The sequence below is a fragment of the Primulina eburnea genome, chromosome 1 (assembly GCF_022965805.1).
Source record: "Primulina eburnea isolate SZY01 chromosome 1, ASM2296580v1, whole genome shotgun sequence".
NCBI classification, from domain to species: Eukaryota; Viridiplantae; Streptophyta; class Magnoliopsida; order Lamiales; family Gesneriaceae; genus Primulina; species Primulina eburnea.
In genome coordinates, this window is record NC_133101.1 from 9,946,233 (window position 1) to 10,018,321 (window position 72,089).

General features: G+C 35.4%; 5 protein-coding genes and 1 pseudogene across 11 annotated transcripts; 4 read left to right on the top strand and 2 right to left on the bottom strand.

Moving 5' to 3' along the window:
• The first annotated feature begins 3,657 nt into the window (after positions 1-3,657).
• LOC140827243 (thaumatin-like protein 1) lies at positions 3,658-5,562 on the top strand. 2 transcript variants are annotated; one of them, XM_073189880.1, is made up of 3 exons: positions 3,697-4,069; positions 4,316-4,985; positions 5,280-5,562. In XM_073189880.1, exons 1-3 carry the CDS (start codon positions 4,003-4,005, stop codon positions 5,560-5,562), a joined length of 1,020 nt encoding a protein of 339 aa, XP_073045981.1. In that variant the 5' UTR covers positions 3,697-4,002. The 2 variants fall into 2 exon arrangements, with proteins under 2 accessions (XP_073045986.1, XP_073045981.1); XM_073189885.1 differs by lacking the exon at positions 5,280-5,562 and having other exon boundaries at positions 3,658-4,069; positions 4,316-4,989.
• LOC140827229 (endo-1,4-beta-xylanase 5-like) lies at positions 5,542-8,345 on the bottom strand. 3 transcript variants are annotated; one of them, XM_073189867.1, is made up of 8 exons: positions 8,122-8,342; positions 7,998-8,032; positions 7,756-7,912; positions 7,488-7,660; positions 7,309-7,410; positions 7,093-7,239; positions 6,382-7,020; positions 5,542-6,269 (listed from the first exon to the last, which is right to left on the bottom strand). In XM_073189867.1, the coding sequence occupies exons 1-8, from the start codon at positions 8,270-8,272 to the stop codon at positions 5,934-5,936; spliced, it is 1,740 nt and encodes a 579-aa protein (XP_073045968.1). In that variant the 5' UTR covers positions 8,273-8,342; the 3' UTR covers positions 5,542-5,933. The 3 variants fall into 3 exon arrangements, with proteins under 3 accessions (XP_073045968.1, XP_073045961.1, XP_073045973.1); XM_073189860.1 differs by having other exon boundaries at positions 7,093-7,410; positions 8,122-8,345; XM_073189872.1 differs by having other exon boundaries at positions 7,093-7,410; positions 8,114-8,257.
• Positions 8,346-16,027: 7,682 nt separating this feature from the next.
• On the bottom strand, positions 16,028-19,604 carry LOC140827253 (serine/threonine-protein kinase-like protein ACR4). The gene has a single exon (XM_073189893.1). It carries the CDS (start codon positions 19,232-19,234, stop codon positions 16,508-16,510), a length of 2,727 nt encoding a protein of 908 aa, XP_073045994.1. The 5' UTR covers positions 19,235-19,604; the 3' UTR covers positions 16,028-16,507.
• Positions 19,605-25,032: 5,428 nt separating this feature from the next.
• Positions 25,033-32,131, top strand: LOC140803727 (uncharacterized; annotated as a pseudogene).
• LOC140827267 (uncharacterized) lies at positions 26,698-32,131 on the top strand. Of its 3 annotated transcripts, none has more exons than XM_073189922.1 (3): positions 26,698-30,352; positions 30,943-31,294; positions 31,772-32,131. In XM_073189922.1, exons 1-3 carry the CDS (start codon positions 30,288-30,290, stop codon positions 32,033-32,035), a joined length of 681 nt encoding a protein of 226 aa, XP_073046023.1. In that variant the 5' UTR covers positions 26,698-30,287; the 3' UTR covers positions 32,036-32,131. The 3 variants fall into 3 exon arrangements, with proteins under 3 accessions (XP_073046023.1, XP_073046012.1, XP_073046019.1); XM_073189911.1 differs by having other exon boundaries at positions 26,726-30,252; XM_073189918.1 differs by having other exon boundaries at positions 26,759-30,252; positions 30,943-31,288.
• A 1,774-nt stretch (positions 32,132-33,905) lies between these two features.
• LOC140827280 (rac-like GTP-binding protein 5) lies at positions 33,906-37,318 on the top strand. Of its 2 annotated transcripts, none has more exons than XM_073189929.1 (8): positions 33,906-34,036; positions 34,143-34,384; positions 34,782-34,869; positions 34,949-35,058; positions 35,780-35,843; positions 36,631-36,695; positions 36,848-36,913; positions 36,997-37,318. In XM_073189929.1, exons 2-8 carry the CDS (start codon positions 34,286-34,288, stop codon positions 37,096-37,098), a joined length of 594 nt encoding a protein of 197 aa, XP_073046030.1. In that variant the 5' UTR covers positions 33,906-34,036; positions 34,143-34,285; the 3' UTR covers positions 37,099-37,318. The 2 variants fall into 2 exon arrangements, with proteins under 2 accessions (XP_073046030.1, XP_073046038.1); XM_073189937.1 differs by having other exon boundaries at positions 33,907-34,036; positions 34,140-34,384.
• The last annotated feature ends 34,771 nt before the right edge of the window (positions 37,319-72,089 follow it).

A 72,089-nucleotide genomic window follows, 5' to 3' on the forward strand; every position in this document is an offset into this window, starting at 1 on the left:
TTACTACTACAATTATTAAATAAAAACTCAATGAAATGATTCAAGGATTAAATGATGAAATAAATAAGCTAGAATGATTTATTAAAGTTCAATGAGAAATGAATTTGTTGAGAATCTCGGTTCACCTACCTCTCGCTAATCTACTTAATTCGTTCGACAATGATCTATTCTTTCGAAGAGATTTCCTATCCAATTGAACATGCCTCTCAAGCTATGTCAAACTAATTCAACTCAATGAAGTAACTAAATCTCTTTAATTATTTATCAAGGGTGAATTGCATGCGTTTTATTTCGACCTACTGGACTATGACTATCGACGGGTATCCGACTTCATATTTCTATGTAAATTATAAATCTACGGATTATGCTACTCGTTCCTATCAGAGGCTATTCTCTCGAAGAACATTGCCAGGAAATCTTCAAATATTCGCTTCAAGCCTATTTTTCTCTTTCAAAGCTTTGTAGCTGCTGAAAAGTCTTTGAACATGTCATCCAAATGCATCTTATAAGGAAATTCGAGCACTTGGTGAACTTACGTTGCATATTCGAATATCCAGTGTTTTAGTACTCATTATGAGTATCTCATTTACCAAATCAAGTATTTTAAAACTGAAATTAGGTATTTCACAAGTAAAATTAAGTACTTGAAAAAATTCAATACTTAGTTGCAAATTTGTTTTTTTACAATAAAAAAACAATTAAATTAAATGAATATGTCATCCAAATAGAGCTTGGATAGAAATGCGAACACTTGGTAAACTTACATTGCATATTCGAATATCCAGTATTTTAATACGCATTCTGAGTATCTCATTTACCAAATCAAGTATTTTAAAATTGAAATTAATTATTTCGCAAATAAAAGTAAGTACTTTAAAATGTTCTATACTTAGTTTCGATTTTTTTAAATAAAAAAAATAATTAAATGAAATGAACATGTCATCCAAATACATCTTGGACGGAAATGCGACCACTTGGTAAACTTACGTTGCATATTCGAATATCCAGTATTTTAATACCTATTCTGAGTATCTCATTTGCCAAATCAAATATTTTAAAATTGAAATTATGTATTTCGCAAGTAAAACTAAGTACTTGAAAAAGTTCAATACTTAGTTACAAATTTGTTTTTTAACAATAAAAAAATAATTACATGAAATGAACATATCATCCAAATGCATCTTGGATGAAAATGTGAGAATTTGGTGAACTTACATTGCATATTTTAATATCCAGTATTTTAATACTCATTCGGAGTATTTCATTTACCAAATCAAGTATTTTAACATTGAAATTAAGTATTTCGCAAGTAAAACTAAGTACTTGAAAAAGTTCAATGCTTAGTTGCAAATTTGTTTTTTAAATAAAATGTACATGTCATCCAAATGCATCTTGAATGGACATGCGAGCACTTTGTGAACTTACATTCCCTACTAAAATATCCAGTATTTTATTAATTTTTATGGGTATCTCAATTATCAAATCAAGTATTTTAAAATTGAAATTATGTATTTCGCAAATAAAAGTAAATACTTTTAAATGTTCAATGCTTGGTTGCGAATTTGTTTTTTAAATAAAGAAAATAATTAAATGAAATGAACATGTCATCTAAATGTATATTGGATGAAATTACGAGCATTTGGTGAACTTACGTTGCATATTTTAATATCTAGCATTTTAATACCCATTCCGAGTATCTCATTTACCAAATCAAGTATTTTAAAACTGAAATTAGGTATTTTGCAAGTAAAACTAAGTACTTGAAAAACTTCAATGCTTAGTTGCAATTTGTTTTTTCACTGTAAAAAAAAAATAATTAAATGAAATGAACGTGTCATCCAAATGCATCTTGGATGGAAATGAGAGCATTTGGTTAACTTGCGTTGTATATTCGAATATCCAGTATTTTAATACACATTCTGAGTATTTAATTTACTAAATCAAGTATTTTAAAATTTAAATTAATTATTTCGTAAGTAAAACTAAGTATTTGAAAAAGTTCAATTCTTAGTTGTGAATTTATTTTTTTTTAAATAAAAAATATTGAAATTAAATATACATATCATCCAAATGCATCGGTGATGAGTGGAAAGAGAAGATAACAAACAAAAATATGTATTTATATAATTTTTTTTTATTAACTATAAGGATAAAAAGGTAAAATTGCATGAAACATGTACTAAAAACTAAGTTTGTATTTTGTCAGGTATTAAAATAGGAAAAAAAACTGATAGGTACTGAATCTTAAATAAATCATATGCAGATGTATTTTTCTCTGAATTGCCCTTATAATATTACTCTTAATAAATAATAATTATCTATCTATCTATCTATCAAATCAAATACTATATTAACTATGATTATTTATTTATTTATATATTTTATTACATTAGATTATTTATCTACCTATTATTACCTTATTGTTAACTTTAAACGGTGCCTAACGTTTTGAATTGTTGAATAAAAATGAAATAAGTTCCCAAAATTATTATCAGAGTTATATTTTTTTCGAAAATCTGTAATAAAAAAATCTTCCGTTTTGTAATAATTGAAGTTGAAATTAAAATTGTGCGAAATGATATTATCATTAGTAAATGTGTTTTGGTCTTAAGTTTCTCACAAAACGTTGACAAGCCAACTTATATAATTTAATTAATTTTATTTATATAAATCAAGATCATGGAACTCTATTTTTATTTTTGTTCTCACTGGAAAAAAAACATTCATAGCGATCCTCTCCCAAATATAATTAACTTCCTCTTATGTCACTCTTCATCATCCTCAGTCTTCCGAAATCCAAGATCGCCTAAAAAGCATGAATAAGTCGATCAGGGGGGCGTCAAGACAAATTTTGAAGTGACCCTTCCGATGATTAAGTCAAGTTACACATATCAATGATAGAAAAATGGAAAATAATAAGCGAGGAAAAAAGATGGAAACCTAAAATGTAATGTATGATATCCTTCTTTAAGAGAAAACTCCAATATATGATAAAACAATTAATCATTATTTAAATTTTAAAAATATACTTCATTTCTTTTTAAACTTTTTTTTTAAATTTCAACCGTGATTAATATTATTGTATAATCCTCGTTCTCAGGTTATTTTTGGAACATGAGGCGTCGATTCCACATTGTATAACATATTATTTACACAAATTCAACATTAAACTTATACAAAAATATAACTATCATCTAAAAAAACACAGATTTTTAGTTTTATTTTTAAATGATTTAAAAAATTATATAAATATTTTAAATAAATAATTAACTAATACTACGCGTGACACAAAAGGTAAAATTTTTGACCCACAAAATTAAATTAAAGAAAAAATAAAAAACCATAACGGATCATAAGATTCTATAGAATTCTTTAATGTATATTTTGGGCTGTGTGGTACAGCTTACCATAGTACACTTCTGCCAAGAGCTCAGATGACCGCAGTCACCACTTCCTCTCTCTCTATATATATGAGATTCTACTTATGTGAGTATTATCGACGTTTCATTTCAATAGATAAAATCTTGCCATGTATATAATTAAAAAAAAAAATGTGTCCTATATATACATGTGCAAATCTTGGCTATCCATCCTATCAAAAGAGCAATATTCATATGAGTAAGATAAATAAACTCTCTGTATGTTCTTCCCATTTCCCCAGGAAAAAGAAGTTTTATGTTAAATTTGACAGCGTTAATGGGGTTCAATTAAGGGAGTTTGACCCAGAAACAAAAATAATAATCGGAACTTTACTTCATTTCTTGGTGTGATCCTCCATCTCTTTGTTCTTGGAGCTGATACAACATATCCAGACACCAGGAAAAACAAAATCACATTGTTATCTTCAGTTTTTTATTATTGTCTTTGCAAAAGAACACAGACATTGGCCCAAATAAGTCCTTTTCCCTCCATCCTCAGCATATCTGGGTAGGAAAAACGAAGGGAAGAAAACATCAAGAAAAGGAAAGCAAGTGACTGTTTCCCTCCGGCAACGACAGTCCTATGGATTTTTCTGTGTTCGAGTTTTATTTGACTTTCACCCTCAGCATTTATGTTCTTTTTTCCTCAGGTTGCACTAGAACTAAAATACAACTCGTCATGTTTTTTCTTTTTGGGGTTTTGTCTCAAATGTGTGATCTTTAAGCTAGTTGTGGTGTCTTGAGTGGCAATTTTCTGAAAAAATCTGATCTTGGTTCTGGGTTTTTGGATAAATTTGCGTTCGTTGAAAAAATCTGATCTTGGTTCTGGGTTTTTGGATAAATTTCCGTTCCTTGAACTGGATTGTGATATTTTTGTTGTTTTCTTTGTTCAACAGGAGTATGTGGTACTAAATTCACATTCGTGAACAAATGCGAGGTCACAGTGTGGCCCGGTATACTAGCAAACGCCGGCGGTCCTAAACTTGATAGCACTGGGTTTCAGCTCCCGCCAGACTCCTCCCGCACATTCATTTCGCCCGCCGCCTGGTCTGGCCGGTTCTGGGGCCGAACAGAATGCAACTTCTCTGAATCCGGTACAGGATCTTGCAAGACCGGTGACTGCGGGTCTGGTCAGCCAGAATGTCACGGCTCCGGGGCAGCCCCGCCTGTCACATTGGCAGAGTTCACCCTTGGAACCGGTGGTCTAGACTTTTACGACGTAAGTTTAGTTGACGGCTACAATTTGCCTATGTTAGTTGAAGCTACCGGCGGTTCGGGCATGTGCGCCTCCACTGGCTGCGTGATGGATCTTAACCGAGTCTGCCCATCGGAGCTCCGTGTTGGAAATGGGGCAGCTTGTAGGAGCGCGTGTGAGGCTATTGGGAGTCCGAAGTACTGTTGCAGCGGCGAGTTTAACTCGCCCTCCGCGTGCAAGCCGACGCTTTACTCGCAGCTGTTTAAGTCTGCTTGTCCCAGATCCTATAGCTATGCTTACGATGATCCCACGAGCACTTTCACATGCAATGGTGCTGATTATACTGTGACATTTTGCCCCTCCACGTCAAGGTAAAACAAGATACTTATTTATTAATCTTTATCACACGATTTTTTCTCTGATGGGTTTTATGCTTGCTTTTTTTTTTTCTTTTCCATTAACTCACAACTTTTGTTGCATGATTAGTGTAAAATCCTATTAATGACGATCCATCTTTTTGATTTGGCGGCGCTGTAGATTAAGTTATCAATTTACTACAATTCCTTTTGAATCTGACGAACTTTTCTTGATTATGGTGATATCTGTAGCTCATTGAATGCTCCGCTTATTGTATTTGTGAAATGCCCTTTTTATGTCTTTTACAGTCAGAAATCTTCCAAAGATCCAACTCCAACAACGTCAACCACTACACCAGAAACTGAGAATGGCGATGGATCGCTACCGGGTTCAGATAAAGGGTCTGGAATCAGTGTGACCGGAATGGATTCAAACTCTGATCCGAGATCAGCATCCGAGTCTACTTCGGACGAAGGGTCATGGTTGGCTGGTTTAGCCATGGGGGTTTCATCTGGGGTCCATTCTCCATCAACTTTGCATTATGGTGCAATCTTTATTTTCTTTTCATTGGTTTCCTTTCTTTGTTTGTAGAGCCCCTTTTGTTTTTTTCTAGGCTCGGCTCCTCCCAATGCAGATTCAGATTACACTTAACACAAGGCTGCCTTGGAAAGATTGAGGGTTCGGCTTGTTAGTGGAAAAGAACAGATTGATCCATATTTTTAATTCGTTTCATTCTTGGGGAAGTGTTCTAGCTAGAATTTCATCTTTTTGGCCTTAATTTATGTAAATTGACGCTGTATTTTAGTTTTCTTTTAAAGTTTATTTTATCCAAAGTTCTTTTGTCATTTGTTAAGTTAGTTTGCCCAGAGCAAGAAAACATGAAATGGTATGTCTTCGAATTTTAACATGTATCTTTATAAACTGTAAAAATCGAATTTACAGCAGCCCTTAACCGAATTAAGTTACAACTGAATGTTAAAATGCTTGGTTTCTTTGCCTCGTGAGAGCGAAAAAGTTGAAGTGACTGTTACATTCCCGAACTTAGCAGTGACTTTGTATTCACCTAAGAATCCAAGGAAACTGTGGGCGCCATACTCGTCTGTCTCTCCAACCGCAACCCCCGATTGCCACTCTCTCAGAAGCCTATCTACTGTATCACCTGCTGGAAGATTGTTAAATTCATCGTCTGTTAGGCACATTTGGTAGCAACCATTCTTGCGCAGAGCTGTCCACAGAATGATCCCATCTACAGCAGGATGGGAAAAGCCTTCTCTCAGGACTTCTTCTAGATACATAGCCTGGCAAGATAAGTGATGGACTGAATATAATGCGAAAGGGTGATTCGGTCATATTGCACACACTCAGGATGGAGAAAAATTCAGATGCATAATACAAATATGGTCAAGGTACCTGTGTTTCTTTACTGAACTGTTTGCTGATATCTACTTCTGTCAACCATATAGGAAGCCCGAGAGTGGCCAATTTATCAATAATACCCCTCATGAGTGGTGTGTTTGGCACATCAAAATGACCCTGTAGTCCTATGCCATCCATTGACACACCCCCTCGTTGCAGCTCTCTCATTCTCGATACATACGTGTCGACAGTTGAGTTAACATCGCTACAAGTTTCAACTACATTAAACTCGTTCATAAACAAGGTTGCTAAAGGATCTGCCTGATGGGCTGTGTCGAAGAATTGCTGTGTGGCATTTGGACCGAGCCTTTCCTCGTAGTAATCGAAATGTAGCATCTCATTGTTGACATCCCAGTGGATGAATTCCTCTTTGTATTTCTTCATCAGGCTTTGGATTCTTGATTGGACAGCTGATTCCAGGTCGTGGCCCGACAGGTTTCGAACCCATACAGGAATAAACTTTGGGTCCTCCCAGAAAATGTTGTGGCCTCTGACGATTATCTGGTTTGATCTAATGAATTCTAGCATCTGATCTGGGATGGTGTAATTCACCTGCCCTGGATTGGGTTCAGTTGCATTCCATTTGAGCTCGTTTTCGAATACTGCTGCATTGAATCTCTCCACGAACCATTTCTAAAACCGTGAAATTCAGAAGCACGTAACCAGAAGTAGCATCGCATTTGTTTCTTGACAGATTACACAAACCTGATATTGCGAATTTCCGATGATGGTCTTTGCTATGGCAGATCCAAATGGGAAATCTTTCGAGATTTGTTCGGTTCTTACTGTTGCGCCTTGCAATTTTATGCCTTGTTTATCTGATACATGGATTGTTACGGCACGTTTCCTTGCCTGGACCCGATTAAGAACAGTTTTAGAAGGCTGGAATTTGAACAATTTCGACTTGTTACATCTATGTACCTTGTTGATCTTGGTTTCTTGATTCAATCTCCATTCCTCGTCAGTGAAAGGCTGCAAAGAAGCACTGGCAGTTTCTATTCTGACATTTTTGCCATCTGAATTCTGGTGTTTCGAGATGAAAAACCCAAATCAATCGACATCAAAACTTCACTCACACTCTATATTGACACCATATTTACCTGGAGATACAGCTTAGGCATTTTCAACGGAGATGTCGCTACAAATCCACCCTTCAGAAAAGACCAACAACCCGCCTTTGCAGTAACGGTCCCTATGCAGTTCAACGTCCTTTCTTCCGTCACAAGCCTCGCCTTTATTAGAGATGAGTCGGCATATAGTATCCTGATCCAAACTGTTATACACGAAACATTCAAAATTACAAGGATTCTTTCTACTTGATTGCTTGAATTAGCATTTAAAACAGTAAAAAAGGAGCAGGGATTTAACTGGAAAAACAATATTTGGTGCCTTGAGTGACGTTCTGCAGTGAAAACACCAGTGCATTAACGCGAACACAGTCACCCAGAACGACCTGTTCTATAGTTGGTTCTTGATCCTTGAGCATCCCTCCGTTGTAGAGTGGATCTTCAACTTCCAATTTACACTGCAAATAACACAGTTCTAATCTAAATACTAAATAAAAGCAAACACGTAGAATGAAAATAATTCTGTCACAATCCAGAACTTACCTCAGTGTAAGCAGACGAATCATAGAGTGGCCCATCTGCAGTAAATTATCTAGTGTCAATCTAAGTAAAAATTCTTTGATAACATAAGCACGAGCTGAGGGAGAGAGAGAAAGTGCGACAAAACCGTAAGCTGAAGCCGAGTTAGAGTTCATGCAGAGGAGCAAAAACAGAGGAATAAAGAGTAGGAATTCTTTCATTTTCTTTGATGGGGAGAAATCTTGTATATTTTTAAGACAGAGACAGAGGAAAAATTGTTCACGGAGGAGTGGTGGCATCACAGGTTGAATAGTGTGGTTTTGAGTGATATTCACATGCAACAAAAGAAAAGCTCCCCATCCCTCGTTTGTACACAACTTGTAGAGATGGAAATGGACCTGTCAGTATACACAACTTGTTGATCAAAATAGCTAGGAAAATCTAGAAAAGAAAAAACACTCGAGATTTTATTTTCATTCGAATTCAACCGTCTTTATTAATTAAAACTACGTTGATATATGTTGGACGGGATTATAATCGATGAAATACTAAAAAATATCTATATCTATATCTATATCTATTCTATTCTATATAAAAGCATGAATAAGAATCTCAATTGTGTATTTTTATTTATGTCCTTTGACATTTTTAGATTCCGATATTGTCCATTGATAATTGGTATTTCACTCTTTGGTGTTCCGGATAATTTTCATTAATTAATAATATTATTATTAATTCATTCATACATTCATTGAAAGAGATAATAAACATGAGTATATCATTGATTAATTGCATCATGTGGACTGAAGCCAAAGGGGGTGTGCATGATTTATTTGTTTATTTTTTTGTTATTATGACATAGGAATCAGTAATGGTTGTCCTTTGTTGTACATGGAGTAAATCCTTAGCCTTAATATAATGTCCTGCAAATCACGTCATCAAATAAACCACATTCTGCAATAGTCTCGCTCAAGAAAATGTGTAGGGAAATCAAGTTCATGATTGTTTGGCTACAAACTTACATATTTCACTAACTTGGATGACCTTCGAGTCCAAAAAACAATAATATATTTTTGTTTCATTGATAGTGAAATCTACTTTAATTGTTAATATATTTTACTTCATGTTTCAATTAGAGTTACTATTTATTTTAAAATCAATACGTGACATGAATCAATATAATAGATATAAATTATAATGATGATTTATTAATATTTTTAACGTATTATCATTATAATATAATAAATATTTCATATTATAAGTGTAGTGATATTTTTATTTTTTCTATACGGTTAAATTTATGTTTTAATTTTATTGTTAGATTTCTTTGTGAATCAAATGTCAGAGTGATTTCCAAACATTATTATTAAATATAATTATAAATCCATCAAATATAAGAGTGGTGGGAAAGCGAAATTTTAAAAATTATGGTGGTAAAATGATTCAATTAAATACATATTTATGCATGTGATGTCTTTTAATTTGGTAAGGAAGGGAATAAATTGGAAGCTAAACTTTTACATATCCATCTTCGTGGTATTTTTTTGGGATTAGAGGGGCTGATAATTTTGTCTTCGTAATTGGAAAAATACTCATGAATCACAATTTTGTTAATAGCAAAAAATAGGAAATGGTTTTATTGAATATATTGAAACATAATCGATAACCTATAATTTAAGTGGGAAATTTTTAACATATACTAGGTAAAATTCTTATAAGGAGTGTTAATTGAAGAGATTATATGATTTTTTAAAACAATTGATTTTTTTTTTTTTTTTTAAGTTTAGGATTTCTATTGACTTTTACTGAATGCCACAATGTTTTAAAATATTTTATACTTGATTTACTTCATAATATTTTCATGGAGATTATAAATTTTTTCATGGAATTCAATGAATTTTGGATATGAAAAATAGAAACAAAAAACAAAATCTATTATACCTAAAAATATAAATTTTTAATAATACATAATTTTGCTAAATAAGTAATGTTGTACTCGAATTAATGCACAAGGATTAATCAATTTATATTCCAGAAGTTAATAAAAAATTAAATTTTATTTATTAAAAATGAGCTATTATTACTTTTAAAAATAAAATTTTATTTATTAAAAATGAGTTATTATTGCTTTTAAAAATAAATTATTATTTAAAATTAATTTGTTTGATTTCAAATTGTAAAAAATTAATTAACCGGAAATTTATAAATATAAAAAAATCTATAAAATTTGAAGAGGAAAAAGGAAATATCTCAATTAATTTTATATAGAAATGTGAGGAAAATTGTATTAGAAAGACTATGCAAAAATTCGAAAAAGCGAAACACCTCATGCATAAAAATAATTGCATTTTGTATGACCGGGTGCTTGCCGCTTTACCAAAAGCACCACGATTCGATCGCTCTACCAAGTAGGGACAATTATTGCACCCAACAATCTCCCTCCCAATAATTGGACTCCTTGCAATCAATGAGAATCAAACCCGTTACCTTGGTTCTGATACCAATTGTAGGACCGAGCGTGTGGGGACTCGGACGCTAATCACGTTCTAAATCATAATTACGACTAATTAATCAATTAGTATAAACATGGTCTAAATTTTTTTTTTTTTAAAATTATACAGCGGAAACGTAATGTAATTAAATTCAAATTACATATTAAACATAACATGCAATTACTGTATAATCTACAATAATCCGACTAGGTTCAACTACAAATCAGTGCTGAATCCTAAGTTGCTTCAAAGCCCGGATCTCCACGCTATCTAGTCCAGCCTCGTACTCTTCTTGACCCTGATCCTAGCCCACCTGTTGCCATGTACACATACAAACAAGACAACAGCCGGATAACTCCGGTGAGATATGAATATCCCAGTATAAATCATGCATACATGCAATCATCTAAACCATATAACCGCATATAACAGACAATCATATCATATATCAAAGTCATGATATGAATCAATAACAAGAATAAATCATATTCTAAACATGTACCCTAATCCGGAACATAAATCCATATCAAGAATAAAGTCTATTCTAAGCATGTACCAATATCAGGAACATAATTCAACATCCATCAGAATCAATCAATCAGACTGTCACTCAAACTCGTGACTCTACGTTTTAGACTAGACTCAATCCTAGCCTAGGGATCCCGGTTTCCAGACATTGGCATTCCATATCGACCAACAGTAATAGAAAAGACTCCAGTTCTATCCACGTCGATATAGTATCGATCACCAGTAATAGAAGAAGCTCTGTTTCTATCCACATCAGTATAGTATCGATCACCAGTAATAGAAGAACTCCAATTCTATCCACATCGATATAACATCGATCAACAGTAATAGAAGAAGTTATAATTCTATCCACATCGATACAATACTGATCACCAGTAATAGAAGGAGCTATAATTCTATCCACATCGATAGCCAATTATCCAGTGACAGACTATGGCACTTCCGCTAATACAGTATCTTATGACATTGTGCAATGTGCCCGTGGTACTCCTACCACTATCAGGCATTTCTGTCACAAGATTACTCGTCTAACACCTGTTATCTATAATTCAAGAGAACAAGTATATCAATCAACTCAATGCAAATATCAATGCAATAAGTAAAGTATGTGATTTAGGGAAACTCGAGTCAAACCTCACTCGAGTTATGCAATCCCATCTCAACATTAATTTATACCTTTATCTCCTCGCTCAGAAGAAGAAGAAGAATTCCCGACTCTATCTCGGTCCATTCTCAATGTTCAGTTGTAGCCTACGTTGATAGGAACTCGATACTGAAGTCGGATTCAAAATCAGACGGACGGATTGAAATAAAAAGGCGTAAGGATATAAAGCTTCCTCCTCGTTTCTTTTTCTGATTTCTGAAGGAAGATTCGTGTATATATATATATATATATACATACATTCAACTTGCATGCATCAAGAAACGTGGCACATTTTCATATTTTTCGATCGGCGCTCGGGCGGTTAAACATTACCGCTCGAGCGCGGAATGTTCTACCCGGATGCTTAGTCATTGGCGCTCGGGCGGTAACTTCCTACCGCTCGGACGCCACATATTCTGTCCCCAATCCTACTTTTGTGAAACACTGGCGCTCGGACGGTTCTTTTCTACCGCTCGGGCGCCAGAGGTTCTGTCCAGAATCTTGGCTCGTAATGCACCGACGCCTGGCTTCACCTCTCATGTCTTATTTTCGTGTCCCGATTAATCCTTTCATAATCATATCAAATTATATATCAATAATTATAGATTACTAGGATTAAATTTCCGGGCATTACAGAGCGCTTGCCGTTTTACCAAAAGCTATAGCTAGTGGTAATGGTGCAACTCAAATCATTTAAACTGCATAGCAGCTCAAGCACAACGGTTCGATCGCTCTACCAAACATGGACAATTATTGGACCCAACACATTTACTACCTAATAGAATCAAACGTTTACCACTAAACCAAAAAGTATATAAAAGCATGAATAAGAATCTCAATTGTATTTTCATCTTTGAGTCCTTAAAAATTCTTATTTTACGATTTTGCCCGTCTCAATTTTTTAATCTTTATCTTGATTAAAGTAAATTGTTACATTTTCCGGATTTATGATGTCTCATCCTTGTCTGGTCTTCTGCGTTTAAAAGACATCGTAGTATTTCGTGTGTTGTTTCGTCTTTCATATTTATTTAAAGCACCATTTGATATTCCGTATATATATTCAATGTTTTATTTGTGATTTTGTCCAAATTTAAAAGCACCATTTTTTTCATTTGGTATTCCAATTTATTTAATTTATATTTATGTTTCATCATGTTTTGTCTTTCATATTAAAGATACCGTTTGATATTCCGCACATGTTCAATGTTTTCTGTTAGAGTTTTGAGTCTGAATTTAATATCAAAACGTTGGATGATAAGTAATGTAAGATTAATAAATGTAAGAGAAATTAATCATCTCATTTGTACTTCAATTTATTTAAGGCAAAAACTTGTGTGAGACGGTCTCATGGGTCGTATTTGTGAGACGAGTCTCTTATTTGGGTCACCCATGAAAAAAATATTACTTTTTATGCTAAGAATATTACTTTTTATTGTGAATATGGGTAGGGTTGACCCATCTTACATATTATGATCCGTGAGACGGTCCCTCTGGCATTACGACCTTTACCACAATGATGACATGAGACCCACTATTTATTTAATGTCTTGTGTTGACCTTTTCTGTGGGTCATTTCTATCTTATTTAAATAAGTTTTGATGGTAGTTCATTTGGACTGAAATTTTATTGATCCAGCCATGGGGAAAAAAGGGAAAAAAATACTTCTGACCATGGTTCGAAAGACAATGATTCGAAGGAACTTGTTCGCTTGATAAATCAAACTAGTAGAACCATATCAAAACAGCGAAATTTGTGGTTTGATACCGGTTCGATTTCGATCAATGAGCCATCTTCGGGGATGTGTATTGTGAGGGGACCATTGGTTGTCAATGGTAAAGGGAAAGATCCATTCGAGTTCTAGATCAAACATCGTGAAATGTCTCGATTAGAATTTTAAAACTCTAACACGTGTTTTGTTTTGTGCAGAATGAAAGTGCTTCACCATATTATATAGCCTTTGAAATGCCAGAAAAGGAAAAACACAACTTTCTTTTCAAATTTATTAAAAAACTCAAACCAACAATTTATCTTATCCTATTATATTTGAAGGATTTCAGAAGCCTTTGCAAAAGCTCAACAAATCAAGCAACAAAACAACATCTCAAATCACATTGACGAAAGTAGGAGTGCAACAAAATAAATTCAAGCCACCAAATCTCGGAGCAAGAAAATAATCCAGACTCGAAATATAGAATATGGCAATGCAAATGCACAAAGTAAGATTGAAGATGATGACAGAATCGATACTTTTATAAAACGAAAAACTAATAAACAGATCCCTACGTCCAAGTCTCGAAACCAACAAAACGAAATGAAATTAACTGGTGATGCCGAAGAAAGTACGCAAATCCTGATTGAATATGATACAAGATTAGATAAGTCAAAACTAGAAATGATACATAAAAAGTGACATATGTGAATATCAAACAAGAAAAACTTTAAACTCATAATAAATTGTTGCAATATGCTTTTGTATTGGTTTTTTTTTTTATTTATGTCATAAATTACAATTTATCTAATAATAAATGTTCATTTTTTATATTTTCTAAAACATTTATTATTTGATTGACTGATTATATCATCATCGCATTGTCTTATATATAATTTAAGTTAAAATCTACTACACGTAATTATCTTGGCCAATAATGATCGGGAATATACCACTTCCTAGTTTCAATAAATGGAAAGTGCATAAACACAGTAAAACACAAAACTATTAGACCTGGGAAACAAAGAAACACAATATGAATTTCCCAAGTCCATTGATTACCAAATTTAAAAAATTACCAGAAACTGAAATAAAGATGGTTCGAAGGCCTGACGGATATAATTTGCCCTTAAACATTGGCATCGCGGCCAATCGATGGATTTTGTTCGTTGGCTCACCTGTTTCCACACAAAAAATATATATTTTCATCATAATCATCGTCTGGTATCACCAAAAAATCCTCCAAAATTGTCGACTTGTCTTTTTTGACTTTAGGCTGTTCTCAACGCCCAAAAAGGCTTAATTCCAACGCATCAGACACATTATCTTGTACGAGCACATGCAAGAGATCTCTGATTTATTATACTTTGAAGGTCGGAAAATTATACATAAATTTGTTTTTTTAAGTGGCCCTTCACCACTCCTACTAGGTCTCTCCCTTTTGTTATCTTCGGGAAATGTATTGGCCATAGCCACATAAGGTTTCCATTGTTTGCATGTCAAAAAACTTATCCAAAGGAGGCTAAGTGCTGTGATGTCCAACACGCAAAAAGAGTGAAATGTGACTCCCACAACTTTATGTAAATGGTGTCTTTCCCGTGATGAACAAAGGCCGGGAAGAAACATCAATGACAAAGCACAAAACAACAACCCAACTGGCTTAAATTCAGTCCATATATATATATATATATATATATATATATATATATATATATATATATATATATTTGCCCTTTTCCCACGTCTCCAATTGAGCAGGTAAAAATGCACAAATCACAAATCAACCACATGATATTTTCTTTGCATACTCGTGTTGTTGTAGCCGGCCATGCGACATAGCTATCCAAATGTGTCGTTTGTGCTGATATACAATTTACATAGCGGGGAAAGAGAAAAGTGCCAAACTGTACTAGTGAAAATGATTTTGGTGCCTTAGGTTGCATTATTTGTATGTGGGAGAGCTAGGGTGGGGATGGTTCTAAGAAGGCGTGGGAGGAAAACAGACATGGCCTAAAACTTTGCATGCCTTTGCAAAGGGACCATTATATTTTACCACAATTGTCACAAATAAGTATATTAATTATAAAATTAAAATGCATATCGTAAAACTTCTCTATGTTTGGCATCTTGAATCCAAACTTCACATTATTGTTGACAATTTTGGACTTCTATGAATGAAAATTGTGTCTTGCATTGAATATGTTTTAAAAGAATTAATATGCAAATCAACTGCACTATAATAACAGTCAATTTCATAGTATAATACGAAATTCATAAACAACCATTTTGTCTTCCTACGTGCACTATATTAATTGTAGCAGTGAGGAAGTGAGCTATTAATCACATGGAGTATGGAAGTGATGGAGCTATCAATGTCTTTAGTTTAAGCATATAAATATGGAGTCCATTTCAATAATTCAAACACTGGATTTTTTAGCAACCTAGTTGTAAATTCTTGCCCATTGCAACTTTGCTTCTCCATTTAGGTTTTGTTCGTCGATCCGAAATCCTTAATTTTGATGCGCTGTGCGTTAATATTGCAGGTGTAAATGGAAGAATATTGTTGCCAATTATGATTTGGTTTTAAGATAAGGTGTAGTGTGAGGAGGAGTAGTAAGTATATCGAGTTCTTTAATGGGCCATATTGTTGTAGCATTTGAAATAGACCCCAAGAAAATCTTTGGCCTAAGGGGACCAAATGATTCACATCAGTTCCACAGACTACAGGCTGTCCAAAAAGTTGATGTCTTTTAGTCACCGGTGCTTGAAATATTCTTTTGATTGGCGTCAATCTTGGCATCGATGGTGCTTGGTGAAATACATAAAAACCACCCGCAAAAAAAGGGGCTAATAATGGATAGATTTTGTTGTAAAACCTGTAGAATGCAGAAGCAAGGGGCCATGTTCATCCAAATCGTGAAGGGTAAAGTGAATTCTTTTTTGTAGAAGATACTCAGTAGTTTCAAGAAAAATCAGCATATGATGCCAATATTTTGTTTTGCAAATTAGTTTCATTTATTTGCTAGGTAAAAAATTAATCAAAGATATGAATTACAACAGTCTCAAGAAATATTTATCCATTAGAGAGTATTTCTTCTACATTCTGTACATTTCTCTCGTTGATTGATTATAATTTAACAACGCTAGAGACTGAAAATTTCTGCTAGAAGTTGTGCTGCAAATACAAGTGTTCTTGAGGAGAAGCTGGCCCGATCTCTTCGACGAGACTTCTCAATCCATCCGCAGCAGCCGTGCCATTGCACGGGTTTCTTGCTTCCTGCAGGTTCTTTCCATCAAGATCCGAATCAGAAACAGAAGATTTCCTCCTTTGTGAAGATGCAACGCTAGGAAAAGTGATCCATGATGGAGCTCGAAACTCGATTCTTTGATCCTCTGTGTCTGCTCCATCAGTTTCTGAGGTTGACCGGTTCCCGGATCTTTGAGAAGACTTATTATGCAATCTGCTGCTTCCTAAAACCACCTCGGTTGGCAAGATAGGCTGCTCGTTACATGGGCTGCCCATCAGCAGAGCCAGGGCACGCTCCAAAGCCGTCGTCGCTTTATCCATTGATGGCCTCTCTTTTCCTCTCATTCGCACACATTTGCTAGCGATGTTCGCAATACGTTTCAGAGCTTCAAGTTCCACTGGAGGTTTCAAAACTGGATCCAAAATGCTTTCTATTTCACCTGCTTTGATCAGAGGGACGGCCCATTCGACAATGTTTCCTTCTTCATACTGCAAGTCGATGGCTTTTCGACCGCTGAGGATTTCCAAAAGTAGAACACCGAAGCTATAAACATCAGACTTGGTTGTGAGGTAGTGAAGCCGATAGTACTCAGGATCTAGATAACCGAGTGTTCCTGCTGGCAATTCAGCCAAAGGGGAGCTACTATTAGTAGGCCCTAATAGTGAGAGGCCAAAGTCCGACACACGGGCATTGTGCTCTTCATCAATGAGGATATTTGACGATTTTATGTCCCGGTGGATTACCGGAGGACAAGCATAACCATGTAGATATTCAATCCCACGAGCTGCTTGGACAGCAATAGTCACCCTTCTCACCCAATCTAGTTGTTCTTTTAGCTCCTGATTCTTACCATGGAGATGTTGATGCAAGGAACCATTCGCCATAAACTCGTAAACCAAAAGCCTCTGACCTCCATCTTCACAATAGCCTAGCAAATTCAGTAAATGTGCGTGATTTAGCCTTGAAAGCAAGTCAAGTTCAGTATGGAACTCTTTCGAGTTCTTCATATCAGGAGATACAATAGCCCTCTTGACTGCAACAACGGTACCATCCTTCAAAACGCCTTTAAACACGCACGAGAAACTACCTTTACCGACCAAAGTTTCTTCCTTAAAACCATCCGCAGCTTTCTCAAGTTCTTCGTATGTAAACTTCTGAGCCCTCCTAATCTTTAGCTCATCTAAGTCCGGCCTGATTTTCCCAGTCTCCTTATGAAAAGAACCATTCCCACTACTTTTCTTGGACTTAGCAGAGCACCTACAGTTTCTTAACTTGTATCTAACATAAAGAATTGAAGCCAAAGATACAGCACATACCAAGAACACAGCAAACGAAATCTCAGCAAAAATAATGGGCAATTGCATCGACCAAAACTTTTCATTCCGTCCTCCAGAATTAGCAGCAGTGGAGCAGTTTGAATGGCACTTGCTGGAGTCGCAACTTGAACAATTAAAACCACATTGCCTATCTGATGTCAAACTGCATTCAGAAATCTGATACATTTCACTGGGACAGCCACTGCTACAAGGCAAACAAATGTTGGATCCGGAAGACTTGCAAGGGGAACTCGCATTGTTGAACTCGTAAAAACCTTTCGAACAAGGCGCAGGCTTGCAGACGCCGGGTGAAACCGCCAATGGCAGGGCTGAAGGAAAACCTGCACCCCAACAAACAGGCAAGAGAGAAGATTCAGCCAGAACTCCACACGTGAAGTAATCGCCGGCTGCAATCTCATAAAGTTTAACACCATTAGGTGGTGGCGTGCTTCTTTCGACACTATAACCCCAACAAACCACTCCTCTATCAGTACTTCTGATCGCACAAGCATGAAACCTTCCCCCAACTACAGAAAGCATAGAATCCTCAGGAGACAAATCCACATTCAGATGCCCAGAATTTATCACAGAACCAACATAAATTTCTTCTTCAAGATTCAAGCTCCTGCCCCAACAAATCACTCTCGAATTCACCCCTTCCAAAATCCCACAAACGTGAAACCCCCCAGCTGCAATCTTCCAGAACCTCAAATCCTTAGGAATCAAAGAAATCACATTACTTCCAGTCTCATCACCCCAGCAAAAGACACTCCTATTCTGAGCAAACAAGCCACAATTAAACTCGGAACCAGCAGAAATAGACTGGATCTGCCCATCAATGTCGTAACTTTTGGTCATATTATAACCCCAACAATCAATTAACGAAGAGTTTCTCAACTTTTCCATCAAGGGTTTTCTCAAACCGCACAAGTGATGATCCCCAGCACTAATTTCTAAGTACTCTGAATTCTTAACCATAGGTTGAGGTAACCCCATTGGAATAAATGGCGTACTCCCCCAGCAAAAGGGTTGGTTCGAATCCATCTCAAGACCACAAACAAATCCATTTCCAGCTGTCAAACCAAGAAAAGGCGAATGATTCGGAGTAGCACGAACTATAGCCGAGTTGGAGCCATAGCAACTAGCTAAATGGGAACCATCAGACTTTATCCCACAGAAAACCGGTCCATTTTCACCATAAGAAATTGCGATGGACGACATTGTTCCCAAGCTCGAAACTTTGCTACATAAACAGGAAAAAAACAGCAAGAAAACCAAGTTCTTATCACGAAAAAGCACATACTTTTCAACCCACCGGAACTTCATCTCTTCTGAGGAGGAGAATCTGAACCCAGTTGGGAAATTCAGCAGGAAAGTTGATAAAAGGGTAAACGATAGCGTACGTGGCGGAGGTGGTGGCTGTGGAAGTTAGCTGAAGCGTTCCAGAGAGGAGAGAAAGAGAGGGAACGCGAGCAGGTGGAGCATTTAATATTGATCCGACGGTATATATTTGTCGAGCGTTGAATCGCACGGCCTTCGTTTGCTTTAAAATAATAGAGTTATGTCCAGATACCGCTGGATGTCACGCTCACATTAAATGCTTCGTTCTATGTTAAAAAATTTGAACTTACTAAATTTATGGTTTAATTAATTAACTCTCTTTAATCATTGTTAATTATCCTTAATTAGTAAATTTTACAATTTTTTTTACGAATAATCAATAAATAATTAATTGCATAGGGAATAAAAAACCATGTTATAAATTCCATTAGCAATATAAGATTTGTTTCATGAGCAAATGATTTTCTATTCTTTAGTTGGAGATGTTTGTGTCTCTCGATTTTTCAGAAATAAATAAAATACTTATATATATATTCTTGGATTACACATGTATGTATATGTTGTAACACTTTTGTCCTAATTGCACAAGTATCATGTCCTTTTTCATTGATAAAAATTAAGGATAAGCATATAGCAATAAATATAACACAAAGTGAAACAAAATATTTCGATCACTAATTGAACACCATGCGTGTTACAAAAAAAGTGAGAGGAGATGTTTTTAATATTCGAGTTGATGGAGTAGGTGAACATTTAACCAGTGATTATAATTTCGATTTTCATCACAAAAATCTCTTTGTAAGAGCTTTTGTCACACAGTGACAAGACTTGTCCAGTATATTTTACTTGAATAACGTGGTTTATATGTTATTATGTTAGTATAAGATATATCCAATATACATCGAAACATCATAAATGAGAGTATGAGAGGAGGCTTGGTCATGGAGATAATTTATTTCTACATCTTAAAAAGAAATATATCATAGTAGTTATTTTAAAAAGGTAGAATATTTGTGATCATTATCCTAAACAAGGTAAAATATTAATTACTTGCGCATAGAATGCGAGTATTACTCGTGTTTGTGGACAAAAATGCTTACGTTGGTACTTTCACGTGTCATGTCTTTTTCTTTAGTATATATCTATTTCTTGTCCTTTTATAGGTACTAAATAAATAAATAATAATAAGATTATAGAATTCCATCTCACGAGAGATAATGACAGTAAGATTGTAAGTATGGATGGTCTAAGATTTGGGTCAATCCGATGTTAATATCATTTTACTTTAATTATCTCCTATCATTATGACAGACCATTAGATGCTACTATATAGTATTTTCGTTAAAGATCTAATGACTAATTAAACTAATTTGACCCAAAAATAAAATCCATGGTAAGTTAAATATTTTAAATTAATTGGGCTCATAGACTAGCTCACTCTTACTCCTATACATTCTCCGCTCATGTCCGTGAGACTTATCAATCTTATTCATATTTACAATGAAAATCAATATTTTTTTTTTACATAAAATCAAATGCAATTGTGCATTATCTTCGTGATATCGTGAATATAATCCTCTTAGGTTTGAGACTGGCCCTTAAGTTTGCTCCTTTGGACAACATCCTTGGAGTAGCAAGAACTCTACCCAAGGGCTCGACTTCACATGGGTTTTGGGATGACTTAGGATGTTAATTTGTGATTAAATTAAAGGATGAGTACAAAAATGTTGCTCTTTCCAAGATTAACCCAATCTCCCATATGGTCATAATATATATTAATGACTAAATTTTATTTTTTAAAAATTGAAATTTTTTTAAAAAAATGTTTGTCGATTCGAAGACACAATAGTTTCACTTGGCCTAAGTTGTCTGGAATTTGAATAATGAGTTCTTGTAAGAGCAACCTTCCATTTTACTGTTAAAGAGTTTGACTAAAATTTCACCAAATATCCACATTATAACACCACAATCTATGACAACATTAATGAATTCACATGGGAAAATATTATTTTGATTTAATGTGACGAGTTGTGTTGTAATCACAAATTATTTATTTAAATTTATTGTTTGTCACATGCTATGTTAATTTGTATTTTTCATGTTTACGCACAAAATGGCTAATCATAACTAGAGATAAAAAAAATATATCAGAAGCACAAACTTGAAATAAATTCAGTCCATAAAAAAAAACAAATTTTTTGGTTCTAGTTCTACTCCTCATTTTTCTTAATTTTTGGAAACAACTAAATATAACTTGTACGGCCGAATAAGATTTAAGTTGCAATATTAACAATCAAATAGGTAAACGCTACAACAACTTAGGAATAAGATCTTGTATGTAAGTTTACAAACCATAAATTTGATTACAGAAAATGAAAGTATCTCCTCCAATTTTAATTTTTAATTTATAAAAAGCAAAAATTTTATAAACATATTTTGATACTACTTGATACAATTAGCTCACATATTTGATTGAATTACTTTATGCAATTAACAGAAAATTAATATATCCTTTAAATTTTTGTTACCTTTCTTTTTTTGAATTCACATTTGTGATTAATTTATGTATGATTCAGTGATTGCCTATTTGTTCGGATCCAGTTGGGATTTGTTTACCTCTTGGGTTTTCGGGTTTTTGATCCTATTCTTGTTAGTTTGCAGTTTGCACCATGTCTGATTAGTTTTTTGAGAGAAAATATACAAACAAAAACTTAGGGGGTGTATTCAATATAAAATTTTTTATTGATTTTTAACGACTTTTGTAAATTTTAAAAGTCTAGATGTATTCAATTAAGACTTTTATATACGTTATAGAAGTCTAATGGTATTCAAAATAGACTTTCATAGAGTTTTAGAGAGTTAAGTGTTATTCAACATTGACTTCTAAAAACTCTATCAAAGTCTAGAGGTATTTAAATTTTCAATAAACTTTTAATAAGTTTATGAAATTCATTATCATACAAATATTAAAGCATACGTTACAATTATAAATTGTTAAAAATTATATTTGGTTCAACCCAAAAATTTGGATGGATTTTTAAAACTTCTAACTAGTAGACAAGCTCTCTCTGTCGCTTCACATCAACTCTCTTTTTATCTTCTTTTCTCTCATCTATCTCTATCACTCTCTCAAATTTTCGAAGTGTATCTCCATATATATTTTCATCTTTCTTTTTCAAATTTTTCATTTTTTGGCTGATTGTTCATTTAATAATTTTTTATTTTAATATCATATGAAATTTTGAATTCTAGAATTGATTTTGTGATTTTTAATTTATGATTTATATAAATTAATGTAATATTCAATAATAATAAAAGATGATCCAAAAAAATATCGCTTAATTTTTAATAATTGAATAGCTTCACAACAACCATGATTTTTTAAATTCTTTTTAGCATTTTAAATTAATATGTAAGTTGTGATATTTTATACAAAATTATATCCACACAATGCTAAATAATATTCTTTTCACATGTATATTATCAATTCAAAAACAAGGTTACAGATTAATCAATTGATGTATTTTAAAAAATTTACAAAATGCTTACGAACTCACATATATACACATGTAAGGATTAAATGATTTAACATTTAAATAAGCAAATTTATTTATTAATATAAATATTGACAAACTAATTCAAACTGAATATGTTATGTATGTTAATTAATTATTGGTTCAAAGAAATTAATAAAAATAATATGTTATAATTAAGTACAAAATTTATAAAATTCTATAAAAAAAATTTCACAAAAGTATATAAAAATCTTGCAAAAAAGTCTACATGAATCCACATAAATCTGTTTATAAATCTGTGAGATTCTGTAAAAATCAATAAAAATCTATCAAATCCATACAAGTTTATCATTTGAAAAAGTCATTAAAACTCTGAATTTAATACACTCCACTTAGAGTTTCGCCTCTCTCCAACCCTTTGCGAAGCTTCTGGCTTTGCTGATAGATATACAGATGATAGAATGGTTCTCAAAGATCATCACAATTCTGGAAAAACTTGTTGTATGCAGACCATCAAAAGATCTTGCGACTTCGACTTATATTCATCGACTTGTTACAATTGCATGTTTTTTTTTTTAAGAACGAGCGACCTCGGGGTTGTTTACTAAACCACAAGGAAATAAAGATGAAAATAGCACGAAATCTTGTAATAAATGAGTTCATCCAGCTGTATTGGACCATTTTATGTTTACACATGCATGTGTTAGGGCACCCGCATTGGTTGATCGTGGGGTCCACATGCCACATACACATTACATTAACACATCTATTCTCCCACATTCATTTTAACATTCACACTCATTATTTTTGGGTCCCGCTGTCCACTCATTCATCTTACTATTATTTTACATTAAATAAATATAATTTCAATTTTTTTACACATTTTAAATGATTATTATTTAAAATAAATAATATTATTTATTTTAAATGTATTTATTGCGTAAATGTATTTATTGCGTAAAATAAATAATATTATTTTTTTCGCCAACAGCGACGGGTTTTCGTAATTCGTCGCTAAATGTTCAATTCAAAACACGTGAGGCCCGCATGTCAGCAACTCAGCGACGGCTATTAAAAGCCGTTTAAAAGCCGTCGGCTTTTTAATAGCGACGGTTTTTTATAAAACCGTCGCTAATTGACCAATTTTTTTAAAAAAATAAACTGGCACGGGGGCGTTCAATTCTTTGAACGTCCCATGCCCTCTATAACGCCCACTCACATTGGAGAGGGACCCATTTAACACCCCATTGTGGGTGCCCTTATAAATAAGTTCATCAAGTTGGCCCCAAGTGAATCAGTGTTGATGAAACTGTCAGAAAAATCTTTTTGGAGATATATTTGTTTTTATTTCGAGAGTTCTTTCTTTCAAAATTCCATTTAAAAGTTCTGTTTTCTCAAACAATAAAAATAGATCTAAGAAAATTATCAAGGAAATCGAGAACATTATTTACAAAGTATTGCGTATTATGACCTTAAAGTAATAGAAATTTACTTGGGAAAAATGCGAATTTTAGTTAGTGATAGTTCTTGCCATCCAAAACTAATTATTTCAATCAATTGACTTGTGAATCCAATCATAGCGCACGCGAATTCACAGATTTGGGTGGGTAAAGTTAATTGATTTCTGGCATATAGAAAATTATTGGTTTTAATAAAAAAAATATTCAAGCTTTCGTTTTCCATCTTTGCCAAATTTGTGAACAAATCTCCAATTTTTCGCCAAATCTTTACAATTTACAGATTCTCGTAAACCGACCAAGCAATCAAGATTCACAATTCCTAGCTCAGGAAAAATAGTCAGAACTACCATCGCCTTTTCCAGCGAACGTACCGCTTCGAGCGGTGGCGAGGACCGGAGCAAGCTGGCTTCCACCCTCCACGAACTCACCACCACTCAGTCACTCCTTTCCCACCAATTCCCTTCACTCGAACCCTCGGCCGCTTCGATTTCCGAAACTGAAGAAGACCAAGCTCAGTACCTTTACAATTGTGGCCCTCGCTCTTTTAAAGATTTGCCTTTCCTTGTTCTCTTTTGGGTTCTTGTTCTCTGCACTTTTGGCTTCGGAATTTTTGCGGCTGTTAACAGAAATCCATACCGCTACCAAGTTTTCTCTTTTGTTTACAACACCTCCTTATCTTCTCGCACCATTCAGGATTTTGGCTCTCCCTTTTCTTTCAATTCCACGGAGTGGAATCTTTTGAGTACAGCTTTTGGTGACAACCCCGCTTCTTTGAATGCCTCGAAATCGAATCTTTCTGAGATTGTGCATGGAAATTCCCCTGCTTTTTTACAACTCCGCTTCTTCAACTCCCCAAGAATCGAGTCTACTTTATAGTCTAATGGATTATTTATCTCTTTGTAGCAATCCCACATCTTTGAACTCCTTAGGATCCAGTGTTTTGAATAGCTTGATATAGACTCTTGTAATCACCCTAATTTTGAGCTTTCCCTTTGTTTTTGTTAGTGCTTTTGTTGCTTAAACGCTACACAAAACAGATAGTGTATGCTTCGCTTCCATTTTTTGTGATAGTCCCAATTTTCGTCAATGTTTATTGGTTTGTTGTTTGCCTGTGAGCTCCAGATGTAGTGATGCTTTTCCCTTATCTTATCGAATTTTAGTCCTCATTTTTGTGTTCTTGATAATTGGGGTAATCGTGTGGATATTCATAATAAACTGGCATAGAGTTGAGTTAACAGTGAATATCATCGGCGTTGCTGCTAATGCACTGTCAAGTAACTTGGGTCTATTTGGAGTTCTTCTATCTCTTACTTTGGGATTGTTCGTGTGTTATGTGCCCGTAGTTTTTTTCTTGATATACTCGATAAGAAAAGTGGAAAGGAGAAAATCCCGTATGGATAAAGATGAATGGCTATTCTCATTTATAAAATATCCTACTCTATTTATACACAATTGAATAAGGACAAATAAAGAAATACAGCAACAAAAGTTTGTTATGCTGTTACTAAACTCTATCCATGGATTCATCTAGAATTCTACTCATATGTGGGTTCCCATTGCTGATGTGGATTTGTATTACTTAACTTTCTCCCTCAAGGTCAGCGTGGGACTGGGTAAAACACTGAGCTTGGTCCGAAAGCGAGTAAATGAAGTGGCTGATAGAGGCTTTGTGAGTACATCAGCGAGTTGATCACACGAGGGTACATATCGAACTGCCATTTGATTGGAAATAACCTTTTCTCGAAGAAAGAATAAGTCAAGTTCAAAATGTTTAGTTCTTGAATGCAATACCGGATTTGCACTGAGAGCTATAGTACTGAGATTGTCACACCAGACAACTGGAATGTTAGGGGAACCAATGTGAAGTTATGACAGAATGGATTTAAGCCAAAGGAGTTCAGTTGTTGCATTGGATAAGCTGCGGTACTCAGCTTCCGTACTTGAGCGAGAAACAACAAGTTGCTTCTTAGACTGCCAGGAGATAGGAGAGTTGCCAAGAAACCAACAAAAACCAGAAGTAAATCGCCTATCATCAATATCATTTCCCCAGTCGGTATCAGAATATCTGTCAATGTAAGCCGAGAGTTTGCGGTGAGATAGATTCCATAATGCAGTGTGCCATTGAGATAACGAAGAATTCGTTTGACAGCAATCCAGTGCAAGTGGAGAAGATGATGCATAAACTGACTCATTTTATTCACACTATAAGCGATATCCGGTCTTGTGAATGTCAAGTATTGAAGTGCACCAACTGTGCTGTGATAAAGAGTGATATCTTCAAAGGGATTGCCTTCTCGAGTTGAGAGTTTGAGAGAAGAAATCATAGGAGTAGGAAGAGACTTGGCTCTGATACCACTAAATGTAACGTCTTTGACTGATTTCATAAAATAATAGCAGAATTTTTAAAATTTACATAAAGAAAAGAAGGATTTAAAATTTTCTTGACATAAATATATTTTCAATATATACAATCAAAAGTATATACATGATCAATAAAGTGTTGTACCAAAATACAAAATATCATTTTTGATCATGTAAAAATGCTAACAAAATATATTTCTTCCTTCCATCTTCTTGTGCATGACCTCGGCTCCAATCAACGTTCCGGCTCGTCACTCTTATCTGCATCACATGAAATAACTAGAATGAGTATAAAACTCAGCAAGTGGAACCCTTACATAACAATCTACATATATCATACTCTGTAAAACATGACTTTGAAATCATTAAATACCATCTAACTCTTAAAACATGAATAACATAGTATAACATGACCATAACGATGATATTTCTCTTTTCTCCGGTGGATTGATATCTAAATAGTATCTCTGTCTCTGTACCTATATCCCATCGATATAAATCGATTATTCTGTTGGGTATAAGCCTATGGTCGTTGATCCACTAATTGCATGCAATCTCTGACTATCTATTTATTAATCCAATAAATCATTTGAACTCTCTCTTGGACATTAAAACAAGCACTTTGAATACTATTTTCTTTTGCATTCCCTTTTATATAATTGAGACATATAAAAGCCTCTAATATACAACAAAGTGTATCCATACATAACATGAATCAAGTGGAAGAGAATAGCATGTTAAAACCATTGAAATACAATACATATACTTCATGTGAGCACAAGAGATGAATTCTACTTACAACCAATGAAAAGCTTGATTCTAATCTCTTGGTATAAATCCTACAACAATAAACCATGTATTGAACCATCAACAACTTAATAATCAAATAATCATACAATAAAACCCATAAAACCAACACAATCATAAATTCCATAATTTCCCCCAACACCACAATCCAAAAATAACTAAAACCACTAATTACCTTAGCTCCTTAAATCCAAAATGATCTTGCTCTCACTTCAATAACCCAACTAGAAGCTTGAATCAAAGGAACAAAAGAAAGAAATGAGAACCCTATCTTCCCCTTGAACTGAAGAACCGAGAAGAACGGAGAAGAATGAGGGAAATATGAGCAAACACTTGTATTTAATCATTAAAACTTCAAACACGACTACACTGTTCATGCACCGCGGGTGCACTAGCCCTTGCACCACGGGTGCGCTACGTAGGCTGAACCACATCCAAAAATCCGAAAGAAGCGACCGCGGGTGCGCTGCGTTTTCTACCGCGGGTACGATAGCCCTACTGTCCAATCACCGCGGGTGCGATAGCCCTACCATCCAATCACCGTGGGCGCGGTAGCTTTTCTGGCGCGGGTGCAGTGTTCCCTGAAGCCAACAATATACTATGCAACTAGAATCGAATCGCAACGTCGCTTCTCCTCATATTTTGGCAGCACTCTCAACATGAAAGTTGCACCTCTATGTTTTATCTAACCACTCCAATTGGACTCATACCAATTGGCTCAACATACAAATTATCATGAATTTAATCGTAACGTCGCGCTACAATATAACTACACATCATCTATAATCCACAATACTATAAATCATAAATCGAAATTCTTAACATCAAAACTATAATTAAACTTTGACCAAGTAGTCCATAAACATATGAAATCTTAAGTCGTACCGTTCACTAAGCTTGGATATTACAACCTCCCTCAAATTCACCTGCATCCATCGCCCCTAGTGAGTCTAAAGACTCAACACACCATAATCTTTATAACAAATAATACATATAAAACAACATGAAACAGTGAAAATACTTTTACTTAAAAATAACATTTCATGACATGCTTAAATAAACCTTAACTTTTTCCTTTTTCCTCACCATGACATAACATAAAACATTTAACATGATTATAGACATTTTCATTTTTCCTTTTCCTTTGTTGAATTCAGATCATTAATTGTCACTTTTCTCAAACCTTAAAAAGTCGATGGATCCATCTACATGAAACCGCAGTACTGGACGGCGGGGGACACTAGCAACACTCTCACCGGTCAACTGGGCCCTGGCCTATCCTCTTTTGAATAGAATACGATCGTCGGGGCTTCCTCTAGGGCTTTTTCCCATAAATGGGCTCCCTCTAGGGCCTTTTCCATCTTAGTCCTAAGAAGTAGATCGTGAATATACTTTGCTTGAGAAAGAAACAAGCTGTCCCGAGTTGGCCGAGAGACTTTTATACCAAGAAAATATGATAGATCACCAAGATGTTTTAATGAGAACTCATAATTCAGGCGTCGAATGAGAGCTTGAATTTCCATAGCACTGCTTCTTGTTATGACAATGTCATCCACATATACCAGAATATAAATAATTGAAGATGACTGGAATCGAACAAATAAAGAAGAGTCAGCCTTGGAAGCATGAAAGCCAATGTGCTGTAGAGTGGTTTTGAGTTTGTCAAACCAAGCACGAGGTGCTTGTTTTAACCCATAAATGGCCTTATGCAATCTGCAAACCAGCATGGTATTTCCCTGTCGTTGTTCGAAACCTGGAGGTTGCTGCATATGAATGGTTTCATGAAGGTTACCATGAAGAAACGCATTATTGACATCTAATTGTTGAATAATCCAGCCTTTTGTCAAAGCAATTGTGAGGACCAGTTTGATTGTAGTTGGTTTCACAACAGGACTGAAAGTGTCAGAGTAATCTAGGCCAGCAGTTTTTTGTTGTATTTCTTTATTTGCCCTTATTCAATTGTGTGTAAACAGAGTATGATATTTTATTTGATAAATGAGAATAGCCATTCATCTTTATCCATACGGGATTTTCTCATTTCCACTTTTCTTACTTGGTATCAGAGCCTACCAAAAATGGCTGAAGCTACCTCACTAAATAATTCCAGCAACACCTCCCAAAATAATTTCAGCACCACATCCAATCTTGTGCTTGTTAAGCCAGCAAATCAGATCACCCACGTAAAACTCGGTGATGATAATTTCTTTCTTTGACAGCTTCAAATTTCTTCGGGAATTAATGGGCTGGGTCTTGAATACCTGCTTACGGAAGAAATGCCTACTCCACAAAAAATTCTGATTATAGAGGATATGACCGAAACAATAAATCCACTTTACATCTTGTGGTGTCGTCAAGATCAGTTTTTATTCTCCTTCTTACTTGGTATCAGAGCTCAGGTTTCACCGTTATGTGTTGGACTGTTCATAATTGGACCACCTGTTCTGCCCTTAGTTGGGTCATTTGTAAACTTCACGCTCCAGATGTTCATTCTTGGGCGTGAGTGGATGTGGTGGTTGTCCCACATCGGTTGGATAAAATACCTGGGAGTTGCATATATGGTCTTGGACAATCCTCATCCCTTGAGCCAGCTTTTGAGGTTGAATTAGGTCCAAGTTCCAATCTTAACATACTCGAGCAGGAATGGAAAAATTGTGCCTGAAGAAGAAAACACGGCATACAATTGTGTTTGGAAACAGGATAGATGGGTGCCTACTTATTTTACGTTGGCCATCTTGACGATGCTCTGATCTGCCTCAGCAATGGTGGAAGCTCAGGTATATGTGATCAGTATAACTATAGCTCAGTGGTACTTCTCAAAGGATGAGTTGCGGCCAAAGCGTGCAATAAGAAGTTCGTTGAGGTGTTTTGTTTTGCTACTTGTCACAATTCAGTGAAATGTGCTCTACAAATTTATGCTTCATGGTGTGCTATGCTTGGTCGATTATTCTGCCTTTTTCTGGGTATGAACTAAAAGTAACGGCCGACGATCATGCAGCCTATCGGTTATATTCCTTTGTTCTTTTATGTTACTGTTTTTTTGGAAGGGTATAAAATACATAGTTAATGTGGTTGAATATAAGATTTGGTCTGGGCTTGGTGATGGTTTATAGAGCAGAAACTTGGAATTCGGAGGATGGTTTAACTTGTTGCCTCAAGCTTAATCTTGATGAACTACCAGAAAAGAGATTAGCATTGAAAGGTGGTGTTATAGACATTGTTGCTGCTCGTGCAAATAAGGTTCTGTTAAACTCATCGCAAGCAGCAAGTGTCTTATTTATATCTCTTAATTGTAGTAAGCATGACACTGTTGTCCAAGCTCTACTGATGAACTAAACAAAATAGGAAATTTAAGGGTGTTACTATCTTCCTCATTTTTACAAATCAAACTGTTGCTAAGATTTGATGCATAGAAATACCGTGGATTCAAAACCTCTTGATAAAGAAGCCAAATATCCTGAGTGTTTGTGCCCTGAATAAACTTGTTTCCGTTTTGTAAACATAATTGCAGCGCCTGTTGTCTGTATCACGACTCTTCCTTATAACATTGCAGAAATGCATTTAGCCACTCCTCCGGCACAATATGTTTCTCAGGATTAATTTTCAGCTCAGTTCGTGTTGTGCGCTCTATGGTTGATAATGCTAGGGAAGAAGAGACATCAGGAATTGTAAATGTCATTCTACGGTGCAGTGTCAGTGCCCTAATGTCAGCAATCGATTTTCTGAACAAGTTCACAATAAACTTTGCAGCCATAACCGGTGAAGCATATTGCAAAGCCACAAGAATGACTTACGAACTTCTCAAACACAACCTTCTTTCTTCAGTATTTGTCGAGATCGTTTCTACTCGAATACTAGCTGGAATTATCCTAGTGCTATCTGCAATCTACACAATACTGGTTGGTGTAAGCTATTGCCATCTACATTGAGTGCATTTGGACGAGAAGAAAAATGATGTCTTTAATTTTTCTCTGTGAATATTGTTTTTGTGAGGTTTTTTTGTTTTTTTTTCCCTTCAAGAAACCAACTTTAAAAAGCTAAAATCAAGAAATCTGGTCGGGCAGCGCATTTTTCTTTTCCTTACAAAAATTTAAAAAAAGTTGTTTTTTATTATCACAGCCAAATGGGAAGCTATTTTTGCTTCTTAAGAAACTCAAAATAGCACGGTTCAATTAAAGAACATTTTGACCTAAATGTTTTTTTTTAATCAAACGTGCCCTTGCTCAATATGAACAGCTGCCTTTTGTTGGCTACGTCTTGCGAGCTGTGTTCATAGATGGAGAAGAGAAATATATATTTTCTTACTTGAGCTTCCCCCCTCCATATTTTGTGATATCTATATCTCCGGGTTGATCCTGATCAATTGGAGTCTGAATTTTCAGGTTTGTGTGATATTGAATGCTGGAATTCGTCTTGGGGACGATGCCTACTTTGTTGCTGTTATGGCCTGGATGCTGTTGATCGTGATTCTTGGTTACTTTGTGCATGTTCTGGACAATGTTATCGATACAGTGTATGTTTGTTATGCTATCGACCAGGACCGAGGGGAGGTCTCAAAACAGCAAGTCCATGATGTTTATGTTCATCTCCCAATCAGTAGAAGTCATAGACCAGGTTTTCCTGTAAGAGCTCCTCTTGTTGTGTAAAAAATATCCTCTTCAACTGTGTTGTATTGTCTGTAATTGGTTTTGGATGTGTAGTTTCTCTTACTGCGAATTGTGGATGATCTGAAGTGTTTTTTTTTTGAAAATTTATCTTGTACCCCGATTTGTTCAATAAAAAGTCCTTTTCCAAATTTGCAATAGTTGGTTGTCATTAACTTATCATATATAGATATATTCGTGGATTTGGATCCTCTGTTATGGCTGAAACTGTACTGCACTCTTTTTACACGAGATGATCAGCTGATCATCTCGTTGCGGCTGGTATCAAATTTATCTGACTATATATGAGATCCATCAGATGATCAACCGATTATCTCGTGTAAAAATTGAGCAGCACCGTATGATGTATTTTTAGCCACAATAGAGGATCCAAATCCATATATATACATATCATGAATGACACCATAAATCTATTGTTGGCAGATTTTATCGAACCATCTTTGATGATGGATGGACTATATTCTTGTTTATCAGAAACACTTGACATTGTTATTTTGTGACAAGATCTGTATTATATAATAGTTGAATATGTCTCTTGAGCTCCTGCACGAGTTAAATAAGATTTGAGTTGCACTGTTGTGATAACTTGAAACTTTTGCAAGAAGATGAGCGCATTTGGTTTTCTTGCCGTAGATACCAAATGCAAACAATTGAAAAGATATATAAGATTTGAGTTGCACTTTTGTGATTACTTGAAACTTTTCTTGAACTTTTACAAGAAAGATGAGGGCATTTAATTTTTTTATATATATTATTTCTTGGTTGCATATGAATCTAATTTCTACACTTATTAAAATGATGTAATTGTTTTAATACAAACAAATTGTTGCGAGTAATTTTTGCTTAAAAGGCAAGAATAAGGTTATGCTCGAGTGTCCACCTAGCATGGGTCCGGATTTTTGCTGATATTTAATTTGAAATTAATCAGTGTTTCCGATTATGAATTGGAGGACTTGGAAATAAATATTTTTTTCTTCAGCTATAAATTGATTAAATAAATTAAATCATAAAAAAAATCAATATATTTTTGGATACCATATTGATGTTTTCAATTCATTTTCAGTTAATATGTCGACCTTAATTTCAATATAAATTACAGAAATAAGTACGTGCTAGGACAATAAAACTGGGAGATGATTTCAATTTTACCGTCTATTATATTGGGTCAATACCATCGAAAAATATATATATAAAACTTATCATTTTCGACATTGACCATCTTGAAGACAAAAAAAAGAGAAGAGCAAACATATATTTTTTAAAATAAATATTCATGATTTTTCATTCGATTTTTATGTATTTTTATAAAAATATTTCCGTTCAAAAATATAAAAAAACCTCATGAAACAATGTTGAATTTAACACACCCGTGCTTAATCGAGATTAAGAATATCAGAATTTAAAAGATATTAACCATCAGTTAATTGAGATTTTTGAGAATACTCTTTTGAACAACTCTAGGCAATGCTCATGAAAATCAAATATCTATAATCGACATATCTAAAGTAAAAAAATATTTTTTTATAAATCAAATCAATCTTGTGAGACGATCTCATGGATATTTATTTGTGAGGCGAGTCAACCTTACAGATATTCACAATAAAAAAATAATACTCTTAGCATAAAAAGTAATACTTTTTCATGGATAACTCAAATAAGATATTCGTCTCACAAAATACGACTCGTATGACCATCTCACACAAATTTTTACCTTGAACCAAATATTCATTTTATAAAGTTGACTGGAGTTTTTGTTGGAATATATGTGAATATTTGTTTTACAAATGATTATTTATTTATTTATATATTATATATACGTGTATGGAATCAAATGATTTGGTTCCATGTGTCATTAGGAGCAGCTGGCTTTTAGCTGGCGAAAGCCCAACCTTTTCTCTACCTACTATTTCTCTCACTCACTCCCATATCTCCCTCTTTTCTAATAAAGCTTCCTGCTTCTATCTCCACGATTCTAATTTAACTGTATGTTTATCGTAGCATATGCATTTTGTAATCATTTTTTTCGATTCGAACTTCGAAATTACGGTTACTTCTGCTTAATTCTGAAGATTTGCTGTTTTTCCAGCAGTTAATCGCGTAAGTTGAAGTGGGTGTGCTGGGAACTACTTCACGTTGCGGAGAATTTCCTGTTTGATCTGTGTGGAGTAGAGAATTCGGAGAGATATAGGCCAACGATAGTTCGCGGGCGGGAGAGGAGCCGCCGGCGATGAGATGAGTGCGTCGAGGTTTATAAAGTGTGTAACTGTCGGAGATGGTGCCGTGGGTAAAACTTGCCTGCTCATTTCGTACACCAGCAACACCTTTCCCACTGTAAGTTGCTGTCTGTTGTAGGTCATTCTTTCTTTTTCCTCTCTTTGGTCATTTTTTGTTGTTCTGTTCTTGGTTCATTGTAGAAATGGAATGGAAATTTGGGATCTTTTTGGGTGTTTTTATGGAGTTCTTTCATAACGTTGGGCTTGTTTGTCTAATTGACTAAATATTTGAAAATCTTGAATTTCCCGTTTCTTTTTTCAAGATATTGCCATGTGGGATGGGTGGAGGCGTTTGTGAATATCGTGGAACTAATAGATTAGCTAATTTTTCTGATTTGATGAGACTCTTGGTTATGCCTGTGGAGAGGACGTCTTTTTTCTACATTTTTTTTCCTAAAGTGCTTCAATTGAAATCTTTTCCGTGTTTTGATCTCTTTTACTGTTGTGATAAACAGGATTATGTCCCAACTGTGTTTGACAATTTTAGTGCCAATGTTGTGGTGGATGGAAGCACGGTTAATTTAGGATTGTGGGATACTGCAGGTGCACTAGTTCTTCATTCTTTTTTAGGTCATTTATGAATCAGAAGGGAGCAGAGAGTCATTTTAAATTTGTTGTGCAGGCCAGGAGGATTACAATAGATTAAGACCATTGAGTTACCGTGGAGCTGATGTCTTTATTCTTTCATTTTCCCTTATCAGCAAGGCGAGCTTTGAGAATATCTCCAAGAAGGTGAGGTTCCTTTTTTGTACTGGATTAGATACGACCCTTACTATTTTTCATTCTTCCCGTTCCTTTCGTTTAGTCGCTTCAACAATTCATTCAGAAGGGAAATGCAAAAATGAGAAGTCTGTGAATGATTTCGCCCCTATAGTATAAGGGCTTTATAGCCGCCATAGCGAGGCACTATTTGGCTTCAACAAAGGAGCCTTTATTCTAGGTATATAATAAATGCTCCGGACCATGAAATCATTGTCGTGAGGACGAGGGTTAGAATCTGCTTCAGATTTCACCTCCTAGATAGGCATGGTATGGAATTTCCTAATCGGTGCCTAGCCCTATCCAGTATGGAGTCATCTTTCTTCATCCAACATACTCTCTATAAATCTGCCCTAATAGAGAGCGGTAGGGAGAACCCCCTCCTTTCAGTTCACTGCTCTCGTGCTACCAATCGCTGCCGTCTTGTCTCTCAAGCTTCCAATAGTATCCTCGAGGCTGATAGGACAAGGAGAGCTTGAGCTCTACTTGAGCTATAAGCCAGTTGTGAATACACTTTCACACTTTTGCTGACCTGGAAATGAGGTTATCCCAATTCAAAGGGCCTTACATTCAATCAAACAGAGCCCTACATATAGAATTTTATATATTTCTTATCTAAATGTTGCCCACGAACTCTGAGCTTTAGAACGATCTCATTGTCCGATGGCTCTGACGTGTTTTGATTTCTGTTCAGTGGGTACCTGAATTGCGGCATTATGCTCCTGGAGTTCCAATAATTCTTGTTGGAACAAAGCTTGGTCAGGATTCCCTCCCCTTTCTCTCTTTTGATGCATTAAATTATCTGACTCAATTTATTGCATAATGTTCCTGAAAAGTTTTCTGCTTGACAATATTTTAGGGATCGCATTGATGCTATTATCTGAAAATGCCTCATTTTCATGCTGCACATTATGTGATTGTGAACATACCTCACTATCATCCTTGTGTTTGTGTCCGGTTGTTTTGGTCATCAGATTTGTGCTATTGTACTACATGCTCCTGGTGTTAAAACAATAATCTCGTAGTGGTAAAAAGTGATATTGGCAGCTTATGCATAATCTCATCCTTGGCATTTGGAGAAAAAATGCATTAACAGCTAGACATAGAAGCTTTTGTCTGTTTAATATCATAAATGGATGTTCGAAATTGATTGTGCTACTGTCAATACCCAACTTAACTCATGCAACTTATATGTTTATGAGAATATCGACAGCAAAAGTGGCTATCCCTGTCGAGCCTTGGAAATTATCTACCGGATTATTTGGATAAGAAATGAGAATCTCTCCTTTTTTTCTTATTTTTATATTTATTTTAATCTTACTGCTTTCTAGTAATCATCTGGCTAGTGTCACAATTTTATTAGTTTTTCAAGTCACCTGGAATAACGTGCCATTTGTACATTTCCCATGGATATTGCATCTATTCATGTCAATGTGTAGGCTTCTAAAATAATAAACCAAAAAACAAACTGTTGTTTTAATCCTCTTGTTATGGACGCAATATTTTGGTCTCTTGGTGCAAATTACTATTTTCATTTCCTTCCAGATCTTCGTGAGGATAAGCAGTTCTTTGTAGATCACTCAGGAGCAGTTCCCATCATGACTGCACAGGTATACTAATATCTTGATTAACACGACTCTTTTCAATTGTTTGATTATATGTGCCTAACTCAAACCAAGACCATCTTTGGCTCTTGCTCATCATTTTGAGGATGAGTTGTTTAACTTCCTACAGAAACTCAATTTCTGTTTTTCTTCTGAAGGGAGAGGAGTTGAAGAAGTTGATTGGAGCAACTGCTTATATAGAATGTAGTGCTAAAACACAGCAGGTGAGAAATTTTACTTCACCCAAGGATTTTTTATCTCTTATCTTTGCCTGTATTTTTCCATAATATCCTACCAACTACTGCAGAATGTGAAGGCGGTGTTTGATGCAGCAATAAAAGTCGTCCTACAGCCACCAAAGCAAAAGAAGAAAAAGAAGAAGGGTCATAAAACTTGCAATATATTGTGAACGCTCAAAAAAATGGTAAAGTGGGAAGAGACACCATGTAAGTTACACCACATTCATACTTTATGTTGTAATCTCCACTGACTGTACTAGATAACTGCGGATAAGCATTGATCAAATAGGCTGTTGCTTGTGTATATTCTATGGATTTTAAGCTTAGGCTATATAATTTGTGTTTGTGTAGTGTAAAAGAGCTTGTGTATTTCTAATGTGATGTCTTTTTTTTTCTAATGTTATGTCTTTTTCAACATGAATGGTGGTATTCTATGAAACCTATTTGGTTGTTGAAAGCCGGGAGGGGAGGTGGGGATATCCAGATTGATAGGCAAATTGAATACGTAATATTGTGTTCAGCTGTCATCGTTCTAATATTTTGCTCCCCCTTAAAAAATGAGAGTACCAACATGATCTCATAGGTCTAAACAGATGAGGTGCTTCTCACATACACAATTATTTTTTTTCGTCACTGTATGTCTTCTTCAAATCTGATCACAACTGCACCAATCTGTACGTATACTCGATCCAGCAAAACCATGAACGTCCAAAGAATGAGATACCTATAGAGGTGTATCTAATGTAACGATCAGCGTTATTGCCTTTTACTCTTGTTCAAAACCAACTAGCAAATGATCAGAGCATTAGTAGTCGCGAGTTTGACGATCTTCGCTATCTGCAGAATCAGTATTCCAAGTGTGTACTTGGCAATGCTATTGGCGTTTAGTTCTTATGTCAATACATCCAGCCACATTAGGAGGAGATAATTTTTCTCTGTCCCCCTTTTATATGTGTGTATTCCGTCTCTTAGTTGTCTGCTTAAGATCTACTGGATACATGAAACAAGCATGGTTGAGGATAATTTTTTTTTATAGGTAATCTCATTATTTATCACATATTTATGGCCACATAACAAGCTTTTTGTCCATTTTTACCACCCAGCGAACTTTTTACGAACTCCTTTTTTCCATTGAGAATTATCGATTAGAGCTGAGACAATTATGGAATTCAAAAATCGTGTAACAACTAACAACCACTAATATAACAGTGGTGTTTTAAGGGTGTGGCTAATTTTTACCATTGGATTGGTATAGGAACCCACATATTTTGCTGTAAAACAAGTGGTCCTCCAAATGAAGGGTGTGGGGACAGGGGAGAATTATTCTAGGTGCGGCGCCACATCCAGCGTCATAGACTAGATGAAATGGATATTGGAATAGATGTTTTTTCGGGTGAAAAATATAAACTTGTTCGTTCAAGAAAATCATTGGTTAATGCCCATAAACAACTTACACTTATTTCCGGATCAAGTTAAAGAAATCTAATAATTTTATGTATCCACAAGCGCATTTTATTCCATGCTGGATTTTACGCCCAAAATTTTTATAATTCATATTGGACCTTCGATGTCAGAAAATGAAATGACTTCTAATGATTCCAAAACTGCTCCAAATCCACATCCAAAATCTTCATGTTGTTGTGGCAACATTGCTGCGACTGCCTGATGGTCTATCTTCATCATTGGTGCATTTCTTAGTCAAAGGAAATCCGTAAGTGTTTCTAGAATTATCTGATATTGAAGCTCCTGTCTTTTTACAGTTAATGTCATTGACTCCATGTAAGGGTAGTCTAACCTTTGAGTTCACTGTTTATTTTCATTTTTATTTTCTTTGACATCTATGATGGCTTTGAAATTCTTGAAATATTGATTTTACGAAGCTCCAATGAATTGGTTCTCGGAGAGGGATCTGCAACATAGAATATGAAATATTACTCCTTAAAACAGGCATTGTACCGTGGAACCTATTAGATCTCAACACAAGAACTGGAAGCTCCACAAGATTTTCCATCCAAGAGGGATACTAATCTGGCATTTTATTGTTTCTGAGGTTAAGAACTCAAAGCTGTCAGCACTTGGCCAAGGACTGAGGCACTGTTCCTTCCAAAACTTTGTTATTCAAGTCAAGAGATATCAGAACACTTCCATTTCCTATGCACTGTGGAACTTTTCCTTCCAATCTGTAATTGGGCAGGTGGAGAATCTGAAGGGCACTCATATCGCAAATGGATGATGGAATCTCTCCCGTTGAATTAATAGTTGGGAAAAAAGAGAACGTCGTAGAAAATAAAAAAATAAATGAAAAATGAGATTTTAATGGGTTTCACACTTTTCTTATATCTTTGTGATAATGGAAGTAAACTACTAGTCTTTAATGTTGGAGCACAAACAAGGTATTTAATGGCACACAAGTGCTACTGCAGTGGGTTCTTCACCTGTCAATTGGTTTGAGTCCGAGACTGGAGTGTCCAGATTTGTAAAATTGCTTGAAATTTTTTTGAAACACTCGAGCAATGGCCCATAGTTCCATTCAAATAATTATCATCTAGATACAAGCAACATAATTTAGTCATGTTTGACAAGAATAGAGGCAAAGGTCCTGTAAGTGTGAATTAGAACCTAAGCCCAACCAGGAAAAATAAGCTCATTGGCAAGGCTCAAGAGGAAATGTTGAGTTGAGGTGATTATTCCAGATCTCCAGTAGTTTAAGCTTCCTGAGTTGGCCTAAAGAAGATGGGATATTTCCTTGAAGTAAGTTCATTAATACGAGAATTTCGTTATTGGATATTAGGTCAATGGATTCAGGTATTCAGCCAGATAATAGGTTGTTTCCTAACCAAAGAGAATTCAACTTTGACAGATTGCCATATTTTCTGATGGAGGGCCTTCAAATGAATTACGAGAGATGACTAGATCTTCCAGCTGCCACAAGTTTTTGAAAACTGATTCGGGTATTCTGTGGTGAAATGGGTTTGTTGACAAATCAAGAACAATAATGTAATAAAATATGGAAATGCCAAGGTGAGTTCGTTGTTAGAAAAGTCGAGGTGTGTCAAAAAAGGGAGGTAAGGGATTCTAGACCATTCAGTTGTCTCCAAGTGATTCGAAAAAAAATCCAAGAATCTTACCTTTTGTAAATAGCCAATTCGGCATGGAACTTCCATTGACTTGTTGCTTTGTAAACTGATATACTGAATCTCTGTCAAATTCCCAATGTCTGGTGGAATTATGCCTTCTAATAAATTGTAGCAGAGGTCCAACAAAATGATGCTCGTCAGGTTTCCAATACTAGACGATATTTACCCACTGAAGTTGTTTCCGCTGATATCGAAATTGGTGAGATTTGGGAAAGAACCGAAATCGAGTCCGTCAATTCTGCCTTCAAGACGTGCTTTCGATAAAAACTGAGCCCCCATCATTGCAGGTAATCCTCGCTCAATGACAAATGTTACTAAGGTTATCATGGGACCATGAACGGGTAACAGATGTAAGGCCCAGATTTCGCATACCCAAAAACACAATATTTGTAGAGATCAAGCTTTATTTAAATTACTGATAACCAATATAATCAATACAAGGCCTAAAATTTATAAAGCATCATAATTTATTTATTATAAAGAAACAATGAGTCAATCTCTCAATCAGATATATGATTAAATAAATTAGTCTTCCAAAAGATTAGCCAAAATATTTGAAAAGAAATAATCTATGAATCCTAAAAGAACTCAAATGAAAGAATTAAATCTCCAAACTCTACTGAACATCTTCTATGTAATCATCATCATCATCCTCAATGATCTCTTCTATATATTCTACATATTCGTCTTCCTCATTCAGATTATTAATTGAAAACAAAATTATTCAGTACACTCCTGTATCCAGCCACTAATTCGATATCAAGGATAAAGACAAGCTTTCATAATAATAAATAACAAATACACATGTAGATAGGATGACAGAATGCAAGAATAAAATAATAATATAATCTAGATCATAATTCCTATCATGCGGCACTTTGACCACAAGGAAACAAGAGGTGGCTCATATGCAGCACTTTGACCAACAGGAACCAAGATGTGGCTCACATGACAGACAGAACATAACAATATCCACAATGGGACCCCGTCATTCAACACTTTGACCATAGGAAAACAAGATGTGGCTCACATGCATACTCACATGCAACACTTTGACCTACAAGAACCAAGATTTGGCTCACATGACATACATATCATCAAAGATATCACAAAAACATGACTGAATACAGAATTCCATCGTACAAGAAAACAATAACGCACCAATAACAACAATATGCATCCAATTCTATTATTGTAGAGCTTTTGTGAAATAATGTCGGAGTAGGAGTGTACGCACCTGAGATCCTTAGCTTAGTTGTGAATACTTAGACAAAATCTTCCCACTCTCACAATCTAAAACCAAATTAGTTATCCCAATTAACAGTGGCTTAATAAACTCTAACTTTAAAGCAAATATTATAAATATTTCTCAGATTTTCGTATGTATTACAATTAATTATGGGTTACTATTTGAATGTTTACAATTATACAATTTTATTAAACATAAAAATATCTAAATACTTAGTTTTAGCACAAATTCTCATATTCAACGAACATTAGAGTCATTTCTATCTTTGACAGTTGACACAAAGATTGAAGCTTTATTTAAATGAATATCTATGACGGTAATTCAACTAAAGTCACTGTAAATTTCAAAACTTAGGTATGATTTATTTAAGATGTTTACATGTAAGATTAGAAATCAAGAAGATGACTTTTCTATAGAATTTAATCTTAATCCATCAAAACTAATTAACTTTAGATAAATCGAGTTTCATAACCTTCGAGAAATAACACACTTACAAACTAATAAGTAATCCATTTGTTTAAAGTCGCTAATCAGTTGGTTAATTGTATTATACATCAAACCCAAATTCTATTCAATCTACCCATTCAATCTCATTCCCAAATATACATATATTAATGTTTCCTTGTAAGGCGAAGAAGAACAACTAACATTATCTCCAAAATACAACTAACCTTGGACTAGAAGGGTGCACAACCTAAGCTTCTGGCAGTAGGAGTCGGCCAATTTGTTAGGTGATGAAGCCTTTTTTTTAGACCGGTGCTTAAGAGGTTGTGATTAGGGTTTTCTTTTCTTTTTCTTACATATAAATATGTGTGTATACCTTATGCAAGATAATGGGCCAACAACTAATTATTTTTTTTTTTATTTTGTAAGCCCGTTAATTAGCTAGATTCTTATATACATATATTAACGAAATTTAATTGACTAGTGTTGGGGTGTTACATTTCCTCTCTCCTAAGAAAATTTCGACCTTGAAATTAGCATGCATGTCACATATCTACTCAAACAAAGTACGTAGACAAACAATGAATTAAATGCATGAATTTGTAAATATTATGTTTTGAGATTAGCTACTTGTCTTGCTAAAATAGTTCAGGGTTAGATTTTCTCATCTTGTCCTCTAGTTCTCAAGTCGCCTCTTCGACACCATGTCTAAGCCACTGGACTTCACCAAGCGGATAGTTTTGTTTCTCAATCTTCTTTCTTTGCTGTCCAGATCTTTAAAGGTTTCTCTTCATATTGTAGAACATCGTTTAACTCTACTTCGTCGACTTTCAGCACACGACTTTCATCAAGTTCATACTTTCTAAGTAGTGAAATGTGAAATACATCGTGAATCTTGAATAGTTGTAGTGGCAATTTCAATCGATACGTCAAATCACCAATCTTCTCTACAATATCATAGGGACCAACATATTTTGGGGGTGATGGCTTCCCATGCATCCAAAATCTCATAGTCCTTCGGAAAAGAGATATCTTCAAGAATAATTTATCTCCCACTTGAAATTCTAGTGGCCTTTTTCTTCGATCGACATTTTTCTTTTGTCTGTCTTGAGCTGCTATCAATCTTTTCTTTATCGATTGAACTTTTCGATCATTTGCTGGATTTCTCTGGACCTGTAAGACTTCGTTCGCCTACTTCTTCCCAAAATAAAGGAGAATCATATTTCCTACCATAGAGAGCCTCAAAAGGCGCCATAGCAATGCTGTCATGATAGCTATTGTTATAAGAAAACTCCACCAACTGTAAAGCTTTTTGCTATCCCATGTTAAAATCAATCACAAAGGTTCTTAACATATCTTCGAATGTCTAGATGGTTCTTTCAGATTGCCCATCTATTTGAGGATGGTAAGCAGTGCTCATACTCAGTTTTGTTCTCAAAGCATCTTGAAAGCTTTCCCAAAATCTTGAAGAAAATCTCGGGTCTTTATCTGAAACTATCGAAATTGGAATATCATGATACTTCAAAATGTAATGCCCAAGAATTTGATTAACGTAATCTGAGATGATTAACGTAATTTGAGATGATTTATCGACGATGAACGGATGTGAGAGTATAGTTGGACCACTCCGAGACCAGATTGGTTAACGCATATGAATTATGTGATTTTCGGGCAGAATTGTTGGCGCCCGAGCGGTAGAAAGAGACCGCCCGAGCGCCAATGTTCAATAAAGAAGAGTCTCGGGCAGAAGAGGTGGCGCCCGAGCGGTAGAATAGTACCGCTCGAGCGCCAATGGAGGAGCATCCGGACAGAGAGCCTCGCGCCCGGGCGGCAGATTGTCACCGCCCGAGCGCCGAGCTCGCGCCCGAGCGGTATTTTCTTACCGCTCGAGCGCGAGGCGTGGCGCGTGAAGGATGTGCCACTCGGTGGTTTGCATGTAGGAGATATATATATATATATATATACATGCAATTCATTTTAACAATTTCAGACGGAAAGAAATCGAGAAAAGGTTTCTGGAAAAGGGTTGAAAATCCTTACGCCTTTTGTGAGAAATCCGCCCGTCTGATTTTGAATCTGACTTCGGTATCGAGTTCCTATCGACGTAGGCTACAACTGGACGTAAGTTTTGTTACGTTTTGTTAAGATTTGAAATTATGATATTGTCAGAATCTGATATGATTCATATATGATGTTCTTGGCATATTAGACATCGTATAATCTGAACTGGATTGAGAAACGGATACCATATGAAATTGTAATGAATTTCAGAGTTAGATTGACTGATATTTGATATCAGAATTGAGTTGTTATTGATTATGAGATGTTAGAATTCATATCTGACTGATATGGTAGTACTGGATATATTGAAATTATGACGTTATGTTGTTAAAACAGAATTTGGTAGAATTCTGATTATATCCAGTATTGTTTGGTTGGTGTATTGATATTGTACCCTCGATATCGTATTGTCAGATTGAGTTATTGACAGGCTTGGGGTTCGAGACTTCGACAGAGTCAGAGTATCAGAGTGAAAGGTATAAATTAATGTTGAGTTGGGATTGCACAACTCGAGGAAGGTTTGACTCGAGTTTCCCTAAATCACATACTTAGTTATTACATTGATTCTTGTAATTGATGAGATTGATGTTTGTTGTCTATTGATTTTAGCCACTGCATGTAAGGACTGCTGATTCGCTAGTCATGGATTGATTTGCTTAGATACTGATTGTATGTATTGATTTCTGAGTCGTTGAGTCATAGGCTGATTCGCCTAGTCACCGGCTGATTCGTCGGGTTATTGACTGATTCGTCTAAACTTAAGCTGATTCGCTTAATTACAGGCTGAGTTGTCTGATTATTGGCTGATTCGCCTAATTACTGGCTGATTCGTCAGGTTATTGACTGAGTCGTCAATTCTGTGGCTGATTCGCCCAGACACTGGATATATGAATTATATCGATGCCGTTAGGGATTTATTCATTCCTATCGACTGAGATTCGGTATAATTATTATTATTCAGACATCGGGATCCCTAGGATAGAGTTGAGTCGAGTCTGAGACGACGCGTCAGTGGAGTCGAGTCTGAGACGACGCGTCGGTTGAGTTGAGTCTGATATGACATGTTGATTTACATTGTTTATGCCATTCATGATTATTGAATGTTTGATATTGATTTATGTATTCTGATTTGATACAGGTTAAGAATATTTCTTATATATGCTGTCGTATATGCTTTTATATGATTACATGTTTACATGGTTTATACTGGGATATTTATATCTCACCGGAGTTATCCGGCTGTTGTCTTGTTTTGTATGTGTGCATGACAACAGGTGGGGCAGGTTCAGGGTCAAGAAAAGAAAGAGGCTGGACTAGATAGCGTGGAGATCCGGGCTTCGAAGCAACTTAGGATTCAGCACTGATATGTAGTTGAACCTAGTTGAATCCTTGTAGATAATACAGGATGTGTATGTTTATGTTTAATATGTAATTTGAATTTAATTACATTACGTTTCCGCTTTGTATATTAAAAGAAAAATTTTTAGACCCTGTTTATAATTGATTAATTAGTCCCAATGATGATTAAGAACTTGATTAGCGTCCGGGTCCCCACACAAAATCTCTTGTATGTCTAATTGTGCCATTTCCTTGAATTTATATCTCCTTTGTTATGGAATAAAATATGCACAATTTGTCGATCTATACACTATTACCTAAATTGCATCACTGGACATTTCAATACAAAATCTGCTATATCATTCTTCACACCTTTCCACCAAAGCGCTTCATTCAAGTTTTATGCATTTTCTTGCCTCTTGGATGTACGCTGAAATGGCTATAATGAGCATTTTTCAAATTTTTTTTTCTCAAATCTTTGTCGGTACAACCCATCGACCATTTAGTCTCAATGAGTCATCTGTTGCAATTTCGAATCCAGACTTGTGGCCTTCAATAGCCAATCTTCTTAACTTATGAATTTTTTTTGTCATTTTTCTGGGCATCTCTTATTCGTTGATAAATACTTGGCTCAGCTGTGATTGTAGCAACTTTAATTGGTTGGTGCTTATCACCGTACCAAAATCCCGACATACAACAATCCTCAATTAGGTTAGAAATTCCCCTAGTCACTTGCACAACATTCAATGTCTTTCAACTCAAGGCATTTGCAACTTGGTTTCCCTACCTAGATTGTAAGATATATCACAATCATAATCTTTCACTAAGTCCATCCATCGTCTATGTCTCATATTCAAATCTGGCTGAGTGAAAATATACTTGAGGCTTTTATGATCATAAAATATATCAAACTTAGCCCCATAAAGATAATGTCACCATATATTCAATGCAAAAACTATGGCTACTAACTCTAAGTCATGCGGCTTTAATTGTCGCAAGGCATAAGCAACTACATGTCCATTTTGCATCAAGACACATCATAAACCTTTGTGTGATGCATCAGTATACACTACAAATCCTTCAGTAACTTCAGGAACAATTAAGACATGTGCACTTGTTAATTTCTGCTTGAGCTCTTCAAAGCTTTTCTTGCATGCTTCTGACCATTGAAACTTTACATCTTTCTGTGTCAATTGGGTTAATGGTTTTGCTATTTTTGAGAATCCTGAGATGAACCTTCGGTAGTATCCTGGTAAACACAAAAAGCTCCGAATATCTGACATGGACTTTGCTCTTTACCAATTAAGTACTGCCACAACTTTAGTCGGATTAACTGACATGACCTGAGCCGATATCACGTGGCCTAAGAAAGTTACTTGACTTATCCAAACTCACACTTACTTAACTTTACATAAAACCGATGTTCTATCAAGGTTTGCAATACTATTCTTAGACGTTCCTCAAGTTCGTCTTCTGTCCTTGAGTACACCAAAATTTCATCGATAAAAACTGTCAGAATTTCTTTGAACACTCGATTCATCGGATCCATGAATACTGCTGGAGCATTAGTCAATCCAAATGGCATCACTGTAAATTCATAGTGACCATATCGAGTTCTAAAGGCTGTTTTTGGTACTTCTGCCTCCGTCACTCTCAATTGGTGATATCCAGAGCTCAAATCAATTTTTGAGTAAATAGCTGCCCCTTGAAGCTGGTCGAACAAATCGTCAATTCTTGGCAGTGGGTACTTATTCGTTACTGTTGCTCTATTTATCTGCCTATAGTCAATATTTAAGCACATTGATCCATCATTTTTCTTCAAAAATAACACTGGGGCACCCCAAGGTGAATTGCTAGGTCTGATGTACCCTTTATCTAGTAGCTCTTGCAACCTATCCTTCAATTCAGCTAGAGCCATCTGGTATGGTGCTCTTGAAATGGGTTCGGTCCCTGGTGATAGGTCGATACATAATTCCACCTCTCTATTTGCTGGAAGTCTCGGTATTTCTTCTGGAAAAATTTCCGGGAAGTCTTGGACCACACATATACCATCAACAATTTTCTCGGTTTTTTCTGCTTTTATTGCATAAATCAAGCACCCATCACTTCCACTCTTTAGTAATCTTTGCATTTTTATAGCAGATATCATAAGGACTTTGTCTCTCGAACATTTCCCATAAAATATAAATTTTTTCCCATCTTCAAATTCAAACTGTGCCACACGTTGATGACAATCTAATTTCTCCCTACATCTCTTCATTATGTTCGTACCCACAATACGATCGAAATCATTCATGTCCAATACTATTAGGTCGGCTATTATTTTGTGGCCCTCATGAGTTAATTCACAGTTCTTAGTAATTTTCTTAGTTATCAACACTTTTCCCAACAGTGTAGAAACAATAAGAGGCTCAGACATAATAGAATCATGCAATGAATGTGCGGATACAAATCTCAAAGATATGAAAGAATGAGCATCCCCACTATCAATCAAAACATATGCAGGAATTCCATGAATAGAGCATTTACCTGCGATGAAATCATCTCCGGCCTCATCTGCTTGTTCTTCAGTCAATGCATAAACACGACCCTGTGGTTTTTGTTGTGCTTGGTCTCCAAGTGTTTTTATTCTGAACAGGATGACGAATGACACGGACTGTTCTAACTTTATGTCCTTTCTGCCCCACTTGGTCTGGTCGAGGTTTTGGTTGGGTACATTCCTTTGCTACGTGATCTGTCTTGCCACATGTGAAACACGCCCTATTAGTTCGGTAACAAGTAGAAGTATTATGATTCCCTCCACAAGTATCACACTTTGCTTTCATAAAATAATATTGATGGCCATGTCCTTTGATCCTCTTCAAAATAGTCCTTTGTAACATCGTTGTCGGTCTTTTCTCATAACTAGTACCATCACTCGAAATCTCTTGAGTAACTGCTTCATGACCACTCTCGGCGAACTTTGCCTGATCTAATAATTCAGCATATGTATTTGATTTGTTAGCTACCATGCGATCATAGATTTGGGGTTCCAACCCCATAAGAAAACGTTGCATCTTCTCTTGCATGTTTCTTGCACCCCAAAGAGCATATCAGATCAAGGTACTGAACTTCTTAGCATACTCGGCCACAATCATGGTTTTCAATTCAAAAAACTCTGTAGCTTTTGAATCCCTGTCCGCTTTAGGAAAATATTCTTCTAAGAATGCATTCTTAAAGTCCCCGCAGGCAATCACACCTTGTGTCTCCTCCAGAAGAGCCTTGACACTTTTCCACCAGTCATATGCATCATCCTTCAATAAGTAAACTGCAAGACGGACTTTGCTCCTATCATCGCAACCATAAGCCTCCAAAATTTGTTCCATGCGACGCATCCAAATATTAGACTGACTAGCCTCCTCATTTCCATAGAATTTTGGTGGGTCTAATTTCAGAAAATCAGAAATTGTTGCTCTAAATCGAAATCCTATAGCTTCGCCTCTTGTAACTCTTGCTCGACCTCTCCCTTGATTCCCATTCTGATTATTGCTGTTGGCATCTTCTGATACATCATTGTTAATCCTCACTTGTCTGTGTGATAGCATTTCTATTCTGAAAATCTCATATTAGACAAAGTAGCATTTTTCCCAAACAATATGCAATAGGATGCAAGAAAATAATTTCGTGAACGCAATATAAAATCTTATTTTCCTACATAATTTTATAGGTGGGCAATTAATAAACAAGCATACACCAACATAAAACTCAGTCCTAGATCGCTACTAACAGCTTCGTCTTAGTCATTACTTAATATAAAATCCATGAAAGATATTAAAACCTATGGCTCTGATACCAAAATGTAAGGCCCATATTTTGCACACTCAAACACACACAATATTTGTAGATGTCAAGCCTTATTTAAAGTACCGATAACCCATATAATCAACACCACCTAAAATTTATAAAGAATCACAATTTATTTATTAAAAGGAAACAATGAATCAATCTCCCAGTAAGATTAATGAGTAAATAAATCAGTTTTCCAAAGGACTAGCCAAAAAATTTGAAAAGAAATAATCCAGAATCCTAAAAGAACTCAAATGAAAGAATTCAAGTGTCCAAACTCTACGGAACATCTTCTATGTCATCATCATCCTCAATGATCTCTTCTATATATTCTACATATTCGTTTTCCTCATTCAGATTATTACTTGAAAACAAAATTATTCACACTTATGTATCCGATCAATAATTCGATCAAAAGGATAAGGACAAAAGCTTTCAAAATAATAAATAATAAATATACATGTAGATAGGATGACAAAATTCAAGAATAATAGCGTAATAACATAATCCAGATCAAAATTCATATCATGCAACACTTTGACCACAGGGAAACAAGAGGTGACTCACATGCTCCCCATCATATGAAGCACTTTGACCCGCAAGAACCAAGAGGTGGTTCACATACATATCATCCAGGATATCACAAAAACATAACCGAACACAGAATTCCATCTTATAAGTAAATAATAAAGCACCAATAATAACAATATGCATCTAAATCCATTATTGTAGAGCTTTTACGAAATAATGTCGAAATAGGAGTATACACACATGAGATCCTTAGCTTAATAATGAATATTTAGACAAAATCTTTCCACTCTCACAATCTAAAACCAAATTAGTTATCCTAATTAACAGTGGCTTAATAAACTCTAATTTTAAAGCAAATATTATAAATATTTCTAAGATTTTCGCATGTATTACAATTAATTATGGGTTACTATATGAAAGTTTACAATTATACTATTTTATTAAACATAAAAATATCTAAATACTTTGTTCTAGCACAAATTCCCATATTCAACGAACATTAGAGTCCTTTCTATTTTTGACACAAGCATCGAAGCTTTGTTTACACTACCAAAAAAATTTCTAATTAGCGACGGTTTTTTTTTTGTCGCTAAAATCATCGCTAATTTGAAAACAGTCGCTAATCAAATTAACGACGGTTTTAGCGACGGAACTTAAAGTCGTCGCTAAAGTCACCGTCGCAAACATATTGGGATGGTTTTTCAAAAATTGTTGCTAATTAACGACAGTTTATCTACTCAAAATCATCGCTAATTTATTTTATTTTTTTATAATTTATTTAAAAAATAAAATAAATAAACTCAATCATATTCAATTTCGTCGTAGATGTCACGAACATCGTCGCTCGAATACTGAACCTCTTCAGTTTCACTTCACTGCTGTTCAAATCAATTTTATTGTCGTACATAACATTAACATCGAAAAGATTTTGAGACGTCAAAAGAAATTGATTTGCATGTCATGAGGTCCACTTTCGTTGATTTGAAATGCATCGTTCGCATCAATTTGATCATGCTCAGTATTTGACTTAACATAAGTGACATAAGCTCGTCTGCGTGGGCTACTCATATACATCCATTCTGATTCAGCTCTCTTTGTCGTTGGATAAGTCAAATACACAACTTGCGAAGCTTGCGTAGCAAACACAAATGGTTCGTAGTATCCCAGATTCTTTTTTTTATTGACATCAACAATTTTGTACTTTTTGTGCATGTGTGTATCCAAGCGAGGATGGGTATCAAACCAACAACACTTGAAAAGTACAACTTGTTTCATGGGTAAACTTGAGTATTCAATTTCAACTATTTCTTCTGTTTGCCCATAAAATTCAATCGCATTTCCGCTACTCATATGACCACTCACTTGAAGCCCCAAGTTATTTGTAGCTTTGAATGAAGTATCATGCACGGTGTGAGAGTTAAATCCATTGATGCAATAACCTCGGTAAGTCTTAACTTTCATCAAAGGACCTTGTGCAACATGTTTGATATTTGGATTTTGAAATTCAACATTCGGCGAGTTAGCCTACGAAAAACTTTTAAAACTTTAAATCGCATTATTTATCATTTTATTGAAATATGTAAATAAAACTTAAAAATTTTCATTTATACATATTGACGAAACAATTGAAATAAATTGTTTTGGATGTACGCCTCGACTGAGAGTCATTCATCTATGGATTTTCCATTCGGATGTAATTTTCGTACGTGCTGCAATGCATAAAAAACAATTAAAAATCTGAAATGAGTGTTTATATAATTTAATTAATGTTATACATAATACCTGACAAATGGCTTTACTTCATTACAATTGAGTAAAATATATGTTAAAACTGCATGATATTCTTCATTTGTTAGCCATCGCGATTTTGCAGCTCCAATCTTCTTACCACAAGTGCGGAATATTGAAAGAAGTTCTGAGTTGTTAGTTTCAACGTCTGTGATTTCCTGACCTTTCCTAGTTTTCCGCTTTTTAGTGTCAGCTGAATCATTGAAGTAATGCTGGAAGAATATGGCAGCCTCCTTAACCAAGTAAGCATTGCATATTAAACCCTCTACTCGTGTTTTGTTACACACCGTGTTTTTCAATTTACGTAAATATCTTTCGAAGGGATACATCATACATCCACCTAAATTGTACAGGACCCATGATGCGTGCTTCATAAGGTAAATGTATGCATAAATGCTCCATCGAGTCAAAAAACGTGGTTGAAAAATCTTTTCTAACTTGCAAATTATGATGGGAATTTGTTAATTTAAAAGCATCATATCAATTTGTTTAACATTCCGCGTTGTTAATTTTGCCAAGAATAGATTCAACTTGGTAAGAGCATCCCAAACATCTTGTTGTAACAACTCTTTGAATACAACAGGAATTAGTCGCTGCATGAATACATGACAATCATGACTCTTCATACCAAATATCCGCAACTTGTTCATGTCTATACAACGAGCCATTTTAGAAACATAACCATCAGAGAATCAAACTTCTTTGAGCCATCTAAAAAGCACTTGTCAGGCATGCTTGTCAAGTGTGTAATTTGCTTTCGTATATTTGCTGTCTGTTGTAGATGGATGCAACTCAGTTCTAATACCCCAAGACTCAGCCTTCATACAACTGATAATGATACAACCTGAAAGGCACAATAACGAACAACATATGATGTCAATATATGAAGTGCATATCACATAAAAAATGTATCAAGAAATAGACAATCATAATTTTGGTATCAAGGATAACTCCACTCGAAAGCCGCCGGCTGATTCCGAAATAACCACATGTCTTAGAAATACAATATAACAATAGAAATGGGTCACAAGAATGATACAACTCAACATGAATGCTGTAACGTCCCGAAATTTGAAGGTTCACGTGAACCACTGCATGCAAGTTATTAAATTTCTTTGATATTTTATTAAATTGTTTAAAGCATTAAATACATGTTTATTTCATTAATTTGTGTTAATTATTTTTATGCATTTTATGCATAATTATTGTATGATAGGGATTTAATTGATATAATTTTAAAAGTTCATGCAATCTCGGATTTTTATTTAACTATGTGTTTAATGATTTTTATGCATTTTATGCATAATTATTGCATGATAAGATTTAGCTCATGAAATTTTAAAAGTTCACGCATTAGGATTTCTAGATGCATTTCACGCTCGAACGAAGAATGGAGACCAGAAAATTATCAAAAAATTATTTTATTACATGATTAAAATTTATTAATTAATATAATATTTTTCAAGAAATGGGTTTTGTTGGGAATTTTTACCCGCATGATTTTAATTTTTCCGATACGAAAAATTTTATCGAGTCGGGAGACTTTTTGAGGATTCGACTAATATTTTCAAAAACTTTCCAACACGAAATATTTTTCGAGAGCGTGTTTGGATTTAATGGGCCTAATTTTAAGCTTGGGGGGCTTAAAAATCTTTTTTAAACTCTTAAATGACAATTTAAGGCCCATTAGCTATTAATTAACTATTTAAATAATACCATAAACTAAACCTACACCTACCCTACCCCATAGCAGCCGACACTCCTCTCCAACCACTCCATTCTCTCAGTTTTCCAGCATCCCTCAGCTTCATTTCCTCTTGGTTTTCTCAACAGCAACTCAAGAAAATCTCGGCCAAGCTCACTTCTTGTAGGAAAAATAGTCTCCGGCACTCGTTCTTCGATCCCCTCGCGTCTACAACATCAAAGGCATGCTTTGTATCATCTTTTCTCACACCATACATGTTTATATGCTGTTGTTTTGGTTGCATGTACGAAAATGTTCGATCTAAGCTTTCCATGAAGTATTTTCGGTTCCCATGTGTTTTCTTGTATCTTCTAATTGTTGTTTCATTTTTTTTCTGAAATTTCGGTGCAAGGGGCGATGGTTTGCTGATGCTAGGAGGTTGAATCATGTCACAGTTTAATGAACTTGGAGCTAGAGCCGAGTATAAGTGTAGATAGCCGTCGGGTTTGGAGTGTGACGCTTCGGCCGTAGCATGTTGTGGGTAGATCGGTTGTTTGGGAAGCCCGGCTGTGCAAGGGGCGTCCTAAGCTCGGGACCAGGTCCTAAGGGTCAGAACCGTGGCCTGGGGTAGCTCGAGCATGGCTGAGACTAAAGTAAAAACCGCTTGGTTGAGGGTGAGCGAGAGGTTCTCGGCCGAGCCTCGGGCTTGCTAGCGATCGTGCGTGTGGCTATGGGCTGCATGGATCCGCGGTTGTGAGCCTCGTGACTCCAGAGAGATCTGAGTGTGGTCTAGTTGAGCTTGGTTAGTAGCTGGTTCCTTCGGTTTAGGGGTGTCAATCAGGTCGGGTGGGTCGGGTTTCGGGTCAACCCGCGAATTTTTTTTATTCTCTTTTCAACCCCAACCCAACTCGAACCCGAAAACCCCCAATTCGAACACGAACCCGCCTAACCCGATTAAACCCGCCTAACCCGCATTTTATTTATTTTTTTAAAAAAATTAATGAAAAAAAATAAAAATAATAATACTATTTTAATTTAAACACATAATAACAAAATTTTCGATTTAAATTTGAAAGTTTAATTGTAGAAAATTAAAAATATATTTATTAAATCAAATAAACAATTGTTAAAAAAATATACAAAATAAATATTAAATGATGAAAATTTATCATATAAATATACAATAAATTTTGTTCAAACATACAATATATAAAAATATAGGTAAATTTTCAAAAAGAAAAAAAAATTCGGGTCAACCCGCGACCTAACCCGAAACCCTTCTAACCTGGTACTAACCCGAATCCACCTAACCCAAACCCGAAATACCCCAACCCGAACCTGATTTTTTTTCGTGTCGGGTTTATGGGTCGTGTTGAATTTTGCCACTCCTACTTCGGTTAAGGGCTATGATCGAAGCTATTGGGAGACACACACCAAGGGTTGTTTGGGGGAGGGGTTTGCTGAAATTTGTACAACCATGATGGTGGTTAGCCGAGGTGCTTGGGGGTTAGATCTCGAAGTTTATAGGCTGTAAATGAGGTTATTAAGTGTGGTAAAAATTTGGGGAAGTTCTGGTTAAGTTTCGGTTTGATTCGGGTTAAAACCGGGACCCCGATCCAAGTTTTAAAACGAATCAGTTGAGTTGTAAAATGGGATCGAGTTTACATCTAGGAATGCTTTTAAATATGTTTTGGGATATTTTAAGGAGTTGGTAAGCTTCGGGTCAATTTTTAGAGGTCCATGGTTAAAACAATAATTTTTGGATTTCCAGGGGCAAAATGGTCATATTGCACCCGGGGTGAGATTTTTGGTCCTGACAGCATCCTGAGCACAAATTCATGATATTTTAAATGTTTATGCATCATGTTTTACGATTTTTAAGATTTTATGAAAATATAAGTTGCATGCTTGAATTTAAAAAATTTCATTTATGCATGATTTTTATAAGTGATGTAAATGATGATGTTTGGAATGATGAGAATTAGTTGTGGCTATCGAAGTATATGTAAATGTTTAAAATATATATGTAAATGCTGATGATGAGGCCTAGGCACAATGGTTTGTCACTGATGTCCGACAGTCGCCGAATACCACTGTTTTATGTATGATGGATCCATCATAAATGATAATGTACGATAGTCAGCTCTAATGAACGGAATTCACCTAAGAAAATGATAAATGATGAATAATGATTTACGATGAGCTATTTTGACTCGTAATGATTTTACACGACATGTTTACGTTACACTTTTAAAGTTAATGAAAGGTATGTTGATTACAGGATATTTTCACTGCTGTGTGCTATGTATATGTACTTGTTATTCCTGGTACATGTGTGTTGAGTCTTTAGAGTCACTAGGCGTGTATGATGCAGGTGAGTTTGTTGATGAGGGAACTGGAGGTGCCGAACTCTGAGTAGGCAGACCTGGTGTGATGACACGACTCGAGGACCGTGTATTTTCCGCATTATGATTTATGAGATTGGAGAGGAGATGAACATTTTCATACGTTGATGATTTTAAGATTTTTACTCGTTTATGTTTACGTATGATTTTGGATAAGTTTGGTTAATTTAAACTGCAATATTTTCACTGTCAGATAATTTCGATTATTTTTAATGTTATTTTGAAAATGTGAGCTTTTAAAAAAATTATATATATATATATATATATATTTCTGCACTGATAAATGAGTAGACGTTTCAGTTGGTATTAGAACAAGGGTCCTGTATAGGGTTGTGCCACCGCCAGTTTCTGTCGCTCAGTCTTCAAGCCTCAGGTCTGTAAGTTTAAATGTTTTTAATGCTATCACCTGCATGTTTACATGATATACATTTTACAGGACATGTTTATCGATCGTTATGTTTTGAGATTAGATGCTTTAAAATTTTTATGCATGTTACGACATGAAATGAGGAATTATATGATTTTCATACATGCTGGCTTTGTGGTGAAATTGGACATGAATAATAATTTTGCTATTGGACATTAGGAGAGGTCGGAAATGATTTGACTATATTAATTTCAGTTAGTAGTACTGATGTTCTACTCGTGGGTCATAAGTTAAACTTAAAAATTATGAATGCCTTTGGGACCTGTAGACTTTGTAAGAAATTACTGAAGGTTCGTGGTTGCTAGCCGAGTTAATTTTTGAGGATTCCTTGTAAGGAATAATGATTCGAAGACTACGACGATTTTTGGAAGTATAAAATTGTAGAAATTATTTAGGATGCATGCTCTACCTAGTTAGATTTAAGAATTGAATTGCAAGAATTGAGAATTTTAAGAACCTAAATATAATAACCCATAAATTGAGGGCATAAATGCGAAAATAAATTTAAGGGACTATTTTCGAATTTACCGGATTTTGGGATTAAATTCCAAGTTTCGAGAATTTTAAGGTTTAATGAGGCAAAAATCGGAAATGTTATGGGGACAAAAATGCAAATTTCGAATGGTTGTAGAGCCAACAATGTAATATTCGAGAATTTTAAGGACCAAATTGCAAATTCTGAGATTTTTTAGGATAAAATTCGAACTTTTGAGGAACACTTGAGTTAAAACAGTAATTTTTCGAGGTTATGAGAATTGATTTTGGGTTTAATAAACTTAAAATTATCGAACTTTATGTTACGAGAAACCTATAAAATGGAATTAGGAACGCCAAGAACTTATGGGTAATTGTGGAATCTTCAAAATTTAGGAAAAATTGGATAATTTTTAGGAAATTAAGAATTAATGTTGCAATTTTAAGAAATTTGGGGACTAGTTTAGCAGAAAGAGAGAATTGAATGGTTTAAACGATAGAAATTCTCGGTGATTTAGGCTTGAAGGATATTTAGAATCTTTAGACATCTGGATTATAATGTTATAAGGAATGATAATCAAAGACAATGTAAGATGAATCAGTCTTGGGCTTGAAAATTTAAGCGTTAGTGAAATATTGTTGTGGCAAAGTAAGAATTTAAAGTGATGACAATTTAAGGTAAAGTGGATCGGTTAGCTAAGTTATAAGAGTACACTCTGAGATAGCGAATTTTTGGGGATTTAAATTTGATGTGTCATAAGTTTTAGTCATGACCTCAACAGTTAGGACTATACCTTTGCTAGAATTTAATTTTTCTAGAAAGTTGGGTATGTTTGATGGTTAGTTTATTTGATAGACGCATGTAAGAAGTGAGGTAGACACATTGTCTTGGGGAATTTTGAAAGTCATGAAGAAGCTTATGATTAAGTGGATATGTGTATTGGAATTATGTTATCTAAGACTACTTGGGTTGTGTAAGCTTGAATTTCAAGTTTATGAGATAACTGTTCAAACGAAAATTTTGGGTAAAATAAAAACAAAAGAGAATTAGTGGTGGTTAACATAGGTTACCAACGAACGAATATTAAGATTTTTATCGAGTAAGAAATCTAAAATCTTGGTATGGGAATTCTAGGATTCTATGGGTTATCAGTAAAGTTGATTTATTAGAATTAGTTCAACATTAACATGGGATAACTTAGTAAGTTTTATACGCTAGAATTAATTAAGTATTGAGGATACGTAAGTATGCGACATTCGTTCCAATAAGGAAAGTCCAAGGGTCTTAGGCCTTAACTTTATTGTAATTGATGATAGAAGAGCGTTATTATATAGGTAGAAGATCGATATTGTATATTTGGTTTTTATGGATTAGTGTTACTCGAATTTAAGATTGGCAACAATTTATATTTGGGATGTACTTGTAAATAGTAAGTTATATTAGTTTGGTACCGTAAGATAAAGATTCGATTCAATGATCTTAGACTAAAATTATTATAGGGTTGAGATAAGGTCTAACTTTTAAGTGCATTATTGTGGATAGAAGTCGATTAGTAACTTTTGGTGCTAAGATTTCTTCAGTTGAACTGTATAAATGCTAAGGTAATAGGTTGACGAACATTATGGGCATAGTATAAGAAAATTAAGATGCGATAAGTCTGGACATCCATCCTAGTAAGAGGAATTGCGAAATAAGTCAAATTCGAGGTCTTAGTTGGATAGAACTAAGTCACCATAAGTCATTTTAAGTTGTGATTCACAATCAAGGATTCAGTAGGAAATTTAATTAGGATCGAGTAGACGTAAGGACAGCTTAATACTTATTTTATTAGAGTAGCGCAGCGGAAGCGTGTATTATTGGAATACTAGAATTAAGAGTCTAAACTTTAGTTCAGCGAGGATAAGCGAATTTCGGGGACGAAATTCAATTTACGGAGGGTAGATTGTAACATCCCGAAAATGTGAAGGTCCACGTGAACCACATACATGCAAGTTATTAAATTTCTTTGATATTTTATTAAATTGTTTTAAGGCATTAAATGCATGTTTATTTCTTTAATTTGTATTTAATTGTTTTTATGCATTTTATGCATAATTATTGCATGATAGAGATTTAATTCATAAGATTTTAAAAGTTCATGCAATCTAGGATTTTATTTATTATGTGTTTAATTATTTTTATGCATTTTATGCATAATTATTGCATGAAGGATTTAGTTCATGAAATTTTAAAAGTTCACGCATTAGGATTTCTAGATGCATTTCACGCTCGAACGAGAAATGTAGACTAGGAAATTATCAAAAAAATTATTTTTATTACATGATTAAATTTTATTAATGAATATAAGATTTTTCAAAAATGGGTTTTGTTGGGTATTTTTACCTGCATGATTTTATTTTTATCCGGTATGAAAATTTTATCGAGTCGGGAGACTTTTTGAGGGTTCGACTTATATTTCAAAAATTTTCCAACACGAAATATTTTTTGGGAGCTTGTTTGGACTTAATGGGCCAACTTTTAAACTTGGTTGGCTTAAAACTCTTTTTTAAACTCTTAAATGACAATTTAGGGCCCATTAGCGATTAATTAACTATTTAAATAATACCCTAAACTAAACCTACACCTACACTACGCCATAGTAGCCGACACTCCTCTCCAACCACTCCATTCTCTCAGTTTTCCAGCATCCCTCAGCTGCATTTCCTCTTGGTTTTCTCAACAGCAACTCAAGAAAATCTCGGCCAAGCTCACTTATTGTAGGAAAAATAGTCTCCGGCACTCGTTCTTCGATCCTCTCGCGTCTATAACATCAAAGGCATGCTTTGTATCGTCTTTTCTCACATCATACATGTTTATATGCTGTTGTTTTGGTTTCATGTACGAAAATGTTCGATCTAAGCTTTCCATGAAGTATTTTCGGTTCCCATGTGTTTTCTTGCATCTTCTAATTGTTGTTCACGTTTTTTTTCTGAAATTTCGGCGCAAGGGGCGATGGGTTGCTGATGCTAGGAGGTTGAATCATGTCACAGTTTAATGAACTTGGTGCTAGAGCCGAATGTGAGTGTAGGTAGCCGTCGGGTTTGGAGTGTGACGCTTCGGCCGTAGCATGTTGTGGGTAGATCGCTTGTTTGGGACGCCCAGATGTGCAAGGGGCATCCTAAGCTCGGGACCAGGTCCTAAGGGGTCTGAACCGTGGCCTGGGGTGGCTCAAGCATGGCTGAGACTAAGATAGAAGCCGCTTGGTTGAGGGTGAGCGAGAGGGTCTCGGCCGAGCCTCGGGCATGCTAGCGATCGTGTGTTTGGCTATGGGCTGCATGGAGCCGCGGTTGTGAGCCTAGTGACTCTAGAGAGATCTGAGTGTGGTCAAGTTGAGCTTCGTTAGTAGATGGTTCCTTCGGTTAAGGGCTAGGATCGAAGCTATTTGGAGAGACGCACCAAGGGTTGTTTGGGGGAGGGTTTGCTGAAATTTGTACAACCATGATGGTGGTTAGCCGAGGAGCTTGGGGGTTAGATCTCGAATTTTATAGGCTGTAAATGAGGTTATTAAGTGTGGTAAAAAGTTGGGGAAGTTTTGGTTAAGTTTCGGTTTGATTCGGGTTAAAACCGGGACCCCGATCCAAGTTTTAAAACGAATCAGTTGAGTTGTAAAATGGGCTCGAGTTTACGTCTAGGAATGCTTTTAAATATGTTTTGGGACATTTTAAGGAGTTGGTAAGCTTCGGGTCAATTTTTAGAGGTCCATGGTTAAAACAATAATTTTTGGATTTCCAGGGGCAAAATGGTCATTTTGCACCCAAGATGAGATTTTTGGTCCGGGCAGCGTATTGAGCACAAGTTCATGATATTTTAAATGTTTTTGCATCATGATTCACGATTTTTAAGATTTTATGAAAATATACGTTGCATGCTTGAATTTAAAAAAAATTGCATTTGTGCATGATTTTTATAAGTGATGTAAATGATGATGTTTTGAATGATAGGAATTAGTTGTGGCTATCAAAGTATATATAAATGTTTAAGATGTATATGTAAATGCTGATGATGAGGCCTAGGCACAGTGGATGGGAAATCATCAGCCACCGGGTACCGCGGTTCTATGTATGAAGGATCCATCGTAAATGATGATGTACGATAATCACCTCTAATGAACGAAATTCACCTAAGAAAATGATGAATAATGCATGATGAATGATGATTGAACGATGAGCTGTTTGGACACGTCATAATTTTACACGACATGTTTACGTTAGGCTTTTAAAGTTAATGAAAGGTATGTTGATTACAGGATATTTTCACTGCTGTGTGCTATGTATATGTACTTGTTATTCCTAGTATAGGTGTGTTGAGTCTTTAGACTCACTAGACGTGTGTGATGCAGGTGAGTTTGTTGATGAGGGGACTGCAGGTGCCGAACTCTGAGTAGGCAGACCTAGTGTGGTGACACGACCCGAGGACCGCATGTTTTCCGCATTATAGTTTATGAGATTTGAGAGGAGATGAACATTTTCATACGTTGATGATTTTAAGATTTTTACTCGTTTATGTTTACGTATGATTTTGGATGAGTTTGGTTAATTTAAACTGCATTATTTTCATTGTCAGATAATTATGATTATTTTAAATGTTATTTCGAAAATGTGAACTTTTAAAATATATATATATATAAAAATATATATATTTCCGTACTATTAAATGAGTAGACGTTTAAAATGCCATAAAATCTTGCCCTAAAATAAATGTCATAAATATGTCAAATAATTGAACATAACATCAACAAGATATTTAACAAATCATATAACTCAACATAATCATATTAACAACTATAAAACATATAAATATGTCTAAAACAAAATTTATACATTATTGTCGTAATTTCCGAACTACACTTGAACCAACTTTGAACCACAACAAGCTCAACTTTGATCTCATCAGCCTAACAAGCAAGATAATATGCTGAATATTTCATAAATCAATCTACAATAACAAATAATCCATATAAAATTTTTCAAACTTCTCGACTTGAAATATTTTATTAAATATTCAACTCAACCGAATACTAATCCAAAAGATACTTATCATACAACTGAAATCCTAACTCAAATTCTCATATTTCACCAGAAAACATTAAGGTGAGATTAGATCATTCCGACATTTTCATACACCCGAAAACATAAACCAATACAGCTGGTTCTATCACAGTTTGCAGATTCAGCACTTAATAGAATAAAATTCATATCTAACTCATTATTATCTCAAATCAATATCCTCCAATTAGAAATGAAAAAAAATCTCAAACATCTAGCTTTTTCTAGTTGAAAACATATTCAAATACACAATCATTTGTCCCCAGAATTTATTATAATACATTGCATCAACCCAATTTACGGACAGAATTCTGTAACAGAGTAGTTCTAGGAAATAGGCATGACTATCTCGATTCTTAATGGATTAAACGATTTTGGTTTCATTTCGAAGATACTCATAGATCTACCACTTTTATTTGAACCAAAATTCTAGAATCCTAGTGCACATAGCTTATATTACCGAAATGTAGTAGGTTTGCATCCCAATTCAAATATAAAATACATTTTAAACACATTTTGGTAGAAAATTCATATTAAATCCATATCTGATTGAAATTCAATTATTCCAGTGATTAAAGAAAGCCAACACAGAGCACCGCAAGTCTATTTAGATCATAACTACAAATTTTCAATGAATTAATTGCAGTGACCCAAAAACAAACACATTATACCACAAATCTCAACCTTGAACCAAAATGAATCGAAGTGCTTAAAATTTGAATCCTAAAACTTGGTATACCTGCAAACAACTCTTGGGCTACAAATTAAAGTTGGAAATGAGATCTTCAAGCCCTAAAGTACACCAAGAAATAAGAAGAAAAGCTGGAATCCACAAGTAGCTCGACCCCTTCCACACGCAAAGAAACATCTCACATATAGGGCTCCGTGCATATATAAATGAACATAAAAAACAACGATTCATGCTCAAATCGAAGCTACGGATGTAGAAAAAAAATCCTTATGAATTTTTGAGTTTCGACATTGGACGGAGAAGTTATGACAATTCTTCTGTTGATGCTACAATAGTGACGTTTCTTCTTCAATTGGAATGAGATATGGGTGTATGTTTATGCGTGTATTCTTTTATTCACTAATAATGTAATGTGTGCCAGTTTATCCCATTTTTCATTTATTTTGTTCTAGTGTAAACTCCAATATTCTAAAATATATATTTTTAATACATTTTCTAAATTTATTTGGTATAATTAATTATTTTAATTAATCAACTCAATAATTATTCTAATTATGCCAAATTACCAGATAATTAATTATAGTGCCTTACATTTCTCCACCCGTTAAAACGAATTTCGTCCTCGAAATTTCTGTTTATATAAATAAATCTTACACACTATATGAATACAACAAGTCAATACTAACAATCAAACATATATGGATAAGATGGTCTCATCTTCTCCTATGTCTCCTAAGGTATGTATGTCTCCTAAGATGCTCTCATCTTCTCCTCTGTCTCATAAGGTATGATAGGGTACAACTTGGCCATGTTGCATTAGAACACAACCTAGACCTCGACTTGATGCATCAATGCAAACAACAAATCCTCTCGAGCTACTTGGAATGGTGAGAACTGGTGCAGAAGTCAATCTCTCATTCAATTCAACAAAACTTGACTAACATTCATCAGACCAAGTGAATATCTGATTTTATGAGTCAACTGAGCGATATGTTTAGCAATTTTTGAGAAAAAAAATCAATGAATCTACGGTAATAATCATCTAAATCTATGAAACTTCAAATCTCTGGCACACTGGTCGATATTGCCTAGTTTTATGGTTCGAATAGAAGGTACGGATGTGGGGAACAAAACCCTTCAAGGAAATTTGAGATTTGACGTCGGATGAAGAAGTTATGGCGATTCTTCTATTGTTGCTACAATAGTGATGAGAAAAGGAGTTGGGGATGGGTTTTCTTCTTTCTTCTTTTATTGGAACTGGAGATTGGTGTATGTATATGTGTATATTATTTTTATTTACTAATAATAATAATGTGTGTCAATTTATCTCGTTTTTTATTTATTTTGTTATCGTGTGTTATTTGAGCTCTAGATTTACTTTTCATCCCATTAACTTCGATATTCTAAAATGCATATTTTTAACATACTTTTTAAATTTATTTGACATAATTAATTATTTTAATTAATCAAGTTAATAATTATTCTAATTATAATAAATTATCAGATAATTAATTATAGAGTCTTACATTTCAAAAGCACTCCAGTCACTTCATAAACACTACGTACAATCTTATTGCCGGCTTATTTGTTCCGTTTTATGCATGTAATATTCCTGATCACGTAATTATTTAAAAATCTAAATGTAGTAGTTCATACTCTTGCTAGATTTGCTCTTTTTAATGCTAGTCCTAAGTTTATTTTGAGACTCTTGCTTTGTTTGATTGAACGTCTTTTGGATGATTATTGTAATTCTTTGCATGATTAATGAAATTTCTTTTTTTTCTTAATTTTTTTTTTTAAAAAAACTTGTTGAGGATCGAAGTTGAGTTTAGGGGGGGGGGGGGGGGGGGTGAATAAACTCTACTCGTTTTTCTTTCTTTTCTGATGAGGTACTAAAATCCTGTTAGGGATAATAGTTTATCTTGTTGCGAGTACTTTCACCTGATTACAATAAAAGGTGCGGAAATAATCTGATGAAGTAGTTGAAAAACAATAAAACAGTAGGCAGCAGTTGTTTATGGAAGTTCGAAGATAAACTCTTCTACCTTTCCCTTTCTCCTGTTTCCAGAAGGTATAACTAAAAGACTTTGGATATTACAGTACAACTCTTGTACACACCCACTTCAGAAGGACTTATACCTTGGCCTACTGAAACTCTTAGTTTCTTAACTCACAAAAATGCGAAACACAAAGTTCTGAAAAGACTCTTTTCAGATTACAAACTCTTCTAGATAAAATATAAGTGATGTAAAGATTGTGAAGAGTGTAAGAATCAGTAGCACAAGATGATCTTTAAAAGATCAGATATTAGCTATGAAGCGTGTGCTACTTTTCTGTGTTGAACTTTAAGTACTCAAGGAATTTCGAGATTTTTCTGATGAGAGATGATGGCTTTTGTTCCTTGAAAAATGATATTATCCGAAGTGTCGTTGCTTATAAGGATTTGATCCATGTATATATAATCGACTGAGTTCAACGTTCACAATCAGAGGATGTCTCCAGATAACTGATACAATCAGCTTTATTACCAAAAGAAGTTCCTGCAGAAAAGCTATAAAACAATCAGTCTTGTTTCATACTTAATTGGGTAAAATGCATTAAATGATTCCGTATAGTATTTAATGCTGCAATTAATATTAGTACTAGGAACTCTTTAACGGTAACAATAAAGGTAGCAACGTTAGGAAACGTCCTCTACTGGTTTTGTATTACTATCCTTTCTACTGGTTTAGTTTTATGAGACCTGTAGCTTCTGATAATTTAGTCTACTGTTCTGGTCTGCTGGTTTTAGTTAAACATCGTCACAATAAAATTCATGTCTAACAATTTCCTCCTTTGTGGTGATGCCAAAACCTAAACAGTAGAAAGTTGATAAATAAAGCAGATAATCATTTAAAAATAAAATATCAAAGAAAATGATCAATCAGTTTCAATATCCCTGAAGATGACTTCTTCATTCTGAGGTTCTTGAAGCCTTCTGTTTGATGGTTCAGCTCCATTTTCTGGTTGTCTGGTTCCTGCTGGATCTCCTCTATCTGGATCTCCTCTATCTTCCCCTTTTTTGGCATCAGCCGCAACTACATGGGCGAAGAGGTCATTCAGCCTTCCGGATATGTTTTGAATGCCATCGGTTAGCATCTCCAGGTACGGAGTTTGAGCAGAGATGCGATTATCCAGTGAAGTGAGAGATTGATTTTGAGAGTCAATCTTGGCATCCATAAGTTCCACGGAAGTAGAAAGTGATCGGAAGAGATCATCATGCTCAGTGATTCGGTTGAGTATATCATTTTGAGTCAGCATGATGGTACCGTTAGTTCTCGATATAGTCTGTCTGAAAACGACGGTTTCAGCATACATCTTTTCCATGGTTTCCGCCGTGTTATAGATGTATTTGCCCATTCGTGTTCTGAAAGATTGAGCACCACTGAATTCCGAAATATTTTCACAGGACATACGTTTCACTAAATCAGATATGTTGTTGAGTTCCCGTTGTAGACATTCAATATGAAATTCCAGGTTAAATGCATCTGATTCCGGGGAGGGAGTTCGCGCAAGCATGCGTTGCTGAATCTCAGAAAGACGAGAGTTCGTCTCAGTCAGATCAGGATGAGGGATAGTCAACGCAGTAGAAACAAGGTTAGCATCCATCAAGGCAGTAGAAGAACCAGGGTCTGCTGTGCGTTCTTCTGGAATTGTAGAGACAGTAGGTTAAGCAGCAACCAGTGGAAGAACAATTTCTTCAGCGGGAACGGCCAAGTCAGAGGCCAAAATTTCTTCCGTTGGTGCAATAACAGCCTGTGATACTGATGGTTCTTCAGTAGAAGGTGCAGAAGTCTGATCCAGAAGAATGTGCATTTCTTCTTGATGAGCAGCAAAAAAATATCTCTAAATTTGGCAATAAATAAGAGGCATCTGGTTCTGCTATATGTTGTACTGGGGTCGGAGAAGCAGAAGGTGACAATAAAGTAGTCGGTGCGACTTCCAGAGGAGTAGAGACTGTAGGAACAATCGACTCAATGACTTCTTCGACCGAAGCCAGTTCATGCACAGATATTAGCGATGAGGACTGAATGGGCCTTGTCGGAGATGCAGGAGTACTGAGAGCAGAAGCCTTTGGGGAGGCTGTGGTCCTTTCCTCAACTGTCTGATTCTGTTGAAAGGCTGGAATAAGGCCAATGTGATATACAGTAGACTCGCCAAAGCCTTGTTCTTGAGCAAGAAGTTGCTCACGCATCTGTTTGAGTTTGTCAGATAGAATCACAATAACATTTTGATTCTGAACAGCAGTAGGAACACTAGGATCAAAATTCGATTCAAGAACCTTCAGAACTGATTCTAGCTTCTGACATTTCAGCTGCTCGAGGATGAAACTCCTTCTGCGCAAAGCCTCGATAACATTTTCCGTTTTTGCAAGCTGAAAAATTGTTTTCTCTGCATTCATCATTTTGGCATAGTTCCCTTTGGTCTTAAAGTAAGCAAAAGAATGGAAAAGACGAACTGAGTGCCACTCATCAAAAAAATTCATATCATCATTTGCAGAGGTTTCAATTTCTGCTAGATGAAGATCAACGCCGGTGGTTACTGTTGTTTTGTGTCCAAAAATTGGTGGTTCTTCGACCATTTTCCCTTTGCCTTTATCAGATGAAGAAATAGGCACGATAGGTCGGAAAGCAGAGGACCCACTAGTTGATTCTCGAATCACTATTCCAGATAATGGCTTGAAAACAGAAGCAGTAGACGGTGCTGGAATAGAAGCAGTAGCTTGTGCAGTCGCAGAAGTAATGGCTCGAACAGAAGGAACCACTTCTGGAGATACCTGGCTGATAGGTATGTTTTCAATCTCAGACAGTGCTGCTGTCTTCTTGATTTTAAGAATGGTGCGAGGTTTCTTTTTGGCTGGGGTTGGCACTGGTGGTTGAACAGCAGCAGCAGACTCTTCTGATGCTGTTTTGTCTGAGTCAGTCGAAATGATCACTCTTTTCCTCTTAATCGTCCTTTGAGATTTTGGAACCTCAGAAGCAGTTTATCCAATTTCCCTTTTCAAGGCAACAAACTCCGCCATGGTTGGCTTAGGTCTTAAAGCAAGTACGTTCGCAGCATCAATCATGGTTACTGAAACAACATCCTGACCATTGGTTGAGGCGAAACCAGCATCCTTGAGCATTGCGCTGATTTGAACAGCGAATCCAGAACTCTTCCTGACAACCATATCCTTCATAATTCTAAATAGAAAATGACTCCAGTCCACTTTGGTTCCCTTAGTGATGGCAATCATCACTTGAACTTTCTCTTTCGTCAACTTCTCGAAGGTGCCAGCTTTGATTAAAATAGCTTTTGCCACAATATCGGCCAGAATTTGATATTCCATTTTGAGTAATTTCTTGTGACAAGAGGGAGACACTTCTTCTCCAGAGGCTGAGAACGAGCTAAGCGCAACAGACATATCTGTTTTGGAAATATCAGATAGTTCAGAAATACCTGAGAGTGGAAGAAGGAAGGTCGCTCCTAGAAGTGCGGCATCAATAGAGATAGATGCATCTCCTTGAGAGTGAACAATCTTTCCTTCATGTACTGACGCTTTAGCGTAAAAATCCAGAAGAGCATTTTTGTAAATTACGGCTGGTGCTTCCAGGAATTTTCTGAGTCCCGATTTCTCAATGTCTTGAAACATTTTAACGAGATTCTTATCCTTGATGTTGAGAACAGAGGCAAAATTGAATTAATAGGCGTTAAGAGTGTATGCTCCAGCCATTTCTGTATAAGAATAGAAGCATATATAATTTGCAGTAGTTAGAGATGATAGAGAGAAATCAGTAGCTGAATAACGATAGTTATGAACCAGTAAAGGGGAAAAGGTGAAATTAAAAAAATATAAAGCCGTCAAATAAACATAAAGACACGTGTCAGTATGTTTTAGGTTGAGTGTTTGAAAAGTTTTGCAGAAACTGTCAGATATACGAATGATTTTGAAAATTTGAAAAAGAGGCGGGCTGTCCAGACGGTTACTTAAAGAAATCAGAATAGGATTTGTCGTTTTATGATAATGTCTGCTGGAAATTTCATGGTGCTGAAAAATTTGAGCACTTTGACAAAAATCAGCAGACTTGTAGTTTTATCGAAAAGACAAACATTCTATCTGTTTTCTGAAAATGTGTCAAACTCTTAGTCTGACTAAAATATTGTTCCCCCTCGGTAAATGCAACTAATAAGTGGTCATAATTGCGACAGGTGACTCTTGGCCATCTTTCAATCTGAACCGTCGAAATGAACAGTCGCAAGGGTCTTTGTTTCTTCTGTAAATACCTGCACAACTGGAACGAGATAAAACACACACAATGAAAGCTCAAGATAAAGGAAAGTTTGAATTGGATCCAGGATTCGAAGCAAAAATATTCAGAGAGAAGTTTGAGGATATCATTATCTACTTAATGATCCTTGAAACACACTCCTGGAATTGTAGTTTCCTCAGTCAAGCAAATCTGTTGCTTCGATTAAATTTGAAATGTAGCAACGATTCTTTCCAGCGGCATGCTAATGCAATAAGAGAGTGCTGGTGGATTGATGATGCTGAAATCATCTATGATGCCCTGTAAGGCAACTAAAAAATACATTAGTGCTGACAAGACCCAAGCTTGCTAGATTCTTTCTAGGCCTTGAGCTTGCTGGAGTCTCTGGTTCCTGTTGAAGTACTTTGCCATCAAATTGCAGGGAGCTCCTATGACTGAAGACAAAAACTAAATGTAACGCTACTGGTTAAATAGCAGTTGTAGATCTACTGTTTTTACTTCTGCATCGTGTAATGTACTGGAATGGTTTCTAATAAAATTTCAGTTTACGTACTTGAGATTTCTTTCTGCTTTTCTGCAAATAACTTACTGTTAGCTAAATAAAACAGATAACTGATGAATAATGAGTTAGATTTAGAAGAAGAGAGGTTGTCTTATAATAGCTTCTACTGGAAAATATGAAAAGCCCTGTTTTGTTAATAAGATAAATTGTCTTCTGCATCTGACAGATCTCTTATAATCAGAAAAGTGTTCTTTCTAAATTAATGATATTTATGATAAATGAACTGTCAATGGTCAGTCATAGGACACTTTAGTATCCTTTACTACTGATGACATTATCTCGATTTCTGGTGCTTATGACATCTATAAATAAGAACAAAAAGGTTGAGTCAAATAGTCACAAGAGAATGGAAAAGGAAAACAGTCCTGGTCTGGCCGAGGAGTTTATAATGGAAGTGACTGCTGCTCGGAAGCAAGTGATAGAGGACAAGGTGCTGGAAAAGACACTCTCCACCTGGACTAAACTCCAGGAGCTTCAATCCACTTTTGAAAGTGGGGTGTGCGGTACTAATAAGCAGCTGGTAGCAATGCAAAAACATTATCGACGTCTTCAAAGTGCTGACAGTGTAGATGTCTTCTCTGATGATGGTGTTTACCTCCTTATGCTTTTAAAAGAGTATAGGACTCTAAAAAGAATAGCTATATCAGAGGAGTTTTTGCGTACCTCCACCGGAGAGCTAACTACTTGGTTGGCTTTCTGGAGGGAGTATATTAAGGATGAAGTGAAGATTGTACGCCCTCGTTTTTATCGTTAATGAAGTTTCATATTTTTTCTGCCGATTTTTCTTTCTCCTGTCTATTATTTTCTGCAAAATAAGTCTTAAAGAAATAGAGGAACTTTCAACACAATAATGAAGATAACAAATAATTAATTTAAGTCTATTAATCCAAGAGAGTTTCGAAAATAAGAAAACTTATTTTCTGGCAAGGGTTTTGTAAAGATATCTGCTGTTTGTTGATCAGTAGACACGAATTCCAGACGAATGTCCTTCTTCTGCACATGATCTCTAATGAAGTGATGTCTGATGTCAATGTGCTTCGTTCTGGAAGGAAGTACTGGATTTTGTGTGATTGCAATTGCACTGGTATTATCACAGAATGTAGGTGATTCGGAGGCTTGAATCCCATAGTCTCTTAATTGTTGCTGAATCCATAATATCTGAGAGCAGCAGCTTCCATCAGCCAGATATTCTGCTTCTGCAGTAGATGTGGCTATGGAAGTCTGCTTCTTGCTAAACCAGGATATCAGCCTATCACCAAGAAATTAACAAAAGCCACTCGTGCTTTTTCGGTCTAATTTGCAACCTGCATAATCTGCATCTGAATATCCAATAAGATTTAGCGATTAATCATTGGGATACCATAAGCCGACATTTTGAGTTCCTTTCAAGTACTTCAAAATACGTTTAGCAGCAATATAATGAGATTGTTTGGGGTTAGATTGAAATCTAGCACAAATACAAACAACAAACATGATATCTGGTCTACTGGCAGTTAGATATAATAATGAACCAATAAGACCGTGATACTGAGTTACCTCTACTGGAATACCACTTTCATCTTTATCAAGTTTAATAGATGAGCTCATTGGAGTAGAAGCAGCAGAGCATGCTTCCATTCCGAACTTTTTCAGAAGCTCCTTGGTGTACTTGGCTTGATTTATAAAGATTCCAGTCTCTAATTGCTTAATCTGTAATCTTAGGAAGAATGTTAATTCTCCCATCATACACATTTCGAATTTATTCTGCATTAATTTTCCAAACTTTGCACATAATTTGGGGTTAGTTGACCCAAAAATGATATAATCAACATAGATCTGTACTAAAAGAATATGGTTATTCTTGACTAAAGTAAACAAAGTTTTATCTACTGCTCCAATGGTAAAATCGTGATCAATAAGAAACTGTGATAGAGTGTCATACCATGCTCTAGGTGCCTGTTTTAGACCATATAAAGCTTTGTGTAATTTAAATACATGATGAGATAAGAAATGATCGATAAAACCTGGAGGTTGTTCGACGTAGACTTCTTCTTGTAAGAGACCATTCAGAAAGGCACTTTTCACATCCATTTGATATACTTTGAAATTCTTGAAAGCAGCAAAGGCTAAGAATATTCTGATTGCTTCGAGCCTTGCTACTGGTGCGTAGGTCTCATCAAAGTCTATTCCTTCTTCCTGTCTGAAACCTTGAGCAACCAATCTTGCTTTATTTCTCACCACTGTGCCTTCTTCATTGAGTTTATTTCTAAATACCCACCGAGTTCCAATGACAGCTTGGTGAGATGGTCTAGGTACTAGAAACCAAACTTCATTTCGTTTGAATTGATTCAGCTCTTCTTGCATGGCTTCAATCCAACTAGGATCCAGAAGAGCTTCTTCAATTTTCTTTGGTTCATCCTGAGATATAAAAGCAGCATGCATGTATTCATTAAGCATTTGCTTTCTGGTTCTCAAAGGCGCTGCTGGATTACCAATAACTAATGATGGAGGATGAGATTTTCTCCAGATAAAAGGATTTAAAAGGATATCTTCCTGATTAGATATGTTGAGATTGTTCTCGAAGGAACCAATAGTGGGTTCCTGAGTGTCTTCTGCTGGTATTGGTAGATCCAAAGTCTGTAGTTCTGGTTCCACTAATGGAATATCTGGTTCTGGATTTTGAAGATCCTTTATGTTTGCTTCTTCATCATCTTCACTGTCAATTTCCAAGTGAATCTAGCCTGTTATTTTAATCAGATATGTTAGATATTTCAGGAGCACTGCTGTCTTCATCGAAGACAACATGAGTCGATTCTTCAACATTAAGAGTTCTATTGTTGAAGATTCTAAAAGCTTGGCTTACAGCAGAGTAACCAAGAAATAGTCCAGCATCTGATTTTGAGTCAAATGCAGTTAAATGATTTTTGCCATTATTTAGCACAAAGCATTTGCAACCAAACACATGAAAATAAGATACGTTAGGCTTCTTCCCTTTCCATATTTCATAAGGGGTCTGATTGTGCCTTTTGTTGATCATAGATCTGTTTTGCGTGTAACAAGCAGTATTGATAGCTTCAGCCCAGAAGCGCTGAGAGATGTCTGCATCCGCTAGCATTGTTCTAGCAGCTTCTTTTAGAGTTCTATTTCTCCTCTCAGCTACTCCGTTTTGTTGAGGTATTCTGGCAGCTGAATAT

Bases quoted from the DNA above. Each gene is read 5' to 3' on its own strand.
- LOC140827243 (XM_073189880.1), top strand. From the start codon at position 4,003: ATGGATTTTTCTGTGTTCGAGTTTTATTTGACTTTCACCCTCAGCATT. The intron at 4,070-4,315 runs GTTGCACTAGAA...TTTGTTCAACAG, and splicing joins TTATGTTCTTTTTTCCTCAG to GAGTATGTGGTACTAAATTC. The intron at 4,986-5,279 runs GTAAAACAAGAT...TGTCTTTTACAG, and splicing joins TTTTGCCCCTCCACGTCAAG to TCAGAAATCTTCCAAAGATC.
- LOC140827229 (XM_073189860.1), bottom strand. From the start codon at position 8,272: ATGCCACCACTCCTCCGTGAACAATTTTTCCTCTGTCTCTGTCTTAAA. The intron at 7,913-7,997 runs GTAAGTTCTGGA...TGTTATTTGCAG, and splicing joins ATTCGTCTGCTTACACTGAG to TGTAAATTGGAAGTTGAAGA. The intron at 7,021-7,092 runs GTTTGTGTAATC...TCACGGTTTTAG, and splicing joins TCGGAAATTCGCAATATCAG to AAATGGTTCGTGGAGAGATT.
- LOC140827253 (XM_073189893.1), bottom strand. From the start codon at position 19,234: ATGAAGTTCCGGTGGGTTGAAAAGTATGTGCTTTTTCGTGATAAGAAC.
- LOC140827267 (XM_073189911.1), top strand. From the start codon at position 30,152: ATGGTGGAAGCTCAGGTATATGTGATCAGTATAACTATAGCTCAGTGG. The intron at 30,253-30,942 runs GTGTTTTGTTTT...ATAACATTGCAG, and splicing joins GCAATAAGAAGTTCGTTGAG to AAATGCATTTAGCCACTCCT. The intron at 31,295-31,771 runs GTAAGCTATTGC...CTGAATTTTCAG, and splicing joins TCTACACAATACTGGTTGGT to GTTTGTGTGATATTGAATGC.
- LOC140827280 (XM_073189929.1), top strand. From the start codon at position 34,286: ATGAGTGCGTCGAGGTTTATAAAGTGTGTAACTGTCGGAGATGGTGCC. The intron at 34,870-34,948 runs GTGCACTAGTTC...TTTGTTGTGCAG, and splicing joins AGGATTGTGGGATACTGCAG to GCCAGGAGGATTACAATAGA. The intron at 36,914-36,996 runs GTGAGAAATTTT...CAACTACTGCAG, and splicing joins GTAGTGCTAAAACACAGCAG to AATGTGAAGGCGGTGTTTGA.